At 35.3% G+C, this 72089-nt stretch overlaps 2 protein-coding genes across 2 annotated transcripts; both read left to right on the forward strand.

Annotated features, from left to right (window-relative positions):
- The first annotated feature begins 13772 nt into the window (after nt 1-13772).
- Nucleotides 13773-46997, forward strand: LOC149539423 (B3 domain-containing transcription factor VRN1-like). Its single transcript, XM_089800662.1, has 4 exons — nt 13773-13963; nt 14044-14476; nt 14568-14845; nt 46436-46997. The coding sequence occupies exons 1-4, from the start codon at nt 13826-13828 to the stop codon at nt 46691-46693; spliced, it is 1107 nt and encodes a 368-aa protein (XP_089656788.1). The 5' UTR covers nt 13773-13825; the 3' UTR covers nt 46694-46997.
- Nucleotides 29188-32227, forward strand: LOC149539424 (uncharacterized). Its single transcript, XM_089800661.1, has 4 exons — nt 29188-29429; nt 29564-31006; nt 31141-31429; nt 31548-32227. The coding sequence occupies exons 2-4, from the start codon at nt 29601-29603 to the stop codon at nt 32109-32111; spliced, it is 2259 nt and encodes a 752-aa protein (XP_089656787.1). The 5' UTR covers nt 29188-29429; nt 29564-29600; the 3' UTR covers nt 32112-32227.
- Nucleotides 46998-72089: the final 25092 nt, after the last annotated feature.

Genomic DNA, 72089 nt, shown 5'->3' on the forward strand with positions numbered 1-72089 from the left:
GGATGATCAAAATTAGCATGTCCATCCTTATGATATATGTCTCTATCACATAGTAGAAAATTACCTCAAATGACAAGTGAAAAATTATTAAATATATGGAAAATCAAAAGAACATTCACCAATAATATTTTTGAAGGACAAAAATATAATAAAAATATAATTTGGTGGAAAAAGCCATGAGCTATGTTGCTCCACATTGTGGCTATTCCACTCAAACTCTTCACATCAAATATGAAGATCTTTAAATTTTAAAAAGATAACTATCAGAGATCTATATTTGTGTTTTAGTGATAACAAATATACGGTCTAATTTTAAGAAAAATACTAGTCTTAAATGTATATGATTGAATAAAAAAAACAAGACTACTAGTTGTAGTTGTATAATTCTAGTATTACTGATTATGTTAAACAAAATGTTTAATAAAACAAGTATGAAGTAACATAAAAAGATCATCTGCTCAATCCTATTATGACTTAATGTGAATGCATCTAATCATTACCTAGACGATATTATGTATGAGATCTTTACTCAATCACCACGAGATAATATAATCTGTAAGTACATATTTCTGCATACTTAGTTTGGTATGAATAAATTTAATTGAATGCAACAATAATTGCTTGAGTGAATTCAAGACATTAATGATTAATTTAATTTAGCACAAGTACTATGCAAGTGTGTATGTATGCATGTAAAGCAGTTCACATAGTGAATTGATTTACATACATACATGCACATATGCATACAATCATCATAATCAGTTATCCTTGAATCTGACCAAAGCTATTATATATGAACAAGAGATACATGTTTAGAAAGAAAAGAAAAGAACATTTACATAGGTACCTCTTCTCCCCTTGAAGAAAATTGCAGAGCAAGGGCATGAAGATCACAAGGGAATAGCAACAAAATTCTAGATCTCCACTGGTCTCCACCAACGTTTAGAGCTCTCCACCCTCATTCAAAGCTTTCCACCCTCTTTTGCGCGTAGCTCTCCACAACCAATACAACAAATGGGGAATGATTAATGCCATGTTTTCTTTTCTTTTTTGTTTATAATCCATAATCCACAATCCACAAGATCTCTCTATATATGTACATACATACATACATATATACATACACACGTGAAAATAATAATGCATTTTGTAAGAGTTTACAATTGTTCAACAAAATTAATGTTTTACAAGAAAATGGATCTAAAAAACTATTAGCTCAGAAGCAAGAACATGGTGTTGAAACAGTACAAAAAGTGCTTGACATGAGAGGTTCACAAGTGAGGGTGTTGACCAATCTTGAATGCTAAAATGAAAGCTATCAATGATCAAACACCTATGTCGGAGTTACAACACATTGTGAAGTTGTTTTTAAATAAGATAGAGATAGATATTCAGAAGTTTGATAATCAAAATTTAAGGCACAAGAACAAAGGAGGAGTGACTTTATAAAGATAACAAGGAGTGGCTTTAGAAAGAGACTGCATGGCAAAAACAATAGCTAGACAACATAGAGGATATTATGGGAGCCACTAGATAGAATCCAAGAAAGTGTTGTGGTAGGTACTATGACATTGGAATCACTTGCAAGTGTCATTGAAAATTTACAGTCCAAATATCAAATGCTTATAAGAGAGTTTCAAGTATTGGTACAATCTCCCTGCGATGATCCCAAGTATCAAAGGCTTATAAGAGTGTTTCAAGGTTGGGAACCACTTCAACATCCTTTACATGGTTTAGAGGTAATGTCATTGTGGCAAAGGCTTCTGCAAGGGAATGAGCCTCGTGATTATGACACTTACACAGAAGTAGAACTTGCTTCTTTAACTCCTTACATTCAACTCTTCACTAAAGTTATTCTTTAATTCCTTGCATATGCAATTTTATCACCTTGGAAAACTGTATTTGATCCTATTAGCTGGGAATAGTTGATTGTTCATTTTATTTTACTTAATCTTATGACAGTTATAAAGGAATTTTTAATCAACCCAGCAGCTCAGCAAGTAGATCCATTCAACTAGTTATGGCTAGTTTCTTTCTAAAGATATCTGCTATGATATGTTTTTGTAAAATTTCTTGCAAACTCTACCCATTTTTCTTGGTTTGCATTATTTTTGTGGAGGATCTTGATGTAAGTCACTTAGCACGAGTTGAGTGAGTTTTTTAAAAATTTGGATTCTAGAATATGTATGCAGTTGGATCAATTTTTCTATTGTGTAGCTAAGATGTAATAAGCACCTTAAAAAAGATCTCTAAATATACATGTTCAAAAGGAGATGTAAAGAGATACCTATTTAGAAGGAAAGGAAACCAACATTTACATACCCTTGAAGAAAATTCTAGAGCTAGGGCATGGCAACAAAATCATAGAGCAAGGGCACAACATGACAATTAAATCACAGAGCAAGGGCACAACATGGTGACAAAATCACAAAGCAAGGGTACGACACTGAAATCATAGAGAAATGGCATGACAATGAAACACAAAGATCACAAGGGCATGACAACCAAATTGCAAAGAAAGGGCACGACAATGAAGTGCAGAGATATATCACAAGAAAAAATGCACCAAACACATATGCATAATCACAAGGGTCATTCCCTTGCAGAAGCCATAACCCAATTAAATATACATATATATCAACCCAACTAATCAAAAACTAGACCCATTTAACTAGTTATGGCTTGTTTCTTTCTAAAAAAATTTGCTATGATATGTTTTTGTAAAATTTCTTTTGAACTCGAACCATTTTTTGTGGTCTACATTATTTTTGTGCAGGATCTTGAGGTAAGTCACTTAGCACAGGTTGAGTGAGCTTTATTGTTTTATTATTTGGATTTTGGAATATGTATGCAACTAGATCATATATGTAATAAGCACCTTGAAAAATATCTTTCTGGATATATAAAGAGATACATGTTTAGAAGGAAATATAAAGGCATATATGTTTACAAGGAAAAGAAGAAAATATTTATATATGTACCCCTTCTTACCCTTGAAGAAAATCATAGAGGTAGGGCACGTAGATTACAAGGGGACGACACAGAAATAAAGAATCATAGAGAAAGGGCATGGCATGACAATGAAATCATAGAGCAAGGGCATGACACAACAATAAAATCACAGAGCAAGGTCACAACAACAAAATGCAGAGATTGAGGGCACAACAACCAAATGCACCGATCACAAGGGCCCTGACAATGTTCATATATAGCTCTCCACCTCTTTCATGCACAACTCTCTCCAAAATCAAAACAAATGGAAAATGATTGTCATGTTTATTTTTTTTATGCTCATGAGGGCATCATAATTATGACATCAATGTCAAGGACAATTGCAAAAAAAAAATATGAAAATGACTACAAATTACACTGTCGTCACAATTTGACCCCAAATTTTGTAGTGCAAAGAGTCAATCATTCCTCTTATTGGATCTACATGGAAAATCATGGATGGATCACTGCAAATGATTTGAATCAAACATATATTAAAAACAATCACCCCTCTTAGGTTAAGGGCTTATTAAGCATGAAATATGTTAATTTTACATTTTAATGGTGTCATTGTATACCCTAATGAGGATTTTTCTACTTTTGCAAATATAAGGACATCTCCATTTACATAGAATGAAAATGGAGAAAACCAATGCCAAAATAGATTTAAATTAATGCTTTATCAATCCAAGATAACACTCAAAACACTCTAATGGGATTATACCATGAGCAATAACTTTGATTAGTTAGTTATGTTAGGAAACTGTGAGGAATTTGTAGGAAAACCTTTTTTATTGAAAAAAAATTAATCTCAACAATTACTATGTATTTTGGATTATTTTAAACATTTTTATAAATATTATAAATCCCAAACCAATAACCAAACCCAAAAAAACAATATTAAATATTTCCAAATGCAAATACAATTTATTGTGGTTAAGATAAACATACCATTTTTCTAACACAAGCACCTTTATATGCATGAAATTGAGTGTTCTTTCCTCCTATCCATTCGTAAACACTCATAACCTTCCTTAAAATATCACAATACCTATTGATCCTTTCAAAGATACATCCGATTGTGTAAGTGTAACTAATCATTTCAAACTTTGTCACTACCTAGCTTGAGACTGTGAATCGGTCCTTTCCTTTATTTGGATCCTCATGAAAATGGTTGCATGGATTCTTGAAAATGGATTAGAATTTTTTTAAAAAAATTCTAACTACATTCATGCCTCTCAAATTGAGGGTTTATTAAGCATAAAATGTACAAGACTTTTATAATTTAGTAAGCTCACTAGATACCCTAGGTAGGGTTTCAACCAATTTCAAAAAAAAAATTATAACCTTATCCAATGAAAATGAAATGGGGTTACTAAAAGGAAAAAATTAATATGATTCAATTACTTACCAACTCATGACAACATTTAGAGCATTTATGTAAAGTTTTGCCTTGAAAAGTGACATTGGTCAGTGAGTTACAATAGGAAGACCATATAACTTATTAAAAACCATTGATCTTTTATCGCCAAAATTGAAATTCACAACCATTACATTGTTCCTTCAAATTTTAAATCTCATTTATATTCATAAAAATGTATTTAAACTAACAAAAATCCCCTAACTTCCCAAAATAAATCAGTGCAAGAAATTGTCAAGCAACTTGAAATGTTTCTTGACAACTTTTGTGCAATTTTGCAACATTTTCATATTTTGATCCTATTATCAACTTAATGAGTAAAAATGACTATATTATGTATTTTTACATAAAATATGGCTTGAAACTCCAATCCCATGAGCATGGTCTTCCATTGTTGACCATATAACCTAAAATGATAACTTTGCATAAAATGACAACTTTTAAGGACTATTGAACCTAAAGACCATGTACCATCCTATTAATTGAATTTCTTTGACCTTATTACATCATAATTGGTTCATAAATACCTTATTTACATATGTGTTCCTTCAAAATAAAAATTTCTCTTATTGACCTCACGTAGATCATTGGAGTAATGAGGTGATGCTACACAATACTCCTCCCCTAAAAAGAATTCATGCCACATGAGTAACTTGCTCCATATCCACTTGGGATCACCTATATACTTGCATAAAATGCAGAAAAGCTAGAATACAAAGTAAATCAAAAAAATTGCAACTTTTCAAATTTCCCCATTATTGTTAACAAATTGATACAATACCTGCTTTTACAACAAATATATCCTAGATATCCAATTCCACTCATGATCTTCTAATTCTGACCATATGACCAAAAATAACAACTTTGTATAATTTGACAACTTTCAAGATGATCGTCTTTAATCAGAATACAAATACATTGTATTAATTGCAGAAGGATCTCAATCTCTACTTCTTGTAGGGAGCTTTGGAGTCTTCACACATATGGGTGGTGACACAAAAGAGTATTTAGGCTATGATAAGGACTACACACATGTGGTAGGATATAGCATATGCAATGCTTTGAAAATTATTTTTAGGAAGAAATGGTAGGATACTATCTTTCTTGCAAAGCTCTTATATGTTGGACATGTCCATTTAAATTCATTTTTATCACCTCTCATTTTTTTGTCATCATACTACAAAATGAACTGAATTTTTTGATGAACTTACTATAAAAACTAGCCAATCCATGAAAATATCTAACCTCACCAAAATTATTAGGTGTAGGGACCAATCAAAAATAACTTTACCTTCTCAAGATCCATCCTCAAACCATTAGAAGAAATGACAAAACCTTGATACACAATCTCTTCTTTCATGAAAGAGTCTTTCTTCAAGTTAATCAACAACTTTTCTTCCTTAATCCTTTAGAATAGTTGTCTTATATGCATCAAATGATCTTCTTTAGTCTTTTTGAATATTAGAATATCATTGAGTTAGAAAATCACAAACATACCCAAGAATTTCTTCAAAACTTCATTCATCAGAAAATCACAAACATACCCAAGAATTTCTTCAAAACTTCATTCATCAACCTCATAAAAGGACTAGGTGCTTTAGTCAAACCAAAAGGTGCAACCAACCACTCATATAGGCCTTCATTTGTCTTAAAAGTAGTCTTACATTCATCTCCTTCTCTTAATATGATATAATGAAAGCCACTCTTTAAGTAAACTTGGTGAAATATTTTGCTTCACTTTAACAATCCATAATGTCATCCATCCTAGGATAATGTTGTTTATAGCTCTAGAATTAGTGTACAATCTCCATTCTCAATTCTTCTTAGGTGTCAATACTACAAGTACTACACAAGGACTTAAAATTTACCCAAACAAAACTTTTTGTAGAAATTCTTGGACTTGTCTATTCAACTCTTCAATCTCTATAGGTGTCATTCTACGTGGTGTTTTATTAGGAAAACTAGCTCTAGATATAAGATCCATTAAATTGTTAGGATACTCCTAATTGGTGGTAATTTATTGGGTACATTATCTAAAATAATATCTTGAAATTCTAATAATAATGATTTAATCTCAGGTGTGTGCTCATTTCCATATTTCTTCTCTATCTTTATAGAAACAAAGAAAAATGTACATTCTCCTTCAAATCCTTCATAAGAAGATTCATTCACCCAAAAAAACTATAATAGTAGTAGAGTGATCATTCTCATGTTTCTCAATCAAAGTAAACAAAACTTGTCTCCTCCCATTAGTGCAAATAGTATACTAATTCAATCTACCATCATGCAAAGCTTGTTTCTCATACTAAAAATGTTTACCCAATAAGATATGACAATAATCCATAGGCATAATATCACACAAGACTTTGTGATAGTAGGTTCCAATCTTGGATTTCACAAGGCATTTCTCACCAGTAACTTATTCTCATCCTTGATCCAAGCAATGTGATAAGGCTTAGAGTACTTCAATCTATTCAATTGCAAATTTGTAACCAATTCTTTTCATGCCAAATTATCTAAACTTCCACTATTAATAATTACTTTGTGACATTTACTTGTGACCTTACATTTGGTTTTGAAAAGACTTTTTCTTAAAATAGGATCTTGATTCATCTCTTCATTCCATAAAGTTTTCCTAACCATGAGATTCTCCACTTGTTTAGGTCCACTATGTAAATTAGATGTTTCTTCCTATATCAAAATATTTATACAACTACTACATATCTTCTTTCTAGAATTAGGACATTTAAAGGCTCTATGACCTTCTTCCCCACACTTAAAATAAGTTTGTTTAAACCAAGATTTATCTTCCCTCTTAGTGTTATTATTGTTCCTATAGTAACTAGTGTAATTACCTCTAGAAAATTTACCTTTACCTCTGTATGAAATTTCATCTTTTCACTATGATTTACCTTTACCATGATTTTCTAACTGAGATCTGCTACTTCACCATAAGATCTACCTCTACTCCCATCTTCTTCCTCTTCCTCCCTTCCTTTTCTCATGTCTTGTTGCAAACTTTTCTCCAACTTTCAATGCAAACTGATATGCTTCTTCCATGCTATCCATCTTTAACAAATTAATCTTATCTTGTGCAAAAATTCTCAAAGCATTTAGGTAACTCTCAATCTTTTCCACTCCATCATCAACATCTCAAGATCTGATATCTAACTTGTACAAGTCCTTAGTATATTCTTTTGTAGTCGTGTCTTTTTGTTTCAAATTTTGCATTTTATTCAAAAAACTAACTTGATAATCACCAGGAAGAGATTTACCCTTCAACATACCAACTATCTTATCCCAAGTCTTAATTTTTTCTTTTCCTCTTCTTTATCTATCAATTTGCACATGTTCCCACCAAAGAGATGTATGTCTTCTTAAATTTTTAGTTTATATCTTCACCTTCTTATTGACTAATATACTCTCATACTCAAAATATTTTTCCATTTTAGAGATCCAATCCAACAATTCGTCAGTATCAAGCTTACCATGATAATTAGGAGGATTGAAATGTGGTCTAACATTCACTCTTGTCTGGTCTAACATTCACTCTTGTCAAATCTCTCAAGAATCTTTTATCACCTTGTTCTAAATTAGTGAATTTCTCTTCTACTTCTTCAACTTCATCTTCACTAACATCTTTAATAGGTCTACCTCTTCTTTGGGTTGTATCAATAACTTCAAGCCAAGATGCAATTTGTCTCAAAGTTTCCATAATAGTTATTCATATAAGAATTGATCTAACATGATTCTTGTAAGAATTGTAACCCACTACAAGTTATAGGTCAAACACCAAGTCTACCACCCTAATTATAGAGCTATGTTTTTCTAGAATAATGTCATCCATCCTAGGATAATTTTGTTTGTAGCTCTAGAATTAGCTCTTTAAGTAATCTTGGTGAAATATTTTTCTCCTATCATTTTGATAATAGTTCTTGTAAGAATTGTAACCCACTGCAAGTTATAGGTTAAACACCAAGTCTACCACCCTACAACCAATTTGAATCATGGTCCAACATGATTCCTAGACTCTAAAAGGATGAGAATCCACTCTATTAATACCACCTAACACAGGCCAGGTAAGGAGAATCTCAAAAGAGATGTCCAAGCTAGTCACTAGAGAAAGCACATGGGCACACAAAACAATAGGGATAGGAAATGATAGAATGTAGTTGATTTCATATAGATTGAATTGACTTTGATTATGATATTTTAGGCATTTAGCCTACCTGGTTGTAGCCTTCTAATTACAACATAAAATAAACATGTGAGATTGAATGCTTGGGATATTAACCTCTAAATCTTCTCTTCTAGAAGCTCTACCTCTAAACATATACTACATTACATGATATAGCCACCAAGACACATAGATATGCTAAGAGAATTACAAAAACAGGAAAGATATTACAAAAGATATTTCTTTCCCAAAAAGGAAAAATCAAAAACCACACAACCATACATATGAAGAGCCACAAGCTTAGGAATAGGTACATGCATGATCCAAGAACATACATGTAAATCCATGAAAGATCACATGAAAGAAAAAACTTTGCCAAAGTAAATATCTTCACGCTATATGAGGTTCCAAGGAAGAACATGCCTCAAGAAAGGATGAAAGAGGATTTGTTGACAATGAAACATTAAGACACATGATCAAATGAATATGATCCACAATAGGTCCAAATTAAGAAAATGTGCTTCATATGACTAAAAACATGAATTACAAGATTGTTCACATGATCAACAGATTGGAAATAGAAAACAAGGAAAATCTTATGGTTGATGCAATATTGCTAATAAGCCCAAGATGCTCCTACAACATAAGCATGAATTTCACAAAAAAAAAAAAACATTATTAGACACAACTATATATACACCTACCAAATTAATTACAACTCATTTTATAAAACAAAAACTTGAAATAGATATCTCCAAACAATCTTCAATAACATATGAAAAGATTGGAAAAAGATTCAAAACATATAAAATATGTAGAGTGAAATACTCAATACTGGTTCCACATAAAGTAATAATTAATGACAAAAATAACAAGTTGACATCAATGAAAACCATACCAATCCATACTAACTTAGTCTATTTCTCAACCAACTTATTATGCTCAATTATGCAACACATCTAGAACATGATCTTTGATTAGATAAATTAGCATTATTTGATACAATACCCATGTAGTGAGAGTTTCTATACCTTAGACATGTATGTTGTTTATGGATAGGTTTTATACATGGAGCTTGTGATTGTAGTCTATAAGTTGGATACGTTATTTCAGCATGAGTTTTATTAATGATCACAAACTCAAAAGTGTGAATAATTGAATGGATTGACATTTATTGTGGCTATCATGTAAGTTATTCTTTTGGACAACAAATCAAAGACTTTTCATCACTTAGATTTGATATTTAAATGTTCTTTAGATTGATGTGAGATTGATACATCTTTACTTGGATTATTCCATTTTTTCCATAGATGATATGTTGAAGAATGAAATTTTTTCTTCTTTTGTATGACACCCAAACATAGCATATATTATTGTAGGTATCTTGATGAAACATGAGAGCATTCTAGAGATTCGTGTGATTTGATGGCTGACTATGATGATTCATTTCATTTAGTAACCCTTATGCAATGTATACTTGACAAGTGTGAGAGCATTAGGAAAAAGGGTGGTGTACACCTTACACAATGAGAATGACTATAATTATATAAAATAAATATTTATTTATGGTGGATCTTAAGTGATGTATTCAACCACATTTAAAATGTAACTGCAACCTTTTATTGCAAATTTGTATTAACAATAGCTAGATAAGATTATTTAGTATTAAATAAATCTAGGACCGAAAGGTAATTGTAGAGATAATAATTTTGTGTATTGATGATTTTGAGCTCAATTCTATGAAAAGAAATAACATATTTAAAACATATATGAATCATGACACATGACGTGTATACATCTTGGACACATGGATGATGCATTATCCAGGACCATGATATGAGAGGTCATGTTAGTGTTGTAATGTATTCATTGTTGAACAATTTACATTTAGAATAGAGGTTTATGAAGGTCTCTTGTTTCATCTCTTGATAGTTTTTCTAGGGTAATATTGTGTCATCATGTGGCATGTCCTTGATATTTGCATATGGTTATTTTGTAAGGTTTCTTGCATGAATTTATCTAGTGGGCTTACGTAGGAAATGAATAATCAACTGGTATGATTTTTCCAACAATTTCTCAAGGTCCAACACAGCTCCAAGCTAAATTTTAAAATCTTACTCATGCCCTCATCACTGTTTTGTTCTTAATGTTAAGATTTCAACATTGGATAATGTAGTTGATTTGAAAATCTAGGCAACATGCCTAAGGTCACACAATGACAAGTCATTAGCTAGAAAATAAAAAATCTCTGCAAATGGTTAAAACCAAAACTATCAAAAGATAAGGAGTCACACATTGAAGTTGTTCTATTTCAAGAGGAAAACAATTCAACTTTTATAATGACTCTCAACCTTCATGATATTTATAACATCATCAAAGAGATATTGACTAAAGGCAAATAAGTAGATTTGAAGGTAACAATTATAAATCTTTATCAAGAATATATTTACACATATGAAATGAACACATATATAAATACAATTAATCTCTTAATCTTTACTTTATTGTATTTCACGAAGTTGTAATCAGAAAATTTTATCTTTACTAATTTGAATATACACAAACATAATTCTATCATTTAAGTTTTCAATATAACATCTCTATTTTATTTTCAACTTAGTTTTGGTTTAGTGCATATATGAACCATGACATGTGACGTGTATACATGCTTGGACACATGGAGGATGCATTGTCTAGGACCTTGATATGAGAGGTTATGTTAGTGTTGTAATGTATTTATTGTTGAATACTTTACATTAAGAATATAGTTTTATGAAGGTCTCTTGTTTTCTCAAGTGATGATTTTTCTAGGGTATATATTGCGTCATCATGTGGCATGTCCTTGATATTCACCTATGATTATTTTGTAAGGTTTGCATGAATTTCTTTGGCGGGCTTACATAGGAAACAAATAATCAACTTGTATGCTTTTTTTAACAAATTAGCAAGGTCCAACACACCTTCAAGCTAAAATTTAAAATCTTGCACTAATCACCATGTTGTTCTTAATGTGAAGCTTTTAACATTGGATAGTGTAGTTGATGTGACAATCTAGGAAACATGCCTAGAAGGTCACACTATGACAAGTCATTTGCTAGAAAATCACAAATCTTTACAAATGGTTAAAACCACAACTATCAAAAGCTAAGGATACACACATTGAAGTGGTTCTATTTAAGGAGGAAAATAATTCAACTTTCATAATGACTCTTAACCTTCATGATCAAATAGATATTGACTAAAGATATATAAATAGATTTGAAGATAACAATTATAAATATTTCTCAAGAATATATTTACACATATGAAATGAACAAACATATAAATACAATTATTATTTCAATTCTACATCTTTCTCAATCTTTACACTATGGTATTTCATAAAATTATAATCACAAAACTTTACCTTTACTAATTTGAACATACACAAACATAATTCTATCATATAGGTTTTCAATATAACACAAACATAATTCTATCATTTAGATTTTCAATATATCTCTATTTCATTTTCAACTCAACTTTTGTTTCAAAAACTTATCCCTAAATTTGACTATTCATTCTCCATGAAGTTACCTTGTGGCTAGCATGACTTGGAGTTAATTCAAATTTTTAGTCCCTGCCCTAAGGTAGGAGACTAAATTTTTCATGTGTTTTTTAACAATTAATCTTTCTTGGAAAATTGTGCCAGAAACTTTTAAGCTATGGTTTTACTCATTATATTATATTTGTCATTTTCTCACTCTATTATTTCCATTTTTTCATTGGTTGATACTATTTTTCCTGGTAGTCTTTTCTAATAAATTGACAAAATTAATAAAATTGCATGTGGTCTCCAGCTGTCATTTATAAAATGATTCACCCGCATTGTCTATAATTCTACACTTTTCTTACATGCAGAAACACGTGGTAAGTGATGCATTCATCTTGTTTGAAAGATTTAAACAAATTGTTATTAAGCCGAGAGGCTTTCTACAGTGGCAACAATCTTCAATGTAAACATTTTTCATTTTGAAAAAAATTTGACGTTCATTTACATGTCAGAAAAACAAAATAGAAATAAACTAAATATAATTATAATTAAAATCATGAAAATTACAAAGAGGAAATGGAAGTAAAAATGAGGCAGATCAAGAGTCTCGAATCATTTCCTCATGCCTCTTAGACTCACATAAATATGCAATGATGAAAATTATGGGATTATGAAAATAGACGCCTCGAGAAGGATATCTCTCGGCTTATTTTATATATATAATATATATAAGCTAGTAAATACTGTTGCTATACTAGTTTGAAAGGTCTGAAGACTATTTTATAGTTAATTTATGTGTTTCTCATCTAGTTTGAAAGATTTAAGCACAATTTTATAATATAAATATTGTCTCTGCATTAGTACGAAATGTTAAACACTATTTTATGGTTAGTTTATGTATTTTTTATCTAGTTTGAAAGATTTAAATGCAATTTCATAAATATTGTCATTAGCATAATCAATTTGAGAAATACGAACACTAAGATTTACAGTACACAGTTTTAGAAATACTGTCATTGTGCTATCTTGAATGGTTTAAACACAGTTGCGCTATTTTGAAAGGTTTAAATGCACTATACTTTTGCACTTTTCATCTAGGGTTTAATGTTTGAAACACATTTTTTAAATTTGAAACATATTTTTTAGTAAATCTATGCATTTTTCGTCTACTTTGAAATACATGATTCAATACAACTTGGAGCTCATATTTTATATGCACTTACTTTGCTTAATAAGAGTGGGTTGCATAATATAGACAATCCATGTTTAATTCACACCCATTTAATTATATTGTAATGAGATATCAACAATTTGTATAATTGGGTTCAAAAATTCTCATTTTTCTATATGTGGATATGGATATACAAAGTTTGACACAATTTGGAATTCATATTTTGTACTTACCTAATTATTTATGACACCAGCCTTCAACACATAGATAAACACATAGATAAAAAGAATGAGGTTGTAGAAGAGAATAAGGGAGATGTGGCAAAAAATGAGGACCCCATCAATCATTGATTGAATTTCACTTAAAATGACATTGATTGGCGTGACCGGCAAATTTGCGATACGCATGTCCCATCCCACTTTCATTCATCATGATTCCTTCACTTTTCTTCATCAAACCCACGGAAGGAAAAATGGAAATTGAGTTCATCCATTGTTTATCAGAGAATGAATTTTGGTGCTGCAGTTTGGAGTAATGTCGCGAATGAAGACTGATGGGCGTGCATGCAGAACATGCTGTGTTGTCTGTGCAGCTCACCACCGTCCTTTGCTTTTCAATTCGAATGCGTTGTCTTTCTTTAAGGTTATGACCAGCGACTCTACTACTTTCTTGGTAAGTTGATGGACACAAATTTTGTTTTCTGGTATTTAAAAAAAAACCAAGCTAGTAGTGAATTTAATTACATGTTGCAGGAAATACCATGGACGTTTGTAGGTGGAATGCTGGATGGGCTCTGTAAAGATGCCCTTCTTATCGGATTAAATGGCTGCTTGTGGCCAATAAAACTGTGTATAACAAATGGCCTTGCAAATTTCAGAAATGGGTGGGGAAAATTTGTTTCTGATAACTGTCTGAATGATGGAGATATTGTTGTTTTCAGACATGTCACTCGTAATGATTTTATCGTGCAAATTTTTAGAGCCGATGGCTATGAAAAACAGTGTGCTAGAGAGGAAATTACTTCCGAGGTTTGCAATCATGGGGAGAAATCATGCGCTTGTCTCGAAATTATTCATATTAAGGAGGAGAACAGTGAAGACGACATGACTATAACTGCCGGAGAGGAACGAAACACAGAGCTAGAGGTGGCATGCAATCCAGCGGTAGAAATTTTGGCGGAACCTGGTATACTCTACGCAATATTAACAGAAAATTCATGTATGACTAAATACTTTTTTTTTCTCATGTGTATTGAAATTTTTCCTTGCTGGTTCAGATCTTGCACTTGAAATGAGACCCGGAGTTTCTCGGTTACGGCCCTCTTGCACAGAAAAGAAAAGTAAGCTGAAGGTTAGGAAAACGCAAAATACCTCTTGCGTAGGAAGAAAAAATAAACTTAAGAATGTTGAGGAGACACAAAATGCTCTTACTCGAACCAAAAATAAAAGTAGCTCCAACAGATATGCTGCAGAAGTTTTGAAACTGATCAAAACAAAGAATCCAAAGTTTGTGAAACTTATGACTGAAAGTTCAGTTACGGATGGATGCAGATTTGTAAGATTCACTCTTTCCTTATCCCTGATTTTTAATTAGGAAAAAGTGTCCAGAGAAAATTTGCAGCTTATATACATTATTGTGGTTTTACAGCCTGCGACTCTAGTATTGATTTCATAATGTCTTCTAATCCGTTTTACGAATGGTAAAGAAGAACCCATGCTCCTTGATGCAAGAGAGTACTCTGCTACGGATACTAGTGGATTCATTATGTTCTTTTTGCACTCCATGCGATTTTGTCAAGCCCAGCTGAATATGAGCACCATCATCTTGGTCTAGGAAAATATATGCGTGAAGGCCTGAATTGAACAAAATAAATTGAATAGCTTTTATAATACTGTGATTCTGAATTTTAGTTCTTGATATGATATGATATGATAGATTTTAATGACGTCCACGAGACTAAAGTAGTCTATGGGACCCATGCAATCGCCCTCCCGAGTCAGGAGCCAAACTAGTCAGTTGCAAAATTTTGGTTAACTTGTCTCTTCTTCTCTGAATTTTGATAATCAAATCCGCTGTTCCCTTTACTTGATCTTCCTCAAATAAATAGTTGAAGTCCTTGTTCTGCAGAATTTTTGTATAACCAGATCTGATGTCGTTGTAAGCCAAGCATTCCATGACAAAGTGTTGCTCTGTTTCCACTGTTCCCATATTGCAGAATAAACATGTTTTGTCTTCCCACTCTTCCTTTGGAACTTGCCATCTACCAGTTTCACATCGCAGCTGATGTGAACTAGTTCTAATTTGTGCCATCAACATTTTTGCTTTCCAGTTAATAGGTGCCCTTACATAGGCCTTTTCTTCATGACTAGAAGTGGGATTAAATTCTTTAATGTAATAAGATTTTTTCCTCCCTATGTGTCTTGTCCACAGAATATTGCGAAATTTTTCATTGACAAACTTTTTTATTTCTTTAATGTTATCCGAGCAAGCTTGGATGTTGATATCCCATTTTGCATCCATTTGTCATTTTGTTTCATCCATGTGCTTTTCCGCCTCACAAGTTTTTCCTCTATTACCAACTTGGGCCAACGATGTGTTTCCAGACCTTAGGTTTTCTTTAAATAGCTTAGCATTCGGATCAATGCGACGGCTTCTAATGGAAAGGAACCCACCTCCGCCAAAAGGATTTCATATGGAACTGTGGTCTTGACTTTAAGATTGCATGTGATAAAGTGTTTTTGAATTCTTTCTACTTGCCGCCATTTCTGTTTGGACATACTACTGCCCCACACTTCACATCCGTATAGAATAACCGGAGTGACCAGCAAACCAAACAGAGTTTTTATAGTCGTCCAATCCCATAATTCTGCGTTCCTGCACTTGTTTTGTAAAGAGTATAACGCCTTCCAGCCCCCTTGGATCCTTTTCGATCTACAAGTATCCCAGTTGAGTTTGTTATGAAAATCGATGCCCAAGTATTTGTACTCTTCCACAATCTCAAGGGGGCTATTTTCAAACAGAAACTTGTCTTGTATGCCCCTATTCTTCTTTAGTGAGAAGATCATAATTTTGGTTTTGCTAGTGTTAACTTGCATTCCTACATCATGACAAAAAAATTCTAGTACTTTCAAGTGCTCTTTCAAATCTTTCGCTGTTCTAGCAAGAATTATGAGATCATCTGCATATAAGAGCAATCTTATCACGAAGTGGGCCAGCTGCACCCCCTCACCATTGGTCTTGTTTATCCACTCTTCTAACTTGTCAATATAGAGCCCGAATAGTGTTGGAGAAAGCGGACACCCTTGCTTAACCCCGATGTTGCTGTCAAAATCTTCTGATATCCCTTCTGTCGTTCTAATTTTAGCTTTGACCTGCTCATATAATCTGTAAACCGCTGACCTAAGTTCTTTAGGGACATCCAGCTCTACCATTCTATCCCATAGTTTATTACGTGGCACTGTGTCGAAAGCTTTTTTAAAGTCCACGAAACAACAAAAAGCCTCGTTCCCCGGAGTGTCCCAAACTTTCTCTATCAAATGCCTGAGAGTGATGCCGTGATCTATAGTAGAGTGTTTCGGTCTAAAGCCTGCTTGCCCTTTTGCACGTTTGCCTTCTGTTTCAGCCCAGTTGCTGATTTTTTGTTCTACCAAACTACCAAATAACTTGCCAAATAGTGGATTGATCATGATGGTTCGGTAATTAGAAAGATTGTTTATATCTCCACTTTTGTGGAGTGGGATCACCACACTTGTAGTCCATTTTACAGGGAAACCTTCTCTATTGACACTGTTGAAAATCTTAGTGATGTGTGGTGTGAGGATTTCAGCACCCCATTTTAAGTATTCCGCTTGTAGCCCATCTATATCTTGCGCTTTACCAGCAACTAACCTCCTAATGCCTTGAATAATATCATTTTCACTGAATAACTCCCCTGTAGTCTCTGTTTCCATGGTACTATGCTCTCTTAGATCACATTTGTAGAGAGTCTTGGCATATTCTAGCCATTTGGTTCCTGTTATGTTATTCACTATCTAAGTTTTTCTCCGCTGAAGCTCTTTCCAAAATTTTTTGGGGTTGTTTTTACCAAGATTAATCAACTCTATTCTTCTCTTGTTCACATACTCTTCTTTCTTCTTTTTAATCAGTTGATCAAACTCTTTTCTACTTTCTTTGTTCATGTTCTTTTTCCAATTCCTTTTTGCCATTTTTCACTCCTCATCAAACCAAGGACTGGCCGGAAAAGTGTTCTTGGCTTCTTTTGTGGCCCTAGATTTTTTACACTCCTCCAATGCTTTAATGATAGTAAGAACAAGATTATCCTTGTCCATGAAATGCTGTTTTTCAGACTCTAGATGGTTTCCCGGAACCCTAGACAGCTGCAAAAGAGAGTCTTGAAAAGTATCGTGGTTTTCTTGTGTCATTAAAACTTTGCCAGTCGGAATCATCTTCCTCTTCTGTAAAAGTTTTGGAACAATATGTTGATCTTTAAAGTGAGTAGTCACCCTTATCAAGATGGGGTTATGATCAGATTTTAACTCTATGGGGCAATCTTCTATCTCAAAGTTAATTATCTTTGCGACAGAGTCTTGCGAGCATATAACATAATCAACAACACTTTGTCCATTGTGTCTTTTGCATGTGATGCCTCCTGATTTAGGCCACTTTTCCATACCATTGCATATAACCATGTTGTATAGGCAGCATAAGCCTAGTAATTCAATACCAAAATGATTAATCTTTCCCATGCTATCCTGTGAAGATCTTTCCCATTTTTGTGTCCCTTCTTCTTCGAGCATTGTTATTTCTAGTACTCAGGTTGTCACAAATGTCAGTTCTCTTCTCCTTAGCATTTTGCTATGTGTTTCTGGCACGTGTTATCCTATATCACAAATCTAGTAAACATGAGTGATTGTGACACCCTTTTGGGAATCTCGCCATCCAATGATAATATAATTACTTCATCCAAAACTAGTTTTTCAAGGAAGCATTGCCCTAAAATTAGAAAAGTGTGTTCGTAATCTATATTTCTGACCTCCAACTACTTCTGATCGATGACTTTCCTATTTGACCTTTACTTGGAACTTCGTCTAGAAAGTTCAATATGCTTCCTGTCAAAAGGAAGCAACTCTTTAAGATTTCTCCCTGTTCAACCTGTGCGGAGAACAGAGCAATTATGTGAATTGGTCATGTTTATATTTCTTCAATGAACATATAAGCACACAATAGATAATTCAAAGATGTGTGTGTACAGCTAAATCTGTGTGCATTTTGACTCTCCCCGAGATCTAGAATGAACTGCACTTTTTCAATGCTGGCTTAAGCTGCTTTGTCAAAATTCTTTGAAATCTTTGAAATGTCTTCTTTTTGGGACATTAGAAAATTTAAAGACATTCATATAATATTAAAATTGACTATGAGAGCATGAATTAAAATTATAAAAGGTCAATTTAATATTATAAAATGGGCTAAAAGTGACAAGGAGAGATAAGACGAAACACAAGAAGAGAGTTGAAGAGTCACAATTTTGAGGATTAAAAAGGGAGAGACTCATTCATGCAAGGGATGTTTGGCTTATGATTTATATTTCAGTTTCTCTCTTGCGAGGGTTATTCAAAAAGCTTCAGCTTTCATCCAGCAGGAGGACGTAAACCCTCGTGCCAGTAGACGGTGGACGCAAACCCATTGTCCTCACATCAGATGTCTCACGTGTGCTTATAGGTTCTTTCTTAGTATTCCAATCTGACTGTAAAACCATGTTTAAAAGTAGACTTTTTGAATGCTGGTTATTGTATTGTTGATGTATAATGCAATAGCATATTTCAAGGTATTTTATGAGAATCTATAGTTTTATATTATGGGTTTATAATGCAACTTCATATGTTTAAGTTTTGAATATTATATTGAAGATAAAAGCAGGTCAATATCCATTTGGAATATTTCAGTGTTATTAGAGCCTTAAACCTGCCATCCTATTGGGTAGATGCAATATCATGCATTGGTAGACAAATCTGCAGAAGTAGTGCAGGTTTTGGAAAAATTGTATAAGGTTTATCAAAAGAATTTTCTTCAGAAACTAAAAGTTAATCAGAGAAAAAAATTTATCAGAATTTATGGAGTCAAAATTACAAAGTTTTGATATCAGAATCTATTTGTAATGGTTGACGTCAGTACGTTGGAGCTTGAAATTTTATAACAAAATACTCTTTACATGCAAGGATGAAGCACCTCGTTAAAAATAGAATTTATCAAGCCATACATTTTCGGTGTCGGGCCGTGAGAAATATAGATTAAAATCTTAAGGCAGAGTCCAAGGAGGCACAATTAAGTTTTGCAAATTGATTAAGAGGAGAAGCGGGTGCTTGCTAGTTCTCATACTAAGGAATAAAATCAAGGATATTAAACTCCTCTCACAATGAAGTACGATAGAATGATTTTAATCAAATATATCATCTATTCTTACCATTTTGATAATTACTAGGGTAAGTGGAAATATTCTAACCTATAGTCACGAGCTTGGTCGTCTGCATAGGGGAGTGCAACATAACATTTATGGTCACGAAGAATCGTAGGGAGACATAATAGGGATATTTTAGTGGTTCACGTAGGGAGTTATTATAATTTGTGGAAGTTCATTTGACTAGTGCACAATCGCACAGTAATGAGAGAACCATTTTATTAATCATTCTCGATTGCAGAGTGGTTCTATGAGTGCATACGAAGATTTTAATCCTTTGAATATACGGGAATCTGCAAGTTTGGAAATTTAGTTGTGAACAATGCGAAGGGAGCCATTATCACTGGCAAACATTTCTCTGGGATTTTGGTTCATAGACGATGTCTTGAGCAAAGCTAAGTTCTCATGGAGACATTTTAACTTCTAGAATAGAGAACTATCTTCGTTTGACAGCTGCATGTCAATTCTTCATTTAAATTGGGAACACACATGGACAACTGCCATTACTGAAGATGAGCTATAAGAGTTGGTAATGACTTCGGAGTTCCACAATAGGAAGAATCAGTTGCAGAGGAACACTGTAGGCAGAATACATATGTTGTAACGCCTTTATATGGAATGATTTCAATTGTGATTAACGTTTCTGCCAGATAACATTGGAATTTTGAGAAGGTTTCGCACTTTGGAGCCGTTACCTTGAAGGAATATCAAAGTCTGGAGCCCATTAATTGGTCGAACACTGGAATTCCATTTCGCATCTGCGCGCTAGCTTGGAGGAAGCTTTACATCGAGCCAATAGCAACTAAATTTGTTTTCTTCTAAGCTTTCCAAGCATCGGAAGACCAAAAGTATTGTTTGTCAAAAAATCTCGACACTTGTCTATTTTAGGAGAGGTAACGTCGCATGTAGCAGGAGTTACAGACAGGATGCACAATCTCATTGATTTTGGCACGCTACAGGTGGAATTTTTGGAGTATTCTGCAGGGAATCGTTAAAACTTGCAAAGGTATAGCTAATGACATTGCTTGAGAATGATGAGGCAATTCCTTAGTGTTTGAAAAAGAATAAAATAGTGATTAGAAATGCCCATCGAGGTTATCATTAGCAAAATGAATAACGGAAGCCATAGAGGAGTAATGCCTCTTCAGTCATAACAACACCTTGTGAGCATTGAAGTTTGATATTTTCTGTGAAAATCAATCGAGGTTGGAAATACTGCTTGGTGGTCTATCGGTTGTGGTGACAAAGCGCTAGTTATATTGATCAGGTCTGTATAATGACACTTTGTACAATGCAAATGTTCAAAACATTACTTCTAATTTTTCTAGACAGAAGAAAATATATGCCTCAACGTTCAACACAGGCTTGGTATATTCATTGGTCACTTCTCTTGTACTGAGCCTATTACAGTATCAGTTGTGGGGAACATTGTTAAAAAATATATAAATCTGAGTTTAATTATGCATACTTCTTCTGTATATGTTTGCAATTGATTCTTAACGATCATTCTTAAATTGATGACACTAACCATTGTGTAACTGAAATACAAGTGATGAATAAGAAAGGAAGACATCTGGTATAATTTGTCGCTCGTAGCATAGCCTGAAGGAGTGGACATTACATATACCTGTTGTGCAGAGTTAAAGTGGAAGGGGGGTAAACGATTTCTCCAACAACCATCTTGTCGATTATAAGTTTACCTGTTAAACAAACAGAATTATATTCTGACATCTACCAAGGAAGGATGTGTACGAAATCTATTCAAAAACTCTGCAAGTAGACATCAAATTGTTGTCAATTTTGCAGCTCGGTAGAATGTGTTTGGTTATGCGATAAGTCTGAGAAGAAGATTCAATGTCATCCACCAACGATTCCAGTGCTAGGAAAAGACTGGCTCTTTTATTCTGCTGGAGCTGCCAACTAGAGGTTAGAAATTTACATCTGGAGTGCTTATATAGATTGTAGATCCGACTTTTGCAAACAGATAAACATTCACAACCTTAGAGGTAAGGAAAACTGTTTGATTTTCTTCATGGGGAAGGAAATTTTAGAGGCAAACAAGGAAGTACCTTTAGTCGTCAATCTCAGAAGTTAGAAATACAAAATATCAACCTTACATAGTAGCTTCCAACAAATCTTCTCAAAAATGGAAAATATGAAACATAGGGTTTTCTGAAAAGAATTCATTGACATCTTTAATGGTGAACAACAGAGAAACTTACAGAAAGAAAAACGATTGGGTCAATTATATGTCCTTGGGTTGCAACTAGAATACATGGAATCTTCAAATGATGTTCTCTCCAAATTGGAAGAGATAGACACTTATTTGACCAATGTAGAGCAGGCAGATTGTAGACTCTTAAATTGGGCTTTACAACCTTCAATGGTGACCTTGATCTAGCCCAAGTTTATGGAGTACCCAAATAAACAAATTAATCTTGTGGTTGGTTCTTGTCTCAAGGAGATTATGCGAATAACATCTCCTACAACAACTTACAATGATGTGGTGCTAAAGAAATTTTTGTAGCTAATAGTGAAGAACTTGAAGGGTTTACAAGTTAAAGGAATTCCTATGAGGCAGGAACAAATTTGCTTGACATGTGAGGACACTATTACACCCGATCCTATTTGTGAAAATCGTAATAATGAAGAGGAGGCAAAAGAAATTCAGACCAGCGTAGGGAAAAATGTAGATAAGATGATTTCAGTTGTGGATAAGGAACGTACAAGTTTTTACGTTGGTGATTTGGAGGTTAGCTTTGACAAACATGTTGATGAGGCCAGTTGTACTCAAAATAATAGCATGTATGAGTCTTTGTGTGATGAACCATATGTTTTTTATACATATGATATAAATTTAGAGGAACAATCCAAGATGACACTACAAGTTGATGAGCCGCTTCAACATGACAATAATGAAATGCATGCCTTAAAGAACCAGCTTAAGGTTAGTGAAGACATGGTTGTGGCATCTTTGGGACGTTATGACAACACTCATAGGATGGTTGAGGATCTCTATAGGAAGGCTCAAAAGGGAGTGGAAGGAGATTGACTTGTTACTGATTTGCAGGTAGTCAAAACAACCCTTGAATCTATGAAATCAGATTATTTATGTTTGCTTTCCGACAAGGATTATATTCTTAAGGTTGTTGGAATATATGTTGATCAGTTGAGTAAAGGAAATAATGAGATTATGGAGCTCAATAGGGAGCTTAAGTATCCTCATAAGGCATTGGATGATATGCAAATTGCTTTTCAAAAAGTAGAAAATCAGGCTAGAATCACAAATCATTCTCGAGAGCATGAGAATAAAGAGAGGCAAGATTTTTTCCAAAAAATAATCAATGAACTTGATAGCATTCAACAAACTTATAACTTGGATAGTTGTCCCAAAAGACCACGTACCAAAACTTTAGATCACATTCAGCTTGTAGACAACCCTTTGTTTGAAGTAGATGCTGATTGGATAATGGAGAATCCACTATATGAGTCTGATGATGGCACACTCATTGATTTTGGTCAAGAGTTCCAGATTGATATCTGTTGCAACCAAGAGGTTGCTGCCTTGACAAAGGGACATAACACTAATTACGAATCATCCTAGGATAGAGGTGTGGCAAGCAATATAGCTAGAGTGCATACAGTGAGAGGAGCAGCATTGTGGCAGTTGAGCAATTGGAGTACTCCACCCATTATGGGCATAAAGTAGTAATATAGTACAAATAGTTGGGAAGGTGAATCGCCCTTTTGTTTGTGGGATCCAGGAGGAACATTCCCATTGTTCGTAATGTTTCCAGGAGTTGGTTGGCACACAGTTGAGTTCCCACCATTATTTGACCACAGTTGTGCTTTTGATCTCAATTGGAGTGTGATTCTTAGTTAGACTAGGAATCTTCTAGTATATGATGGTAGCACACGTCAGGTTGTTCTGGTTGAACATGCACATGAGATGGTTTGGGATCCAGGTGTTGACCGTATGTATCTATGGCATTTTGAGGATTTTGTTGTAGTTCTACATAGTTTGAGACTGAATGCAATGATGATCAGAGTTGTACAACCTATAGATGTAGCGATATTTCATAGATTAACATGGGATCCAGGGATCTGGTTGATGGATGGGTTGCATTGTGACACCTTGCTTCGTAGTGTGGTAGGATTTGTTTTCGGATTGGGCTACAGAGTTAACTGCAAATTCATATGGGATCCTAGTACTGATTGCTTGAGGATAAGCAATCTTGAGGAGGGAAGATTTGTAATGTCCCCTTTTTGGGACATTAGAAAATTTAAAGACATATTCATATAATATTAAAATTGATTATGAGAGCATAATTTAAAATTGACTATAAGAGCATGAATTAAAATTATAAAGGGTCAATTTAATATTATAAAGTGGGTTAAAAGTGACAAAGAGATATAAGATGAAAGACAGCAAGGGAGTCGAAGAGTCACAACTTTGAGGATTAAAAAGGGAGCGACTCATTCATGTGAGGGATGCTTGGTTTATGATTCAAATTTCAATTTCTCTCTTGTGAGAGTTATTTGGAAAGATTCAGCTTTCATCCAGTAGGAGGATGTAACCCTTGTGCTAGTAGACAGTGGATGCAAACCCATTGCCTGTGGAGATGTCACATTAGGTGTCTCGCGTGTACTTACAAGTTCTTTCTTAATATTCCAATCTAACTATAAAACTGTGTTTAAGAGTGGACATTTTGAATGTTGGTTATTGTATTGCTAATGTATAATGCAATAGCATATTTCAAGGTATTTTATGAGAGTCTACAGTTTTATATTATGGGTTTATAATGCAACTTCATATGTTTAAGTTCTAAATATTATATTGAGGAAGAAAGCAGGTCGATATCCATTTGGGATATTTCAATCCTCCAGACGTTGGAGAATACTTATATGTTAACCTCAGAATTCATGTTCTATCTTGTACAAATTTGCATAACATTTTATCTCATAAAATTTCTCTTTTCTAGAACTCTGTAACTTGAGATCCCAAATGTTTCAAAGTGTTGTATCCAAAGCAAACTCTATTGTTTGAAGTATCCCAATATAAGGGTATATTGGCGCACTCCTATATGGTTTTCTGAATTTCTGCATTGAAATGAACATAAAGTATCCACTTTTAAAAGCAAGTCTCAGTTAGATGGACTATTTTATACACTTTGTGGATTGTTTGAATATATAAATCAACAGCAATCTTTTACTAGCCTGATTTTCTTGCTCGTCAGTTTTGTTTCTGTCTGATAGAGAACTATAATTTTAGCTTTCCTTGAATCTCCAAGCAGTTCTTTTTGGGATTATGAAGTGAGTATTTGATACCATTTTAAAATCTTCTTTGGTAATTCATTCAACTCAAAAGTTTCTTTTATTAGTGTTTCAATATGTCCAGTTCATCATCAACTGTTTGGACTAGGATGGATCACACTGAATATAGGCTTTTGATTTTCCATATCTACAGTGATAATTAGCTACCAAAGACCTTTAGCAGTCTCCTTATCAAATTTAATGAAATGACAATTTGTTCTGATTGTGGAATGTTGTAGAGAACTATAACAGCTCTGCATGATTCCATTCTTAAAAGTGACATCAAATACAGGCTGCATATTGTGTGTTACATTATTTGTGGCTAAAAGAAGCCATTTGAGGTTCATATTTTTTATTATTCGCTTCTTGGGATTCTTTGTACGGTACATCAGTTCCTGAAACTTATATTGTTTTCAACAAATGTTGGATTCTAGTTCATATATTTGACAAAAATATTATATATAAATTTTTGAATTCTAGAGTACATCCTTCATGCTTGCACATGTTATAGTATTGCAATCAATGTGTCATCATTTTGTATCAGTGGTTGCTTTTTATTTTTTGTTGTTTTTTTATCATGGATTGGTTCTCTAATAACCTGATCTGGGAGATTCATTTTTGTAATCCTAATAGCTCTAAGATGTGCCCTCTTTAAAATGCGTCCATTTTGTCCATATGTTACATATAGACTTATAGTTGAAACTTGTATTCATTAAGCAAGTCCAACCATTATCTTTCTTGTAGTTTATTTACACTTGGGTAAAGATTAAATTAAAACTCTGATTATCAGTTGTATAATAATAAACATTGTTAGTTGTTGCTAGAAGACAGTTATCACTGATTAGGTAGAAGTGACTTAATTCAATCCCGATAGCAATGTCACAATTTTTTAATTCATTTTTTATTTCTTTAAGTGTTAATAAACATATCTATTCATAATCAATATAGAAAACTACTGCGTTCTGCACTTTGGTGTGTATTTCAGACCATTGGATTTGTTTGGTTTGTAAACTCATCAGTCTGTAATTTGAACTTGCTCATAATCAAACAACGTTCTTTAACAATGTTCATTATGGGGGAGAATGTAAGATAATTTAACATTGCTAGTTGTTGTTAGAAGACTATTATATTTGGCTAGGTAGTAGTTATTTAATTCAGTTTTTAGATCATCTTGTTTAAACAAGCATATTTTATTCATGATCAATATAAGAAGTTTGTGTTGTGTCCATTTCATGTGGGTTGATGATCTGCAGATCATCATTAGATTTTTTTGGTTTGTAAAAGTTTGGTACCTTTATCAGTCTGCAATTTGAACTTGCTCTTAATCAATCAACACATCTGCATTTTCAAGGCATGTGTATCTGTTGCAAAATCCATATTTGTGAGTTAGTTAAGCTTCCTGGTTTCACACAATTGCTTTTTTTCCTGCAATAAAAGCATTTTTATGTCCCTGCAAGTAAGCATCAAGATTCATTACAAACAAAAACGTCCTTTGGGATTGGGATTTGTAATATTGACATATTCAATAATTGTCTTATATATAATAGAAACTGGTCTTGAGCTCTTCAGTCCTTCCAAACTGTTTTCCATAGATTGGTTCTAGGATCTACAACGTGGGTGAATTTCTTAATGATCTTCATATAGTACCCAGGCAATCTGATGCTTAGTTTTGGTTGCTTGACAATTGCATGGTATCATCTGTAGATCTAGTCTTGGTTTTAGATATTACTTGGCTAATATAATGTACTTGATCTTGGTAAGGTATAACTTTTTCTTCTGCAAAAGGTACACACAAGTTTTTTCATTTCTTATCTTTCTCTTAATTGAACTGGGTTACACAAGGAAATTACCTAATCATAAGGTAAAATTTTCACGTAAATCTCACTATGCATTGATCTTCATATTCATGAAGATTACAACAGCATTTTTTATCTAGATAACCTTAGATACTGGGTGTGCAGGTTTGAGGCCTGAATGGAGGTTCGGATTCATCTAGGCACGGATGCTAGTATGAGATGCGCCCTGGCATGCACTGGGAGCACTTTTTCTCCTTGTGGATGTGTTGCGATGTGCATGGATGCACATCATAGTGCATCCATAGGGAGCGAAAGTGCTTCCTATGTGCACTTGTATGCACGGGGAATTGTTTTTGTAAAAACTTGTAAAAAAATAAATCACTAAAAACATGTACTTTTTAGATTTTTTTATTATTATTTCCCCACAAATCCCTGAAATGGCCCTAAAAGAGGCCATGCATTGTTTTAACATATCATTTTGTTTGCTATTTTTCTCTCTTCTCATTTGGTCTTCATTTTAGCATTTCCAAGGGTGGGTGATTATTTTCAAAAAGGATTGTTTGTGGGGTGCCACTAGTTTCCACAAAGTAGATCTGAACATCTAAATGTGAGTCTTATAATGATTTTATTTTAGTTTTTGATGAATTTCTCAAGTTTGTGATGAAATTTTTCAAAAAAAATCAATTATTTTGAAGAAATAAATAAACAAGTTTAACACTCTGTTTTAATATTTTTGCACTTGTATGCTTGTGTTTCTAAAAATTTTCCTAATTTAAATTTATTTAATTTCTTATAATAGCAAGAAATCAGATTGCAAGAATGGCTGACACTGAAAGTTTAATGGGTGGGGAACTAATAAATCCAAAATCGATAACATCTCCTTTATGGAGACATATCACAAGAATTTTATAGGTTGCAGGAGGTGGGGAATATATTTGGAAGTGTCATTATTGTGGCGATAAACCAAAAAATAGCTCATATTCTTGAGTTGAACTTCACTTTATGGGTCTTACTAGTAAAGGGATGGGAATGTGCAAAAGAAAATATTAGAAGGTGTTGTCTCCTACATAAATAGCAGGATTTGTTAAAGAACAAGAAGAGGCTGATAGATTGGATCAAAGATTAAAAAAACTTAATATGTTAGTCCATCTAGAAGGAAAAAGATGCATTTACCCACTGAATCAATTGCAGCCTGCAAACATCCATTTTTTCCTACATAGGAAGTGGAAGATGAAGTGCAATATATCACCTGTAAGAGAGGTCCACTAGATAAGGAGGCAACAAACATTTCTGAAGAAAAAATTAGGCATTGCCTCTCTATGCTAATGGTTTTCCTTTCAACTTGGTGAGAACACCATTTTGGACAGAAATGGTGACAGCAATCACTAGTGAACCGGCTAGTATCAAAAGTCCTATGTATGAAAAGGTGTGTACCACCTTGTTGCAAAGAGAGAGGAATAATGTAGACAGCTCCCTTCAACCAATTAAAAATTCTTGGATCGAGATGGTGGGTAGTGAGAATGTGGTCTAAGTAACCACAAACAATACAAAAATTGTAGGTGTACGGGTGCTTTGGTTGAGGGCCAATATGAGCACATTTTTGGACACCATGCACTGTACACTCCCTTAACTTGGTGATGTAATAAATTGGCACTCATATAGATTGAGTGAAACAAATATATTAAGAGTGGGAAGAGATCCAGATGTTTGTGAAAAATCACTAAATGTCAATCAATGTTCATAACTTTCTCAAAATTGGAGTTGTTGAAGGTAATTACTAAATTTAATTAATTTATAATCTATAATAAGTTTATTTCATGTTCAATTATCAATTTGTATGTAAATTTTCTTTATATTTATTGACATATTGTTATTAACTTGGGTTTCTAGACCCTTTGCATCTCATACTATTGTTATGAGATGACTTCTCAAGGTGTAAGAGGCATTGAGGCAAATGGTAATTCCCAACCAATGGGTCATATGGAAGGCTTCACATTCAAAGAGGGCCCAAAAGGTCAAGACAATGGTCTCTGATGATAGTTGGCGGTCTTGTGTGCAATATCTATGCTCCACGGGGACGCGTCCCCTGCCTCTGTACCCTAGTACCCGTACCGGGTACGAAACGGGGACGCGGGTACGGATTTTGGGCGTACCCTGCGACGTCCCTTTTTGAGGGGAAAGGGGACAGTCCCCGAAACGCAAAAAAAAATTTCGTAGGAAACTTGGGTACGGATTTCCATACCGGGGACGGCGTTCCCGTCCCTCGCCCGTACCCTTTTGCCCACGCCGTCCCCTATTTTCCAGCCGGCCGCGGGTGAGTAAAAAAGTTAAAAAAAATGGTTTTTTTTTTTTTTAAATTAATCTTTTCTATTCCGCCTAGGGCCCACATGAATGTTAAGTTGTTAACCCTAATGTGTCTTCTTAAATAGTTAAAGTTGGAGTTCATTGCTCATTTGGAGTTGTTTGCAAGTTGGGAAGAGGAAGAGGAAAACATTGAACATTCAACAACAACAAAAGAGGAGTGTGTTTTGGAGGTGGAAGAGAAAGTTTTGCCTTCATTTCTACTTCATTCCAGGTATGTTTTTTATTTTCTTTTTGTTTGATTCAAAATTCATTGTTGTTTGTTGTCATTTTTCATTTTTTTCAATGACATAAAGAGGGCATGTTAATGGAACATTGAAATTTTTTTTTTTCTATAACTTGTAGTAGTATACTATAAATCATTGTAAAATCCAAAGGCAAAAACATGAGCAGCAGTGAGAGTGAGGGAAGTAGTGATAGCATGGAAGTTGCCATGCAAGAAACTCAAGTGTCACAATTACAAAGACCAAGAAAAAGACCTAGGGCAGCCATTGATGAGCCTAATGTAGATGTCCCTATGGAAGATGCAATGCCTAATCCATTTGAGTGCCCTTCCAAAGCCTTAAAACAATATGCCAAAGGCCCATTCAACCCTAAGAAACCTCTCTTACAATTTGCCACAAAAGTAGACAAGAATAAGAAGAAAAATTCGGGGGGTAGTAGGGAATGGGAGTGTCATTTATGTAAGAAGCATTATTTTGGGAGCTACACAAGAGTGTATTGCCATCTTTTATGGATAGGTGGGCAAGGGGTGAAAGGTTGCAAAAAAATTACGGAGGAAGAAAAACTTGAGGCCAATAGGTTGTATGTGGAGGGGGAGTTATTGAAATCCGGGGGTCCTATGAGTAGCACACCCACACCCTCATTGACTCCCACTAACACTATTAGTAAAGGGAAGGTAAAGGCCAAGACTAAGAGAGATACCAATGTGGCTGATTTATTTAACATACAAGCAAAAGATAGAGCTGAAGAGTCCATTGGCAGATTTCTTGTTGCTCATGGCATACCATACCATGTTTCTCGTTCCTCATTCTATAAACAAATGTGCAAAGATATTTATGCTGCTGGTCCCTCATTTGTACCACCAGGAGAGACTAAATTACGCACCACTATCCTTGACAAAGAGTACTCAAAAGTAAACATTTTGATGGAGGATATGAGGCAAACATGGATGAGTGATGGATGTTCTATTATCATGGATGGTTGGACCGATATCAAACATCGGCCACTCATCAATCTTATTGTCACTAGTACAGCAGGGGCCTATTTTCTTAGAGCCATTGATTGTTCGGGAAAAAAGAAGGATGCATCCTTCCAATTTCAGATTTTGAAGGATGCTATAGAAGAGGTAGGGACTTCAAATGTTGTGCAAGTAGTCACTGATTCAGCCCGTGTGTGTAAATCAGCTGGATTGATAGTAGAGAGCACCTATAGACACATTTTTTGGACCCCATGTTGTGTACATGCATTGAGTAACACCTTGAAGGACTTTGGGAAAATTGATTGGATAAAGACTATGGTGTTTGAGGCTAGAGACGTGCAAATGTTTATTTGCAATCATCACACATCTCTTGCATTATTTAGGACATTTTCCAAAAAAGAATTCCTCAAGCCTGTGGAGACTCGATATGCTAGCTACTTCATTTTGTTGGAGAGGATGCTTGAGGTCCAAGAGGCCTTACAATCCATGGTGGTCAATGCAGAGTGGAATAGATGGCATGAATCAAGCACCCCAGATGGAAGACTTGTCAAACGAAGAATCCTAGATGAAAATTGGTGGACCACAATGAGGTAAGAAACTTAAGAATTGGTGGATATCATAATTGTTATTATTGCTGATTTAATAAAAAAAAAAATTGATTTAAGCACTTGCTGATTTTTTTAACATATTATGTTTCTCACTTGCAATTTTCTTTCATTTGCAGATACATTTGCTCCTTCATTGACCCTATTGTGCAGGTCATTAGATATGCTGATACTGACTCTCCTAGCCTTGGAGAGATTTATGAGACTTTTGATAGCATGCTTGGGCAGATCAAGCAAGCTGTTAAAGATAAGGAACCTACTTTGGAGTTCTATGAGGAGCATCTTAAGCCCATTGTAATGAAAAGGTGGAACACTATGAACAACCCACTTCATATGGCAGCCTATGCAGTCAATCCAAAATGGTATGCACCAAGGCCTGGGAGAGTGCCTCCATCTAATGATGAGGAGGTGAGTTTAATTTATTAAAGAATTCTGATTTTATAATACATTTTTAAATATTTTATTTTATTTGTAAAGTTTATAAACTCTAAGTTCTCACTTCTTGATTTTTGTTTGTTCAATATAGGTGAAGGACGGCTTCTTCAAGGCCCTTTCAAAAATGTATAGTGCAGAGGATGCTGCAAAAATTCGAGGGCAATGGCTTGACTTTGCCAATCTTCGTGGTCCAACATTTGGTAGACCAGAGGCGAGGACTTATAGAGCTACATTAGCTCAAAAGGACCCGATTGGATGGTGGACATGGCATGGTAGAGATGCACCTGAGCTGAAAGCCCTTGCCACCCGTCTTCTCTCACAGGTTGCGAGTTCCTCTGCTGCAGAGAGGAATTGGTCTACATATAGCTTCATTCAATCGGTCAAGAGGAACAACCTTACCTCTAGACGATCAGAGAAGCTTGTGGCTGTTCATAGTGTATTGCAACTACAGGAGCGACAGAGTCTTGAGTATCGACAGACTCCAGCACTACGTTGGGATGTTAATCCTGAGGATGCATTGCAGATTGATGAGGATAACACACCCCCAGGGCTGCTTGGAGTTCCATTGGATGAGGACCCTCTGCCTACCCCTGCCAGTGATTCAGAGGATGAGATTGATGATGATCTTGATTTAGATAGAGATTTAGATTCCTAGAGGACAGCCATATATTTGGCTTTCTGCTTTTCAGATACTCAGATACATTATTGCTTTTGATTATTATGGAGTTGGACATCTCATTTACACTTCTAGTATTTACTTTCATTGTGTCATTTTGATTTTCATTTCATGCATGATGATGATAGATTGATACTTGGAGCCTTTGGGCATTTTTGCTAATTGTATGCGATATTCGGATATATCATCATATCATATTCTCATTTTGATTCTAATCTTAATAGTTTTCAATTTCCATGTATTCTATGGTGAATGGTTTATCAATGTTATGATTTATCATTGTTATGGTATGCATATCAGAAATATATCTCTAAAGAAGTCTAATTCTCCATATATAAAAAATTTAAAATCCCCTATATTTTATAGCCGTCCCCTGAGGTCCCGTCCCCTAAATTTTGGCTTCGACCCGTACCCGTACCGGAAACACGTTCCCGTCCCCTAAAACGTCCCCGTCCCGGAAACTCCGTGGAGCATAGTGCAATATGTATTGGATTTCATCATGTCTATCATGACTATGCTCTGATTTGCCACTATGGATTCACCTTGTTTGGCCTATTTGCCTCAGGAAGAAATCATACTCCAACAACTATTAATAACCAATACGAAATGGAAGCTAACACGTGGGGGTTCCCTCCATGGTTCACCATTCTCATTCCTCCAGCCTCTTGGAATTAAGATCTTCTCATAGGTATGTTGTTTTTTACCACTTGTATTGTACAAGTTAGTACTTAACATTCTATGTTTTACTTAGCATTTTTATTTTTGACTTTGTGAAAACTATCTAGGTTGCATGTTCTTATGCTTCTGAACGAAATTGGAGTACATACTCCTTTATCTACTCAATAATGCATAACTTAAAGGGTTAAAATAAAGGTGACGATTTGGTGTATATTAAATAAACTTATGTCTTTTATTAGTAAGACTCCAAACTACAAGGATGTGGGAGTGAAGCTTTGGGATGTAGCCCCCGAGTGCCCCAACTTGGATGCAATCATTGAGGATCTTACTAGACTCGCTATGACTTATGATGATGATGATTACTTTTCCAAATATATAGAATTGTAAAACTAAATACATTTGATTGTATGATACTTCTCTTTGATCAATGCCAAATGCAAAAGATAACTATCAAATGGAGATTGATTGTTCAAAATTTCAATATCATGTCATATGCCATATAATATATATCATATATGTTTAGGGTCACGAATCAAATGAAAGTCATTACAATTACAAAATTGATAATAAAAATAATAATTGTTTTCTATCATCATCAATCATCATAACGATCTAGATGAAGATCATCATACATTCCTACTAGTTTAGCACCATTTGATTCCAAAATAATACTTGTAGCACTAGATTTGTCATGTGTAGGTATCTCATCATCACCCACAGTGACTAGAAGAACCTTCAATAGTTGCACCCAAGTTTGTTCACTCAAGAGTTGCATCTCAATGCTTCATTGACCCATTTTTTGTATTCGTGTTCCTTACATAATAGAAGATGCAAATTTGAATGGACCTAAACCAAGTCTTCTACTTTTTGCAGCCAACCAATTACAGGTTATTGAGTGGATAAATGAGTATGTACTCAATTCCATTCTGCTGATAGAAGAACTTGTAACCTGAATGTAATGCAAAATAAATGGAGTATTATTTACTAAAATTTACAATACAAATGGTAAAATAAAAAACTAAAACAAACTTATGATAGAATCTTGTTTGCAAAAGGTTAGAGGAACAAATAATCTTGATCATGGAGGTACCGCCATGAATGAGTATCCTTTTTTGATTTGTCATTAAACCACAAGGACTATGATGTATTCCTAATATCAACATGCCAAATTCTAATTTGAGAAGGGTCTAGAAAATGCTTGTTTGAACTCAAGATAAACTTTAGAATCTCTATATGGTGTAGTTCTTCCTAGAAAACAAAGAACCAAAGAGCTATATTACTTGGGAGATAGTGCATATGCAAGGAGGTGCCATAGCATAGTCATCTTGTTCCAACGATGAAGAATTATTGATTCTACCTTTTTGAAAAATGTTGCTTTGGGTTCATTCCCTTTAATTCTATTGTGACTTTTATTTTCTCTATCATTTCGTCCATGTCACCCTAAACTTCCCCCAAACATTGTGGATCTATATCAGAAAACCTAAGCATGCCCATGCTAGGTTCAATGAAATTCAAAAAATTTTACATGAGTCTGCATATTGTCATCCACAATCAATGGCTTAACTTGATAGGCCCTCGTGGAAATTGATTATTGCTAAACACCCTAGTGGTTGCTAGTAACTGCTGATTCGTAGCTTCAGTCAGATTGAATTGATCTAGAGTTGATCCCCTATGATTAATAGTCAATTACACACACACACATATTGTTGTTAATAATGTCTAAATGGCAATTAACTTACAATAACCAATACTAATGTCTCTTCTACTCCTATATATACATTCAGATCTGCACTTGGAAAACACATACAGTATATAGAAGTACAACTACATTTGCAGTGATTCGAAACCTTAACAATAACCATTGCACCCAATGCCTCTTGCACCTTCAAAACTTATCTCGTAACACCTATATGAGTTGCAAATTAGGTCTCAACAATCAATGATCATGTTAATAACATATTAAAAATATGTAAATACAATGCTAATAAATATTGTATACATATTAAACATGGAATATAGAATTAAATGAATTAATCAAATTTACCTTTAACAATTCCAACCTTGATAAAGTCTTGGAAGTGTCGTGTGACATATGGTAGCTTGTCACAAAGATCTAGAAATCCTCACCTTCTTGCTATTTTTCTTTCACCCACTCTACTTGAGTTTTAGTTGCTTCCATCATTAAGTTTGGTGAATGGTGTCCAAAAATCTGCTCATAGCTTTGCTCAACCAAAGCACCTGCAACCCCACAATTTTTTATATTGACTATAATGACTTGGACTACATTTCCATGACCCATCATCTCTGTGTACTCAATAATTTTTTTAGAAATAAGCACCACATCTTTGATTTTCCCCTCACAATCAACTGCTCTCCAAAACATCATTCCTTTGGGGGACACTATAGTAACATGTATAAATGGATGCCAATATTTCTATCCATTGGAAACAATAGAAACTCTCGATTTAACCCAGGAATCTCTAATTGGTTTCAGTGATATCTCAACAAAATTCTTCTTTGCTCCCAATAGGTGGTGCACACCTTTTCATACCCATAACTTGTGAAACCAGTGTAACAACTAGTTTTCCCAAGCTCTTAATTAACAACTAACGTACTCAAAGAAATACAGTTATTACTTCATTTTCATAGGAAGACAATTAAATCGGTTTTGTTCATATGAAAGAGAATTGATAGTTAAAATCAGTTAAACAAAATTTCTTTACTAAGAATTGAAATACCATAAATGAATTTTCTATGGAAATTAAAATCTACATACCATAGAATTTGAACCAATAAATCATTTTAAAAATGCTTCTACAATCACCCAGATTAGTCCACAAATACCACTATAACAATATCATATAATGACTACCATTAAATAGCACTATATAAAATTAGGCATCACATATCAGTGTATCAATTAGGGCATCGGTTACCATTGGAGCATTTAGGGCTTCAGATACCACTGTATCACTTAGGGCTTCAATTACCACTGGATCATTTAGAGCATCAAATACCACTATATAAATTAGGGCTTCAGATACCACTCTATCATTCCTTTCCTTCTGATTGCTTAACTGTGGCAATAACACAAGATTAGAAGATATGCTCATATTTGATATTCTTATAAATGAGAGACAATCCATAAATCTATCTCTCGCATCTAAGTGTAAAATAACTATAACGATGAAATAACTCAATTAATCTTACCTTCTTGCATATACATCATAAAAGTGATAATACCTGTTCCGACAAATAATTGAGTGCATAGCTTATCTTTGTTTGACACATGTTTGACATCTCGTGGAGAGGGGAAACATTGTCAAGGGCCTAACCACCCAACCTCAGACTAGAACTTATCCCCACACAATCTCTAACTAGAAAGGCCCTCCCTACCCAGAAGGAGACATGGAACAACTTAACCAAACACTGAGCATTCTAGTACTAGGGAATCATTCCCACCGCTCGACTAAGCATAAGGAATTGAATATTGGACTACCATGAGCTGACTCTTGATGATTAATATCTTTTTTCTTTGAGCTTGCAATTATTATTAATAATGGTTCTTTTCTTTTCATGCAGGAAATAATTCTATGGTACAATGCTTTTCATCTCACCCTTCATCTGAGCCAAGATGGCCCTCCTGGATGAATTCTTGGGTGCATTCTTAAGTGTTCTTTCTGTTTTATAAGCACAGTCAAATCTTATGTCCTATCCAGACTTTTCACAATATTATGAAGCAACTATTCTTGCATCTTATTTACTTGTTGTCCTTAACTCACAGACTAATGAATAAAGGTCCTTATTCTGAGGATATTTCACAGATTGACTAAGCAAAAATATGTATCATTATGCGAATAATTTCTAAGCAGGAATCAATCAGCAAATAGTCGTATTTCCTATTAAAAATAAGGGATGTACTCTCCTGTGAACATTAGTCAGATTTGAACCAAGGTTTACCATCAAATTTGACAATCCGATTCACTATCACAGCTTCAAGAAATAAAGTCTTACTTACATAATCACCTAGTGGGTGGTTGTCTGTACTGCCGATCCATAAAAAGGCTTCACATTAGATGCATATTTTTCAAAGACCACATAAAAGAAATCAAAGCAAACCATAATCTACTCCGCCTAAAGTCATTTCACACAATTCGTTACCATGTTCTATCAAACCAGGATGCACGACAAGCACTTCCAATTACTCTATGTCCTCATGAACTCAAAATGTAGGAAATGATTTGTATCAAAATAGATGTAAGAACTACGGCTAAGGTTTAGAGAAATATCGATGCAAGGAAAGAAGTAATCCATGTTGCCGAGGGTTTGAGCCTTGCAAATCAAATGTGAACTCAGAACATTTAGAAGGGAAGAGACCCCCTTCTCTAGCCACGGAAAGAAGAAGTTATAAGAACGTTAAGACAAGAAAAGAGTGGCGGTGGAGGAGTTAAAATACCAACAAGGAGTCATCGGCATAAATAATTAAAATGGCCATCTCAACTTATAAGGCCAATGGAAATAAAAACAGAATATGAAAGGTTGCTATGCATGAAATAATATTAGACCACCGCTAAGGTCTAAAGAAAAAATATTGTCTTAATATTTAGTATCATGGTATCTATAGATACTTATATATGTATGTATGCATATACATGTACATATGTAAAACCCAACCATGTATTTCTTTCATACACGCCAAATATCAAGTATGCGTATACGTCCTCACATATTTAAAGTTGGTTTACGTATGTATGCATATACATGTATGTAGGTATCATGACGTCGATATGATAAGACATGATTATACATCAGAAGGCTCCAACCAACAACACAAATACAAAGGTACAACTCGTTCTACTCATGCTTAGTAATCTCTTTACTATTGAATGATATGTGATAAGTTAGCTCATGGTCGTTCAACTTACACTCGTGCCTACCTACTCGTTATCCTTAGCCCAGGTGGTTCAGGGCTTGTACCTATTTGCTCAGTGATGGCAGTACCCCTCCATGCCCAATTCCTTTTTGGCAATGTTCCCCCCCTTTGATGTGCTTCTGCAAGGGAATTCTCCACGATTATATTATATTCCTTAATATAATAACAATTTACCATAACGAATTATTTAATCATAAATAATCATAACGGCTAACCGCCTATTCAATTCCATGAATTCATGATAAATAATTATAAAAATTAACTATCTTACCATTTCGCAGGATTATAACAATTTAACTGTCAACTGACTTCATGTGAACCTCAACGGCTATATTTTAAATTAGGTCAAAATTTGGGATGTAACAAGCAGGAGATGCACTATTGATTGCTAACACTATTTCCCACTAATATGGTGATCTCGCTATGTTGAAAGGAAGACCATTGATATAGATGCAATATGTAATTTTTTCTTCTGCAATATTGCTTGCTTCCATTTTAAGTGCCTTCTCAAATAGACCTCTTTTGTGGGAAAGAATAGGAATTCTCACTTCTATCTTGCATAAAGGGTATTTACAAGAAAAGATGTTCGGAGATCATTACAAAATCTATAGGTAAAGTCATTGTTTTTCCTCTTTGCAAAAGGACAAGTTCTTGGTGTTGCTCATTCAGCCATATTGTCACAATTTTCTTGTTCTCTAAGGTATCCTTCTATTTGTCCGACAGGTGGCCCCATCTTATCTAGCCCATGATACATTCTAATCCTTTCCTAGAAGGGCCAAAAAAGTGAGTTTCACTAGATAATACAAGCTCCTGAAATTGACTTTACACTTGTTACAATTCCAAAGACATCCTCAAAGTTATTCAATCATGGTGGTATCTCTCCGTCAAGGAGATTTTTTATCAATTGTAAATCTTTAACTTGCACCCACACCTATTGAACTTGAACTAATGGCCATTCTTGCAATCTTATTTTGCTATTATAGGAAATCACACAATTTTATATTATAAAAAAAATTTAAAAATGCAAGCATAAAAATTCAAAACAATGATTAAAAAAGACTTTATAATAAATAGTTAAACCTGGAAAAAATTATTAGAAGGTTAGAGAATAAGGTTAAATGCTTGCCTTAGATGCTTAAATCTCATTTTCACAAGCTATATAACACTCCTCGATCAACCCCCTTTGAAAAAACTAGATGCTCTTCAAAATGCCAAAATGAGACAAGAGAGAGTAGAGAGACTAGAAAAGTTAAAAGTGTTTTGTTATAGGGTGAAAAGAGTTGATATGGGCTGTTTAGGGTTTCCTAATAAAAAAGGTTAAAAAAATTATTTTTTGAAGTTTTGGGCACTTTTCTTTTCATGTTCCATGAGTACCCTATGGGTACACCATGGGTATGTTTAGGATACACCTCAAGCACTCTTAAGTGCACTATGGGTCTATGGGCGAGGACCCATAGTGTTCACCTTGGGTGCAATTGAGAAAACCCAATCTAGGAGTGCACATCCCAAGACCGTACTTTACAATGTAGATTAATATTAAACAGCCATGGACATAGAAAATAGCTAAAACAACAGTGATTTGTAGCATGTATTTCCCATTGATCTTCTAAGAAAGGGAACAAGACAAATCACAAAGATTTGTTCCATAAACAAAATCCTCTACTACTACTCCCACACTCTTCCCACTCTAAAAAGAGCATTATTATACCTTAAATAAGAAAAACCAAAAACAATAGCTCTTTCCCACCACATTGCCCACTTCTAGCAGTCAAAAAGTGTCAATAAAGAAAAGCCCAAGATATAAAAAACATGAGAATATATGGTCTGCAGTAGCCACCAACATTTCCCTAAAGAAGTTGCTAACATTTCATTGGGTGAAAGTCATCAGTTGCATTATTTGTGCATCTTTGAATAGTTTTGAACATCCTAGTTCAGAAGAATCGGACAATGTTCCCTTCCATATGGGAGAGTAGACCTGTCATCAAGGTTTTCTCTAGGAATTCTCTGACACAATTTTGGGTCATTACAAAAATTTCCAATCTCAGTCTTCTCATGGAGAGGAGTCCAGTGTTTTATTCCCTCATTCAGGTGGATCAATAAAATTATGCAAATCCTCTAAAGTAGACCTAGAATCTTTTCCTTCATTTTAATCACACTTAAATAGTTGCTCTTGCCAAATTAATGAGAACATCCAAGGCAAGTTTTTCTTGATCACGCTCATATCTCCACAATTCACTGTTTCTTTCTATTACATTACAATCAACTGAAATTTGATCATCGACCTTTTTCAGGTTAATTGTAAGTTGAATATTGCTGCAGCTCTGCTTCATATTTTGGTTGGATTCCACTCTTCTATCATTTGCTTCTTTTGCTTTGAAATATTTTTCAACTCCCTTCTTGGCTGATCTAGAACTTTACTTTTTGCTTCATGCTCAAACTTAGATTTTATTAGAAGAGATAAGGCTACCACTTCAGTTGCTTCGTCCTCTTTTCCATGGTATTAAGATGGTTTTCCTTCATGCCAAATTTCATAGGTATTATCCATGCCTTGATGGATTACATTCCCATAATAATGCCAAAGCCTACCCAACAAATAAATGATATGCATCCATCAGTACCACATCATAGAGCTCTTCAACCTCATATCGATCAGTTATGAAAGTAACAAGACAAAACTTATCCACAAGCACACTTTGACTCTTCTTGAAGCAATAAATCTTGTAGGGTTGGTTTTTGGAATGTACTAATCAAATTATTAGTAGACCTGATGGAGCCCTATTTTTTAGGGAAAATGCCAGGGATCCATTTATGATGTTGGAGATAAAAAATCCATATGATCATGGATCTCAAAGGCAAAGATGTGAAATACATACACAGTCAACAACCTAATCAGTAGGGGCATTGAAATACTTATCTTTTTATTATTGAATCTACTCAAGTGAGCATATGCCTTTTGGCATTACCAATTGTCTAAAATCAAGAAGGCATCATAAGTGCAGGATAAAGAGACAAATCAGAAAAGCAACATTCTACTCATGTGGATAAAAGACAGCTTTGAAACAGTGAGTGAAATCTGCAAGCACTCAAATTCAAAATGCAAAACAGTAAGATAGATTCAAACAAATGTTTGCAAAGATTCCAACATAGATAGGGCTGCTGCTACGGTAAAGTGTTTTCAAACCTTGATCTTAATATGTAAAGTCGGGTGCAAGAGGCTTCCAAGTAAAGGGATGAGATAAAGTGCCAAGGTTATTTTCCTAAAACTTTTAACTCACAACCTACTGATTCGTTAGCTGTGCAAACAAAATAAGTGGCAGAGGCTAAAGATGTTGTCAGTTAGAGGCCATACATCTGATGTTGTCACCTACAGCAACCTCATAAATAGACTTTGCAGACGACAGTTCATGAAGACTTTTTGACTACCAAACTGAATGCTGAGAATAGAAGAATATGCAGATTATCTCTTCAGGGATGATGTTTGTTTGATCCAGCATATTTTGTACATACATTATTGTGGGTGATGCACAGGATACTGAAACTATAATCTATGAGCAGTTCACCATGGCAGCTAAATTCCAAAGCAACTCATATCTCATAAATACGAGTATTCAGTCTTTTTCGTTTTCTTCAAATCTATAAGATAATAATATATGGATGCAGCAGGCAGGTCTACTTCAAACTTCAGTTGTATATTGTGCATTAATTTTTTTATATATAAAACATTGCAGTAGGGGAGTCTGGATAATGTCATGTTTACTAAGGACCTGAGGCAGTAGCCATACTATTGCAATCAATATTTGATGCCATTGTTGGCGACAGCCTGTAGAGATGATGCCATAATTTGACTAGAACAAAGCAGCAAGGAAGCTTCACTAACCATCTTCATCTTCACTTCATAGATCCCATCATTGGCTAAAATTAACACATGTTTCTATGTCATTATCGTGACTGCCATTGAATGCAACTGTAATGGGCACCCTGGAAATGCCCAAGAACTAAACCAATTGCTGAAAGCGATTTTAATGTCTTTGCATAGGTTTCAATACACATAACATGAGCAAGAAGGAATTTATGCAAATTGAAGATTGAACTGCTGCTGAAATGATATTAGTTCTCAAAATGATAAAATCAAATGTGTAGTAATGTATTCCAAAGGCCAAACCCCAAGGGAATGACGTCTAGAATGTTACAAGAGAGGATGAACGTCCTCTAATGCCAAGACCAAATCTCTAACTCACACCTCGAAGCTTTTATCAAATGCAACTCACAATCATCCGATGCTAAACAATGAGGCTTCCACCTGTATTTATACTTTCCCTACACCCTTCTAGAAGGAAATCAAATATTAATTAATTGCAAGTACTAGAAGCTTCCCCCTTCCAATAATTAATGCACTCTGTAGAAACTCCTTCCTTGCAATACAATAATTAATTGTGCTTCTAGAAAATTAAATCACTAGAGGCTTCCCCCTTTCCAATAATTAATACACACTCTAGAAGCTTCTCCCTTGTAATACAATAATTAATTAATTAAATATAAAGTCACCTTTTAATTTTTAATTTATTTAATGACTTTATAAGAAATTAATTTAATTTCCTCTTATCCTTCACTTAGCCTTTGGAGAATGTGAAGGCTAAGAACCTCACTTAGTCATTAAAAGATGAGGACATTACAGCAATAGCACACACCAAAGGCAGGTTTGATTATTGGAAACAAATATTGAAGGAGAGCATGAGTTCCGGTTGCTGAAGAGTGATTGCCCAAGAGACTTTGCCGCCAGTATTTTGTAGAAGTCGAAGTATTATTGAATATTGGCTAATGTTTGATGAGTAATATCTAACGCTTCTCTATATTTGTTGTAGGTTCTAATGAACCTATGCGGACGAGGAGATTGGACGTTGCAGATTATGGTCTATAAAATACAATAGAGGAAGGAGTCAACACGTTGATAAATGGAGAAGTGCACAAGGAGGCTTCCACAAGAGTGAAGCAAATTACATTCAATTTTGTGCAAACACTAAGGAAATTCAAACACATATCTCATGAACTGGTGGATGCGCACTCAAGCAGTGAACGCCAAGGCCATTGATTAACGCTAATGAAGGATATAAGGCACATGAATAATAAAGCACCAGTTATGTTTTGATAATATATATAATTATATTAAGTATTTAATGTTGGTTGGTTATATCTATTGAAGAGGTGCAATGCTTGAAAAAGCCAACCAATGCCCTTAAGTGCCCTATAAATATAGATGTAAAATCAAATAACAAGGGAGATTCCTAAAAAATTTACACACCCAAATTATACATGTGCGTTTTGATATATATTTTATTCTTTCATTGGTAAAGAAATGAAGTTTTGAATTAAGCCCGTGGACTATGGATTATTGAATATATTCATATGCGATTCTGGAGTCAAACTGTATTGGATAGATCATCCATAAAGAGTGTCTCCAATACAATTTTATTTCCGGCATGACCAGTAAGAAATATTTATTTTATTTGCATGAAGCTTTAGAGTTAAAATATTAAATAGTTTTGTCCTTTATAATTATTATTTTTAATTTTATAAATAATTTATATGATAGATAAGTGGACATGATCAATTATAACATTTTAAAATCGAACATCATAGATATTGAGAAATATTTAATTGTTTCCAAATCTATGTCTGGTTTGCCTCCGAACCACAGGAGTTAAAGTACATTCCAGACTATTTTAAAATTGCATCCATATATTTGATCTGTCGCATCTTGATTACTAAATTGTTTATAATTAATGTGCATAGAATTTTATAAAGTTGTATGTTTTAAACTTATAATACTGACTCTATCGCCCTTCAGTACTGGGTTTTATATTTGCCATAATTCATAATCCATATGCTAGCAATTATTTCATATCTTTTCTTTGAAGAGTTAATATATTCATTTGTTGCATTAATCTACACTTATTCTTATTTTAAAAACATTCATACAATCATTTACTTTTATTCTTAATTCATAAATTGCAAGTTTGAAGTTTTCGATAATTCTTGCCATTTTGGAAGCTTTCATAACATTCACATTCTAATCAATCTGTTATAAGTGTCTTGGAACTAAGTGTTTTGTTCAAGATCAAGTGCACCTGCCTTGGCCTAGCAGAGCCAGAAGTGCAGGTAATTTGGAAGCTTTCATAACATTCACATTCTAATCAATCTGTTATAAGTGTCTTGGAACTAAGTGTTTTGTTCAAGATCAAGTGCACCTGCCTTGGCCTAGCAGAGCCAGAAGTGCAGGTAATTTGGATCGCATCGATCAATCCCGTCAAGTTGGCCATAACCGGTTGGATATTCCAACATTGAGTTGGCAAGACTCGTAGGATTCCAATCTGCAGTTTTGGGAACCAACAAGACCCACAATCTATGATCACCTTACATACCACATCCTTACGTTTGCATTTAGTTTGGAAGACACTTTTCCTTTTCCAACCAATTTTAGGATTTTTCTTGTCTCCAGATATTAAGGTTCTCCTCAGCTTTAGGCTCTCTGTTGATATTGCCTCACCTTTTTATGACCCATTTTTTTCTTCTTCTTGAGCTATTGTCACCGTTTTGGGGGTTTTGAGGGAAACCTATAGCCTTATGGGCTTCATCACAAATAAAACACTTCAAGGGCTTTCACTCTCTAGAAAGTGATTTTCACACCCCCTACCTCTAAAGCTTCTTCTTCCTCAAAGTCAATCTTCACATTTTTACTTTCTTCCAGCTCTTCACTCATGGTAAGTTCCAAGGAAACATCTTAACCTATAGCCTTATGGGCTTCATCACAAATAAAACACTTCAAGGGCTTTCACTCTCTAGACAGTGGTTTTCACACCCTCTACCTCTAAAGCTTCTTCTTCCTCATAGTCAATCTTCACATTTTTACTTTCTTCTAGCTCTTCACTCATGGTAAGTTCCAAGGAAACATCTTTCCCTTTGCTTGGGTAGCTTTAACCCTTTTACCCATTATTTTGGTTTTCTGTTTTAGTTTCTCTTGGTCTTCAAGGCATATTCCCATGTCTCATCTACAATAGAAACTTTCACCAATGTTAGCTCCTCTTGACGTTGAAATTTGAGTCCATTCACTTACTGGGCCACCACTTGCCCTTCACTTCTTGGATGTCCATTTGAAGTCTCATAAACTGTTCGGTATAAGTTTCTACTAATTATTTACTTTAAAATTTGAAATTATTTAAACAATTTTTGTTGATGATCTGAGGGAAAAACTGAGCTTTCAGCATCTTAAGCCAAAGTCAAATTTTATCTTATCCATTTCTTCTTGAACTCTGCACATTTTCCCATCATATGGCTGCATGTAATTTCCACTTGGAAGAAGAAAAAATTACTCTTTTTGGATCATTGTTGTCTATCTTTTCAATATTAAATTACTTTTTTAATTATTTGACCCAATTTTAAAATGCGTTTGAGTTTAGCTCATCTTTTAATATCAGAAATATCAACCTTAATCTTAGAATTGCATTTGTCAATGCCTCAAGAAGCCTCTCTATAGGACCCTAGTGCCATTCACCTAGCTCTCTGGTACCTCATCAGACTCATCCACTTTTTATCTCTCCTCAAGGCTGTCTACTCTTCGAAGCAATTCACCAGTGTTCCTTGGAGGGCCTGCATTCCTCCTGCCCCTTTTCTCTCAATTGACATGGACTCCCCTCTAGGCCATCACGGATTGTTTTGATACTAAAACAGATGCAGATGATGTCTTTGTGCCTGCTCGTTCTCATTAATAAAAAAATTAAAAAGATAGCCAGAAATGCATTTTATTAATTTCAAACAGCCATGGACACAGAATATAGCTAAGACAGAAGTAACCTGTGGCATGCATTTATTTACAAACAAAGCACAGAGAATTGTTCTGTAAACAAAATCCTCTTCTACTGCTCCCTATGCTTCCCCCGCAAAGCATTGTTATGCTTTGAATAAGAAAATCCAAAATCAACAGCTCTTTCCCACTATTTTGCCCACTTACAGCAGTCTAGAACATGGGGATAAAAAAACCCAGAATAGAAACAGAAAGAAGACACAAGAGTAAGTGGTGTGCAGAAACCATCACATTCCCTTGCAGAAGTTGCCAGCATTTCATTGGAATAGTGTTATCTGTTGCAATAATTTGTCTGCCCGAATTTTGCTGCCATAAAACTTCATTGTGTACAGTTTTCTCTGAAAGAGAAAGTTATGTAGTGATAAACATAGCTTGCAACATCTTAGAAAATACTCTCCCACTCTTCATTTCATCAAAACAGCTTATAAGGTTGAAGACAACATAGTTATTCCTTATGGCCAACACATTCAGCTGGTTCTATTATATATGTAGTCTCACATCGCGATCCTTCTTTACATCCAAGTCCATTGGCCATATTTCACTGTTACTTAGTTATTCTAGAATTTTCAAATACACAGGCTTTCAGATTAATGAAAACCATGAAGGGCTCTGTTAGTTTGAATCTTTTGATAGATAATATATTGTGTTTATTAAATGAAATGCCACTGTAGGTTGTATTAGCTCAGTTGAATTGTGCATGCAATACGGTTTTTTTAATACTAACTTTTCATCTAGAAATGACCTACATTCAATTCAGTGTTTCTCTGTTTCTACTCTGATAATTTTCTTGCCAGCTTTCTAACTGTTGACATTGTGGCTATGGTTATTCTGCAGAGCTTCCCAAAGAATTTTGCTAGACAGTGGTTACAGAATCAAGATGATATAGTACTGAATAGCCCCAAACTTTCAAACTTGTGGGTGGTGAAGATATTCTCCTACTCTCGCTTTTTTGGGATTGCATCAGGATGGCGAGATTTTGTTTTGGCACATAATCTGAAGGAGAATGATGCCTGTGTTTTTGAGCTGGTAGACAAGAAGCGTAGCATTTTCAAAGTGCATGTGGTTAAGTGGGAGGTTTTTCTAAGGAATTAGCTGCTGACAGCATGAACTGTGGATTGGAAACATCTTATTACATAGATTGTGTTTTTTTTCACTATCTTTGGTATTAATAGTTTCTAATAGGGTGAGGGATGTCTTCCATATGAATTTATTATCCATCTAAACTTTCAGTTTATATAGTGTTGTGGTTCATTTAGGTGTTGTTGGCAGCCACTTTTGGTAATTGGTTGTAGCTGTGACTAGTTGCCTGATTAGTTGGATTCTGTTGTGAATTCTTTTACATAAATATGTAAGGTTGATTGATGAATTGCATTAAGAATTTCTATTTGTGTCCAAATATATCTCTTCCTTATGTATTAGAGGAGATGGCTATTTTGTGGGTACTTCAAGACTGTTGATTCCTATTTTGATGGGATAGAATTTGCTTCTTGGACTAGACAGATGCAATGTTTAAATATAAGGATTTCTGAGACGATATTGTTAGTATGGGGTATATAAAATCTAAATAAAAGGACAATAAAGCTTTATTTCTAATTCAAATTACACTAGGTAAAATCATTTTTTCATAGAATAAGTGGTGTAGTACATTCAATATAGGCATGGAAAATTCCTATAAATGCATATCAAGGTGCTCATATAGCTAAATTACAAACACTAGAGAAAAATTCTCAAACTGTTTGAGTGAGTCCAAATGATTCAGTCAATGAATTTCTCACATAAGTTAAAGGGGTGATTAGTTGAATAAAAATCCTTGGGAATGATATAAGTAATCAACATGTGATTGAAAAAGAATTTTCCTTGCCAATTAGGGCAAAGTTTCCACAGAGAATTTTTAAATGATCTTACATCAATCAAAATTGATGAGTTAGGTAGCATTCTGTTAGTAACAAACAAAGGATTGAAAAGTAGTGAAGAACCTTTAGTTCTACTTTTGTCTCCACTCTATATAGGCAGTTGGAACTTTTCTTTATTTGACCTCTACTAGATCAGATATTATATATGCAGTAAGTTTGATCACTAGGTTCATGTCCGAACCTAAGGAGACACATTGTGGTGCTTCTAAAAGGATTTTCAAGTATCCTAAGAGGAACAATGCATTATGGTACTTATTTTCAACATTATACAAAGAGTAGGTTCAAAATGCTGATTCTGATTGGGTATTTTCTATAGATGATCAGAATTTTACTTCTAGTTGTACATTTAGTCTTGTTTTTTTATCGAAAGTTTAAAACAGTAAGCTTGCTTGTTTGATCTGAGTTGACGACTTTTAAGAATCATTGTATTCTCCCTTCGAATAAGACTGATGTATTACTTCCTCTATTTTTTCTGCTGTTTTGATACTCTTCATTGTCTTGAGCAATGATTCCTTGTAACAGAGTGTTGTTTAGATATTAACATGCAGATCCACAGAAGTGTCTACATCAATCTGCTGTTTTTATAATTCCATTGTCTTGAATAATAATTCCCAGAAACAAATTATTGTTTTATAGATTAACTTGCAGATTTGAGGAAGTGTCTAATCAATAATTGATATTGCTAACCCATTCTTACATATTTTCAAATTTTTGTTTTATGCTTTTTAATCAATTGAAAATGTAAAATTTAACATTGAAGATGCATGCAGCCATGACAAATAGCAGATGGGTTTTTAAGATCTATTAGTGTCCTGTAAAAAAACTACTATTCCTCATTACGGGTGTGTACCTCAAGCTGTTAATGGATGGGATACTGTCAATCATTGTAGACAGACTTGTTTGTTTCTTAAGCAATTATATTTTTGATAGAAAGGAGAAAATTATATTTACAAGGCGAACCCAAAGTCTGTGGGTATAGAGAATACATAGCTTGACTGGTATAATGTTTTCATTCCTCTCGTGGAGCCAATACAAAAAGCTCAAGCCAATGCAGACGGATCAAGGGCTCTAGTCATTTCCTAGCTATGTTGTCTACTGTTAATGTATTAATCATTAGGGTTATAGAGTTAGGTTATACATTTCAGTTTTGGTACTTACTAAATAGCAGTTGAACTGCTATATGACTACCTTATTTATGTAATGAATCTTGCTGAACATGTGACAATGAAGTTTTGATTATGTTTTAATTATTTTCAGTTGTATCTAATTTCTGGCCCAACAGTGGTATCAGAGCAGGTCATTGTTCACTACAACATAATGACTATTTTCAAAATTTATTGTGCCAGTTACATGTGATTGAGCCACAAATGATAGTTTAAAAGAATATATATTTGCAGCCCAGTACAAGAAGAACGCTGGATTTGAAGAGGCATAAAGATAGCATCATCTGAAATGAGGAAACCATGAATTTCTAGCGTATAGAGCACCAGAATAATCGGATCCTTGCAATGCCAATTTATATACTGCCTATGAGCGACTGCTTTCCCTATAATATCACTTCCTTTTCTTTAACGATTTCATTGCTTGCGTAAGTTTATACATTTTCTTTACAGGTGGATTCCTGTTTTGTTAGTTATGTTGAAGAAATAAGCAGCTAAATGTAAAGGAAAGAGAGAGATATGCGGAAAACATATAGCTAGTATCAAAAGAAAATCGGAGGCACATTTCTAAAGGATACAACTTGGTTGAGAAAGTCATTCCATGTTGGAAAAAAAAGAAAAAGGATATGAAGAATATGAATGAAAGGCAATTGATGACTACTAATGGGTTGATTCTCATTACTCTCATTTAATGTCATTATTTACTTTGGTTTGAATATAATTTTTAAGTCAAATAATTTAAGGGATGATCTAGTATCAAGAACTCAGAAAATTTACAAGTGCACAACCTTGGAAGTAAAATTACAATTACAGAGAAGGAAAATAATGTATTTTAATGTGTTTGGTGCCTATCCATGTGTTGGATACATGGTTTATTATATGCTTGTCAGTGATCAAGGATCAAAGGATGGGTATATTTTGTTCACTTCATCCTATCTTTGAAAGAAAAGGCATGCATTTCTTCTCACTTTGCTGATGATAGTTGCAAAAGATGATGGTTATTATTTTTCTCAGAAGTTTGAGTAGCTATTCTGGTTAAATAAACAAGAGACATTTGGAGGAAGAAATGTTTTATTTTATTAAACCTCCCTAATAGATGCTGACTTCAAAATATTTAGTGATTAGCTCTTCAATATTCCAAGGTGGAAAAGGAATCAACAACAGTGATTCAAAAGCATCAATTTAAAAAAAAGGTACCTTAAAATGAATAATGGAGGATATTCAATCACTTGTCTATGAAAACGGAACCAGAATGGTTATGGAAGAATTTGTAGAAGATGATGTTTCAAGGACAATGTCTCAAAATTTCATTGGTGAACCCCATCACATGTGGTGAAAATGATTTTGAAGATAAAATTTGTGATTATTATGATGATACAACTGTAGCCTCTTATCCAATAACTCTTTATCGAAATCATGTTGTTAATATTATTTCCTCACCTGTCAAGGGAAGGAATATTATGTATATGCCAAATTCAAGTTAAGTGAGTGGCAATTTCAGATTAAGTTCAAGTGAGTGACAATTATAATACTTCATTTCAAATTAAAGTTCAAGTAAGTGGAAATTTTAGATTCAAGTCCAATCAATTTCAGATTCAAACTCAATGTAACCATTTTCAAACAAATGAGCAAAACAAGTTCATTGCACAGGTAATGTGTGCTATTATCAAATTGTCATGTGGACACAAGAAGTTCACAACACCCAATGTGTGTTATCTTATTGCACCCAATGTGTGCTCTTATCAAATCGTAACATGAACAATACAAGTTCATTGCACCCAATGTGTGCTATTTTCAGTAATTATGCACCCAATGTGTGCAATTTTCAGTGATTATGCACCCAAAGTGTGCTAATTCAAAAGGGACAAAATAAGTCTCAAACTAAGACCTATCAAAGCAATAGGCTCATTAAATAAATTTATAAGTCCAACAATGGACAACATACTAAAGTATAAAAGTTTGAACCTTGTAAGTTCAAATGGATTTTAGATCATATCACAATAACAAGCTTTTAAAAGATGATTCAGATCAACTGGCAAATGTTTCTGGTTGAGTTCAATGTTTGAGAAGTTAGGTTATACATTTTAGTTTTGGTAGTTACTAAATAGCAGTGAAACTGTGATATGACTACTTTATTTATATAATGAATCTCACTGAACATGTGACAATGAAGTTTTGATTATGTTTTAATTATTTTCAATTATATCAGATTTCTGGCTCTACATACCAACGCTTATATAATATTTGTCCATGGTTTTCGTTGGATGTAAAGCGTGAATATCATGACAAGATTCAAGTACCATCAGAAGAAAGAGTTTATGAAGAATCACTTTCCGAATCAAATACGTAATCATCACTCTCATTAGCAGTATCTTCCCTAGTTGACCTCATTACTCTCCGTACTGTAATCACATGTGAAATCCACTTCATTAGATGATTATTTTCCCAGTAAGAATTGTGTAGGAACGTAATTATCAATAAAATATGACTTCTATCTTTAAAGACTTTTTTCTCTATCAAATCCAAATCTGTGACAAGAGAATGTTGGTTTTGATCACCATTGCTAGAAACAAAATTGCTTTCATGGCGAATCGTTAAAACTGGTTAAATTCTACAGGTTTTGCCTTTTTTGAGGAGGAAATTTGTTTAGAATTTATATCTTTGGCTACAAACTCATATGACCAGTTCTACCTCAATTAGTTTGAGTAGTCTGAGGAGAAAAGAAAATTAAACGCATTCTGGAATGTGACCTGTTCTTAATTATTATCTCATTTTGCGACTCCAATTTTAACGGTATATTAGCAAATACCTTATCGTCTCTTTTCTTGGTTAGAGAATCAAGCATTGAATCAGCTTCTACAACAGGAGGAGAGAATTTGAAATGTATTGCCCATTCATGTGTAAAAGAATTTCATATGCAGAGTAAAGAGCGAAGAAAAATCTGCAGTAGCTTGAAAATATAGACAAAAGTCAGATGAGTATGTAGAGGAAGTAATACTGGAGCATCCATAGGTTTTCCTGCACTCTCCAATTTTATTTTTATTTCCATCTCCATTCGATTTGTTAATTGTTTCAGACATCTATCTACATAAGGGAACCATTGAATCCATCAATTTGACAAAATCCGAAGTTTCAAACGAATGTAGTTTTAGGGAAAAAAAAAATATTGATAGAAACATTTTTTTAATGCATTTCACCCACATAAGGAAGGTTCCATGCTCAAATTCCTTGTAGTTGGTGAGAAATTAATTTTCTCAAAAATTTCCCGACAAATTTTAGGATTAAGTTTGGCAATGATCACTCTGCACAACTTGACAAGTTTTCAACCAAAAACAAGCATGCATATGATAAGAAGACGCTCACAAAATGAGTTCCTTGTATTTAATTCTCAAAATCGTCTGTGCTAATACTGAAAAGGAATGCTATGGTTAAGTAATCCAAATTTCGATTAAGGTGAGATATAAAATATGCTTTATAATATGGGGCTGTTTGAAAGCCACTTTGACAGTTGAAAGGTGCAATGTTTAAGTGCCAAATTCATTTTAAAAACAAGAAACTAAAAATATTTTTAAAATCTGTAAATGCAATCCCACTTGTGGGAGGCGTTGAACGGGTTAAAGGGCAATGGTTCTCTTAACAAATTATGTAGAATCTGCAATGTTAAAAAGAAGAAATTGGGCGTAGAATTAATTTAAAATTTGCATTAAAGAAAAGGGAAATTGAGGTGGGGAAATCGAGATAGATGTTAATTAATTTAAAATATGTATTAAGATGATTTAGCACCATCAAAACTAATTGTAAGTTGTGTTTTTCTAAGAAGGGATACTTTGCATGCTTGAGAGGAGCTTCTCATGTAATAAGTCACTATCAAAAAATATTTGAAATAAGGGTCTTAGGCTAGGAGTACATGCCATTCATAAATTTCTATTGTGGATATACTAAGTAAAAGTGTTTTTATTACAGTAAAAGAATTACTTGTAATAATAAGGCCAAGTCCAATTATGTGTTGCATTGATAATCCACATAAAATAAATCTTCATAATGTGAATAGTCCACAAAGTTGTCTTAGAATAATTTTGAGTCATTACCGCATAAGTAGTATACTAAGTCAGCTTCTACAACACAACAAAAGGTCACATATGCATATTAAACCATGTCCAAGTATCAACCATGTGAAACTCCTGCATAATCAACCTTGTTCTCGCACTAGACCACACTAAGGTGGGATTAAGACAAATGACCTAGATCACCCAAACTAAAGAAGTTTCCATGTTCATTATAATGGTTAGGAATTTGCCACTACTTTGAAGGTTTGTACCATTTTGTAGGAAGCAAGTAAAGCTCCCCCAATATATTTGTTGATCAAATACTACATTGGTCATGTTGCATCATTGAACCTATTTCCCTCTTTATATTTGTGAGCTAACCCAAACTCTTAATGCTCTAGGAGTTTTTGGATATGGTTAATAATGTCCTCCATAGCCCATTGTGGTTGAAGAATTCATTTTATTAAATCAAGGAAAATTTTGGAGTCTCCTTCAATGATGAGGTATTTTATCTAGATAGTTAGGGTGATTTTAGTTCCCCATAGCAGAGTCATGTTTAGATACTAGCTTATTTGTGTTTGCACTTATACCACCAACACATGCAACCACGATAGCTCCTAAAGGGAATCTCATAATACCCACTCCATTACCAACACCAAGCCCACCCTTAGTTGTGCCATCAAAGTTTGAGCTAGCTCACGAGAGAAGGCATTCCAACCATGCGAGCACCTGAAGGGGATCTCATCATCTCATGACACCCCTCTACTACCAAGGCCAAGGTTGGACTTGGTTGTGCCATCACAATTGGGTTTGAGCCAACCAATTAGGGGAGGCATTCATTTAGTTCTTATTTGAGCTAACTTTTTAGTGTTATGAATGTTATAGAAGGTTAGGGAAAGCTCCATTGAGAAGCAATATTGGTTTCTTAGGTGTGAGGGGGAGTATCTAGAGTAGATCAATGAGATGTCAGAAATATTATCAAGAAAAAGCTTAGAGAAAATAATGAAAGCCCCTTCTAGGCTTTTTAAAGTAGCTCTCACAGTCTAAATATTTATTCCGTTTTGAATGCTCCATCACATGTATAGAGGGGTTTATCTCCATAATTCTTTAATGAGGGGGTGTGGAGAGGGAGAACCTAATTTCTCAATGAAATTGGGAAAGACTTCATTCATAGACTAGCTAAAGTGAATCTTTTATAGCATGAGACCCCATATATCTCTTGAAAATGGATAATGTGGAAAAATGTGTAAGGTTGGTTCCTCTACATTTTAACAAAGAACACATCTAGTTAGAAACTAGATTCTATGCTTAATAAGGTTTTCTTGAGTGATGATTTTGTTATTTGTAGCCTTCTAGGAGAAGTTAATATTGGGCTCTTTGTAATCACAATGTTCTAGATTTGGGATCCATGATGACAAGATTAATTAATGTTGATAGATACTCTCTCTAGATGTAGTCTTTCTTCTTCTGCATCATTTTGTATCAGGAAATGATCAAAGTTTTCCTTTTATGGTTCTTTTCTCTAGGAGCCATTTTTGAACTAGTTATTATTATTAATATAAATATAAAATTTTGCAAAAAAATAAATATTGGGGGTAGCTTGGTTGTTCCATAACCTTTACCAAAATAATTATGTTCAACATTGTCTAATAGTGGATTGTAAGCAAATTGACTAGGAAATTTTCATTAGTGTTTTTGAACCAAAAAAAGTTGTCCATCCTTGGAAAAAGGGGAAGCTTGATCTTTGGCAATTCTTGTTGGAGCAAAGTAGCTTTTCAATTAGGTGATCCTAGTTTTGGTAGCAAATGTAAGATATTCTTCTAGTTTTTATTATTCAACATGTAATCTAAAGCTATGCTACCAAAGAAGGCTCGTGCCAAAACAAAAAGTTCCCTATAAGTAGGATGGTAATGAAGGGGTTGATTAGATAGCCAAGTGTCTTCCTAGAATTAGATAAAATTACCATTTCCAATATTCCATTTGAAATCCAACAAAAATAGGTTGTGGGTAGCCACTTGCAAAATCTAGTTTAGATAAAACATTGTGGAACCTAGCATAAATATTTGGTGTTCATAATAATACTTTGGTCTTTTTTATTCAAAGTGAGTTCCCAACCAATATTAGAGAGGAGAGATCTATTAACGTGTAGATTTTTCTTATACCAAGGCTACCAAGGTTTTTAGAGAGGCAAACCTTGTCCCAAACAAAAAATTTCTATATTTTTTCAAACTTTTCAACAATGTAAATAGGAATTTTGAAGAGGGATAAGAATGAAACATGGGCACCTGCAATGTGTGTTCTTTTTTTAAGGTGTGAAAGAAGATTTTCAACTGTAGTGATTTTTCTATAAATCAATGTACTTGAAGCTATGTATACAAGATATAGATTAAGAGTGCAGGATCATTTGATCAAATGTCAAGGAGGAAGAGTATGAGGTTCATTGTGGGAAGGACTTCAAGAATCTTCATGATTCAGAGGAGAGAGAGAATTAATGGTTGACTCTTGAGAGGAGATATAATAGCATTGGTTGTGCTTGATAATCAATTGGAAATGACACTGAAAGTCTTGAGAGAAAGTAGAGATGAAGAAAAAATGAGAAAAGATGAATAGGGGTGAGTTTGAGTCTTATTATTTTTCTAATACATTTGTTTCTAAGAAAATTTGTGTGTGGAGAAATAGGAAAAGAAAAAGGAAAAAAATGAAGAATATTTTTATTAAATGTCATTGATGTCAAAGGGCTCTAGCTTAATTCTCAAATAGAAACAAATAATTTTAATTAAATGAATGCAAACAAACTATATATCCTTTTCCTTAGATACGATCTCAACCTCATTTCTACCCTTCAATAATGACATTTAAAAAAATTTGTTTTGGAGCCCCATTTTTAATAAGGTCAACCCCTTTGTATGTGTCACACATCATGGGAAAGCCTAAAAGAATAATCATAATGGTGATCCTAATAGATTTAAGCACCTAAGTTGAAAGGTAAACGAAAAACATAGATGCACTCTTATTTCTAGCTTACCTCTCCGAGAAGGTGTAACTATTGCAAAAAGACACCTTGAAGGTGTGTAAATATGGGTATTTTTTTCAATCGCTTTTATTCATTGCATTTCCTTTCAATTAAGAGAAGAGATATCGAGAAAGAAAGAAAAAAAATTTGCAAAAAAAAAAACATCATATAATTATATGAGTAGGTTTCTAAGGTTAAATCAAAATGGTTTTAAAGGCAAGTTCACATAAGTTATTGTGAAGATTACAGTAAATTTAGTATAGACTCCTTTTTTTAAGATCTAAGTGTGGCATTTAGGGAAGATTCTCATTAAAAAGTTATGATAACTTGGCATATCCTTAAAGTCCTTTAAGGGATCGAGGGGACATCTAACAACATAATAACCTCTTCCTTTATTTGTAACAAAAATCACTTGATCCAGGAGGATGGTGAGTGGTAGCGGTAGCAATTTGAAGGGTTTAGGTAGGAAAGAGATTTTGAATTCTGTGCAATCTGCACCAAGAGTGTGATCCCTGTCAGCTGGAGATTCCTCTGTTCCTAGAGATGCTAAGGATAGAGGTATGTTGGAGGAACCAGGTGGAGGAAGGATTTTGGAGGACTCAGGAGGAGGGCCCAAGCTGATTAAAAAATGGTCGAGCTTGTTTGGCGTATGCCCCACTAGTAAATCTGCCTTTCTGTCGGTTAAAGATACATTAGCGAGAGATAAAGGTAAGTTCTCCATTGAAATCCCTAACCAGATTATTGACAAAAACATTTCAGTCATGGACTCAACTCTAGCTGGGAGATTTATTGGGGCAAGACCCAACATAGATGATGTGAGGAGTTTTGTTCATAAGAAATGGAGCTTGAAAGGTCAAGTTGATGTTTCAGCGATGGCTAAAGGGTGTCTCTCTTTTTGTTTTTCTTGTGATGAGGACAAACAAGATATCCTTTGCAGTAGCCCTTGGGTGATGGGGAGGCACACACTGATTCTCCAGAAATGGACTCCTAAGCTTTACTCTTTGGATGACTCTATTATTCAAGCCCCAGTTTGGGTTCATTTACCGCATCTTCCCCTTGAGTTTTGGGTGGAAGATGTTTTTTAGGGCATTGCCAATACCTTTGGGGAGCTCCTTTCTTTAGATCTAGTGACTGTGTCTCAGAAAAGGATGAACTATGCCAGATTTTGTGTTGGAGTTACACAAGTGGTGGATATACTTGAATCTATTTCTTTAAAGTCCAAATTGGGAATTTGGGACCAATGTATTGAATTCGAATTTGTCCCCTTTGTCTGCTTTCATTGCAAGAAGGCTGGGCACTAGGCCAAAAAATGTCCCTCCTTAAGAGATAAGCCCAAAAAGGCTAAGAAAGTGTGGATGAGGAAGGATATTAATAGGGTTGATGGGTCTACAAAGGATGTTGGGGGGACTTCTTCAAAGTAATAGCTCAAGGTGTTAGAGACTAAGAGTGTTGAGGTGGGTTTAGGTGAGATTGCTTCTTCGAAGGAACAGAGTATTGGCCTAAATAATGATGTACGTGATGGTGTGATTGAGCTTGTGAGGAATCCTCTATTATAGATGGTGATGTGGGGGTTGTTCAATCTAGGTTAGGTCCCCCAGCGGTGAAGGAAAGAGGTTTGATGATTTGTGCTCAGAACATTGCCGGTGATTGTTAATAGGGATAGTTTGGAGAAGAACCCAGCTATTAAGGATATCATTCCCAAGGATGGGAAGGGTGTTGTAGAAGATGCGACCCAATTAGTGTCTATTCTGCCTTTGGGTACTATAGCCAAGGAAACTTTAATAGAAGGAAACTTTGTTAGAGGTGAAGTTGAGGACCTTCTTTCTATTTCTCAAGATGAGGAAGCTTTGTGGGAAGAGGAGGGTTTTGTTGCTGATTGGATTCCCATTGGTAAAAAAAGTCGAAGGCAGAAATAAAGGTAGGAAAAAAGAGGAGTTTGTGCCTACTAAGAACATGAAGAAAGGACCCAAGGCAAAAGGGGAGGTTCTAAAGAGTAGGACAGAGGTACTTTCTTCTAAGCCTCTTAGAGCTACTCTTAAAAATGGGGATGTTGGATCTTCTCCCTCTCTGGTGGGAAGACCTTCTAATTTGCAGAAGAGAATAGCTAAGACTAATGGGAGCATTATTGATGGGAGTCAGAGAACCATCCTAGAAGCAAAAAAAATCCATAAATTATGAAGATAATCTCATGGAATATTCGAGGGTTAAATAACCCTCATAAACATGATATATTGAAGAACATGATAAGGGATAACAGGCCATATATTATTGTGATTCAAGAAACAAAGATGCTAAAAGATAAGGTGGAATGTCTTCCAATTTTTAAGGGTGGAAGGATTATTGGAAATGATCAGGAGGGAGCCTTAGGTGGTATGACTATTTTTTGGATAAATAGATGGATTCAAGGGGAGATTATCTCACAAAAAGAGAAACATGATGAATGTTAGATTCAAAAATTCTAAAGATGACTTTAGTTGGGTCCTCACTAATGTCTATGCTCCTAACTCCAAATGGGGAAGAAAGGCATTGTGGGAAGATATTTCTAATCAAAGAAAACTTTTTGCTGATGAGAACTGGATTGCCATGGGGGGCTTCAACACTTCGTTAAAAGAGAATGAAAAATGAGGAGGAAGCCAGACTATTTTGGACAATAGAATTGATTTAATGGAGTTTATTGATCAGCATCTTCTTCATGATATTGATCTGCATGGGATTGAGTACACTTGGACAAATAGAAGGTTTGGTAAGGATCTTATATAGGTTAGGTTGGATTGTGCTCTCATTAGTAATTACTAGCTCCTTAAGTATAAATGTAATCTTAGTGCCCAAGTTAGGGTGGGATCGAATCATTACCCAATTTTTTTGGTTGCTAAAAAGATTAATTTTCATAAGAACTTCCCGTTTAGGTTTGAAAAAATGTGGACTCTCCATCCAAGCCTAGAGACTCTTATAAAGGAGTGGTGGGGTATTCAAGTTGAAGCTACGTTTAGAGTTGCAATAAAACTAAAAAATGTTAAGAAGAATATTAAGATTTGGAAAAAATGTACATTTGGCAATATTTTTGAGAACAAAAAAATTATTTTGGAGGAACTTAAGGACATTCAAGGTAAGATTTAGACTGAGGGGTATGAGACTATCTCTAGGGAAGAGGAAAGTGGCAAATTGGTTGAACTTCATGACATCATCTCTAAAGAGGAAACATTTTGGAGACAATAGTCCAAAAAGGTCTTTTTGAAGGATGGAGACTGTAATACTAAGTACTTTCATGTTACTACACTCAAGCATAGGATGGCTAATAGAATCTCCAGAATTTATACAAATGAGGGACTAACTGATAATGAAGAGACTATCAAAAGGGAGGCAGTGGATTTTTAAAAAAATCTATTGCAAGGGTCCAATTTGGATCTGGAGAAGTAGGAAATGTTCCTTGGATGCATCCTGCCTTGTGTCTCTAAGGATCAAAATGTTCTTCTCTCTTCTATTCCATCATTGGATGAGATTTCTAAGTGTTTTTTTTTCCTTTGAAGGAGACAAAGCCCCTGGTCCTGATGGATTCCCGTTCCTATTCTTTCATAAGTACTGGCATATTATTGGTGCTGATATTTGTAATGGTGTGAAGGAATTTTTTGGGTCTAGAAACATCCTTAAAGAGCTGAATGGTACCTTTCTTGACCTTATTCCAAAGAAGTCAGGTGCAGATAGAATGGACTTGTTTAGGCATATCAGTCTGTGTAATTCTTTTTACAAGATTATTTCTAAGGTTCTTACCCTTAGAATTTTGTCTATTCTTCCATTTATTATCTCTAGTTAGAAATCTAGTTTTGTTCCTGGTAGACAGATTGTGGATTCCATTATTATAGTGCATGAAAATATCCATTCTCTCTCAGTGTCTAAAAAGGAATTTTTTTTGCTCAAGCTTGATCTCTCTAAAAGTTTATGATAAAGTCGACTAACACTTTCTCCTCCATGTTCTAGAAGCTTTTGGGTTTAATAAGAGATTCAAGGATCTTACCTTTATGTTGGTGTCATTTGCTTCCTTCTCGGTGCTTGTGAATTGTTCTCCCACTTCTTTTTTTAAGGCGTCTAGGGGCCTTAGACAAGGAGACCTGATTTCTCCTTTCTATTTATCATTTTGGCAAAATGTTTGGGGAGATTTGTTGATAATATGGTTCTTAATGGGGACTTTGTAGGCCTTAATCCTTCCTTGTCTGCTCTAGTGTGTTCTCACCAACAATTTGTTGATGACTCTATTGTTATGGGAGAAGCTTCGGTGAAGAATGCAAGGAATATTAAGAAGGCTTTGGTGGACTATGGGAATTCTATAGGAAAAATTATTAATTGGAATAAAAGTCTGATTTATTTTATGAATTTCAATGAAGACAGACAAATGAAGATAAAAGCAATTATGGGCTGCGAGATTGGTTCTTTGCCCGGTTCTTATTTGGGATTACCTTTTGGGTTATCACCTCCTAATAGATTTTGGAACTCACTGATTGATAAAATCCACACGAAACTTGTTGGATGGAAAGGATCTCTTCTTAGTCAGGTAGGTAAGGTTGTTGTTTTGAAGTCTATTTTGCAAAGTGTCCTGCTTTATGCTTTGAGTATATTTAAAATTCTAAGAAAATATGCTCTTGCTATTGAAAAAATTCAAAAAAAATTCTTGTGGATGGGCATGGAGAATAAAAAAAGACTCCCTCTGATTTCTTGGGAAAATGTTTGTATGTCTCAAAAGAAGGATGGGCTTGGCTTATGAAGAGTCACATTAATGAATGATTTATTATTGGCAAAACTCTTATGGAGATGGCATAAAGAGGTAGGGGAATGGAAGAATATTTGGACTGATAAATACAACAAAGATAAATTTGACTTTAACCACTTCCTTAATAGTAATATGGATCAATGGGAGTCTCTGATTTGGAAGAATGCTCATAAACTTAAAGATATTATTAGAAAAGGGGTTAAATGGAAGGTAGGTAATGGTAGGAGAGTTCTTTTTTGGGAAGAAATTTGGATTTTGGATTACCCCCTATGTGAGGATCCAAGATGGAATAGGTACATGGAACTTTGTAAGACTGAAATTGGAACTCTTGTGGTGGATTATTGGAAGGATAATAAATGGGTGGACCTCAATAGAGTGGACACCAATTTGGTTGAACTCAATAAATGTCTGAATGCATTTTTCTTAAACCAAAATGAGGGTGAGTTGATTTGGAAAAATGATCCCAGTGGTGTATTCTCAATTGCCTCTGCCTATAATGCTTCCTTTGATGATTATGAAGAACCGTGTTGGGATAAGGCCTGGATGAAGGGTATGACACCCAAAGTCAATATTTTCTTCTGGATCCTTTTGCAAAATAAGTCCTCACTCTTGATAATCTTAAAAAGAGAGGGATAATTATTATTAATAGATGTGTTCTCTATAAGAATGATGGGGAATCGGTGGACTACATCACTTTGCATTGTCCTTTTACTAAGAAGATTTGGGATAAAATTTGTAGCCTCTTGAATGTTGAGTAGGTGTTCCCCTTCACGATTCAACAATTCTTTACTAGTTGGAAGGCTATCTCTAAGAATACTCTGATTGCTAAATTGTGAGACTTCATTCTTCTGTATGTGGGATGGGGTATTTGGAAGGAGCACAATGATAGGATCTTTAGAGATGTGGAATCCACTCCTAATCAAGTCTTCCATAAGATTAAGATCCTTATGACTGAGAATATTAAAACTATGGGATTTGAACAACAACCATGTAATGAGTGGAAAGCCCGTGTTCTTCATAATTGGAATCTGAAAAGTTTGAGTATGGGTGTTCATAGATCTAATCCTAGGGAACATGCTAGGTGGGATTGTCCTCCTCAGAATTGGTTTAAGATAAACTTTGATGGTGCCTCGAAAGGAAACTTGAGCAAAGCAGGGTGTAGTATTGTGATAAGAAATGCAAATGGTGACAATATGGGATGTATGGCTATTCCAATTGGAAATCAAAAAAATCACGTTGCTGAAACCTCTACTACTCTTTGTGGTCTTATTTATGCTAAGAAAATGAATATGAAAAATATTTGGGTGGAAGGGGATTCACTCAATATTATTAATTTCCTTAATAAAAGCTCTATACCTTCATGGAAAATTAGTAATATTATCTTTGAGGCTATGAACATTATTAACTCTTTTGATAATTATGTTATCACTCACAATTTCAGAGAAGCTAATGGTACTGCTGACTGGGCAATGAATGTGGCATGTAGTAGTGATCAAATTATCATTTGGGGAATTAATAATCCTTTATCCATGGATGGATGCCACCTCTTTTATCATGACAAATGGAGGTCGTTGCAAAAAGATTTTTATATATGATAATGTTATTACAGTGTAATTATGTGGAGATAAGTGGCCGTAGGTGTTGGGTTATTATCTTCAATGATATTAGATTTTTTTTGCATGGATTTCGGGTCATTTTTGTCATTCTCCTCTTGATTTTTTGTAAGACTCTTTTTGTTACATTCATTTGGGGGTTTTAGATGAAGAAGAACTAGGTTTTTGGAGATAGGAAAATGGGAGGTAAGAGGAAAAGGGTGAAACTAGTGAGTTGTTCAGAGTGGATGAAGAAGAAGGAGATGTGGGATATTCTAAGGCAGGGTAATTTCACTGAGTATTTGGAGAGGCTTAAAGGTAATAACCAGACCCTTACACAACAATTTATTGAAACATGGAAGGAGGGCTTGATTATGATGGGTAATCAGCATATGGAGATTTCAGAGGAGGTGATTACTAAGGCCATGAACTTGGAGTTGGATGGCATTAATTTCTATAGGGAGAAGAAACTCTCAGACAAAGCTATCGAGGATTTTGTGGAGTCTGAGCACAAGAAGAGCCATCTGATCAAAATAGGTAATTCCTATATCAATCTAGCCTCTGTTTCTTGCCCATGGCATTTTTTTTTTGTTTTTGATAATGGAGTACTTAACTCTTGATGGGAGATTCACGAAATGTTATGGGTATCATTTCATGCTGGCCAACCACTTTCAGCACAATGTTAAGATCAATTTTCCTTACTATTTGAGGCAGTCTCTTAGCATTTATGTCCATGCTATTCAAAATGACCTGAATGGTGAACATGTCTGCCATGAGGGTCTCATGGTTCTCATCATGAATGTTTTAAAATCTAAGAAGATTGTGAGGACTAGAGGTCGTCTAAAGGATGTTGATTATGATATGAAAGGGAGCATTCCAGAGAAGGGTTATGATTTTGAATCCCAGGATGAAGCTATGTAATGTCCCCATTTTAGTAGTTGACCAAGTGTGTGTGTGTTAGCCTTGTTCTACATGGTCCCGAGGGCTAACGAAGGGTTTAATGGGATCTTGGAGTGTTTTGGCCTAGTCATTTCCAGTTTGGGCCAAAACGAAGTTGATTTACTCAGTTTCAGGCATACTTACTATTTTTAGTAAGTCGGCAGGACACAGTGCAGGTCAATTTTGGTGATTGGATTCGATACTCCTCGGTGAGAGCTTTCCGATGACCTATCACTCGCATTATTCGGAGTTCGATTGCTAATACATTTTAATGCCTGAAGTTTTATTAAAGTAACGTCTAATTTAATTGTAAAATATTAAAGTGTTACTTTAATATTTATTTTATGGTGATGTGTACCCAAGGGAGACATAAGGGGTATTTTAATATATGTTTTATATTACACATCTTTTATCCCACATTGCCCATATGAGTTGAGCGGACCCGTGGGAATAGAATAAAAGGAAGCATCTGTGGCTTCATTAGGCAGGTTGAATATGAGAAGAAATTGGTATGTGAGTTGCAGCTCAGTTCTTGGCATTTGAGGACGTCTATCCTCTCTTGTAACATTCTAGACGTCATTCCCTTGGGGTTTGGCCTTTGGAATTCTTTGTTTTTGGGCTTCATTATCAGGCAGTTTAGTTGCATTTTCGGCTACAGGCAGATTTGGTATTTTGCTCATATCTTCTTCACTACTTGTCTGACGCTTATGCCGCTTTGAGGGAATGGTATTACGAAGGTAGTGGACTGATTGAAGGACAAAGTATTGCAGCAGCAAGTTCGTAAGCATGGGCTGGAGTATTATGACAATATTGCTGAAGTAATTAGTGAGTTGATAAATCTGCCATGTATTTGGTTTTATGAATTCTGAAAATAACATTTTATTAGCAGCAGTTCATTTCCACTTTGCATATTATTGTAGTTCCTTTCTTGTTTATGTTGTATGATACCAATTCCATGCATGAAACACAACAAACAAATAAACGTTTGATTTTCGGAGTTATAAGGGGTTTTAAGAAGTTGAATTCAAACTGTTTGACATAATTCCTTTCAGCAATTTGGTTTAGTTTTTTTGGGACATCCAGGGGTGCCCATTACAGTGGTATCAGAGCTATAAGTCCTGCCATCATGTGGAGGTCTTATAGGGAATTTGGAACAGCCAGATAGAGGGAAAAAGTAAGTAAAAAACACAGGCTAAGCATTTATGTTTGAGCATGCGACAGGGGTCTTATAATTTTCGCGATACCAGAGCAAGACAAAATAGGATTTCAGACTTGCAAAGCAAACAGTCTAGTACATCCGTGCAAGGGGACATTGAATTCAACCATACAGACACAGAGGAGATATTCTGTGATCAGGACAATAATATGGGTGATCGAGATGATAGGAATACAGGATTAGGTGGAGGCAAAAATGCTGGTCCAGATCAGGAGGAGGTACTGTTCTGACAGTTACTGGATACATTAGAGTAGGGGTAGCGTATGCAGCAGGAGCAGAATAGGTGAATGGACATGATGTTGCAGCTCATGGCTAGATAGATGGGAGTCAATATTAATCCAGGTGATGCCAACAACAGAAACAATAACAACGAGGGAAACAATAACAACGGGGGAAACAATAACCATGAAGGCCAAGGCAACAACAATGGTCCTGAGAATAACATTAATGGTAATAATGGACACGGCAATAATGGGAATGACGCTGATAACTTTAGACATGTTGCACGCCCAGCACGGACTGTGAGCTCGAGACCTCTTCTACCCACTTTTCCACCCAGAGATCCAGTTCATCTAGTAAACGAACCGCAGATTATCGAGTTACAGGATCAGTTCAGGAGGGACTGGGAGGCTAGTGGACCAGAGTTTCAGGCGGATATTTCTCTTAGAGATTATATGGACTTGAGGATGAGACACATGCCTAAAGCAGGAGGGAGGAATCAAAACTTTGAGCTGAGGAAGAAAGTTGGAAAACTTTCTTTACCTTATTATGATGCTTCAGGGAAGATGACTGCACGAGCTTGGGTGCAGAAGGTAGATACATACTTGCACCTAAATCCTATGCCTGAGGAGGAGGCTATCAAGTATGCGGCTATGCACTTGGATGGCATTGCACATGAATGGTGGCATCATGGCATGGTGACTTTGGGGCATAATCAAATTACATCCTATGAGGAATTCACTGAAACATTGATTGGGAGATTTGACACTAAGGATCCCGAGTTACATTTCAAGGAGCTAGCACAGTTAAAATAGTCAGGTTCTGTGGATGCTTACATTGCCGAGTTTCAGCGCTTGTCTGTACTTGTTACTGATATCTCTCCTAGGAGATTGGTGGTGTTATTTTGTGATGGTCTTGCTGATCCATTACGAGGTTGGGTGAAGGGACATGATCCACTCATGTTAGCTGAAGCAACTAAAAAGGCACGAGATTTAGCCCCTTCGGTATACAAAGGAAAAAACCATTCAACAGATTCTTCCTACCACAAGGACAAAGACAAAAAATCATTTCAGAAAGAGTATAGCAAACCCAAAGAAGGATCAAAAGGACTAGACAATGAAACCTTGAATGAACTTCGAAAGAAGAAGCTGTGCTTCCATTGTAGAGAGCCTTGGGACTTATCTCATAAATGTTCTCTCAAGGCTAAGGCAAATCAAATGGAGTATTTTTCAGCAGAAGAGTCAGAGTCAGAAGGGGAGGATCAGCACTCTGATTCAGATGAGGGTAACACTATAGAGGAGAGCAACATTCCTAAGGATGATAGATTGTTGGCATGCTTGACAGGGGCCCAAAAGGCAATCACATTTAAGGTCAGGGGTACTATCCAGGGGCAGAAAGTGATATCTCTTATTGACACTGGGGCTACACATAACTTCATAGATGCACAGTTGGTAGCCAGGAGAGGGTTACAGACAGAGGAGCATGATGGGTTTAGAGTCATGGTGGCTAACGGTGATAAGTTATTATGCACTCGGAAGATATCTAATCTTCACATCAGGTTTGGAGATGGCTACGAGTTGGAGGATGAGTTCTATGTTGTGGACATGGGAGATTATGATGTCATCATTGGCATGACATGGATGGCTTCACTAGTTGAGTTCACACTCAATCTAGTGAAATTGGAGATGAGATTCCAGCATGAGGGGAGAACTGTGGTACTTAGAGGGCTTTCAGATGGAGGTTGCAGAATAGTGTCCTTGAGGAGAATGCAGAGACTTTTTCGTCATGATGACATAGAGTGGGCAGCAGAGTGCCACATTATGCCAACTTCACCAGAGCCACAAGAAAAGAGTCATCCACTAGATGTCCAGAAGATACTCGATAGACACGCTAAAGTATTTAGCGATATTCCTCATGGGGTTCCTCCTGACACAGGGATGGAACATGTTATTGAGCTCGAGGAGGGAGCCAAACCAGTTATGATTACTCCCTATCGTCATCCTAAGAAACACAAGGATGAGATAGAGAAGGCGATTAAGGATTTGTTGGAGATGGGGCATATCAGGCCCAGTAAGAGCCCTTTTGCTTCAGCAGTAGTATTGGTAAAGAAGAAGGATGGGACGATGCGCATGTGCATTGATTACAGGGCACTGAATAAGAAAACAATTAAAAACAGGTATCCCATTCCTAGGATTGATGAGCTGATTGATGAGTTGCATGGGGCATGCTTCTTCACCAAAATTGATTTGCGATCCGGATACCATCAGATCAGGATGAGAGCAAAGGACATTGAGAAAACAGCCTTCCGATGTCACTATGGCCACTTTGAGTTCATGGTTATGCCATTTGGTCTAACCAATGCACCTGCTACATTTCAAAGTTGTATGAACCAGGTATTCAGGAAGCAGCTGAGGAGATTTGTCTTGATCTTCTTTGATGACATCTTGGTCTTCAGTAAGACCTGGGAGGAGCACTTACATCATCTAGAGGAGGTGTTATCTATTCTGGAGAGAGAGTCATTGTATGCCAAGGAATCTAAATGTGAGTTTGGCATGACTGAGCTCCTTTACCTGGGGCATATCATTAGTGCAGATGGCGTTCAGGTTGATCTCGAAAAGATTAGAGCTATTGTAGAATGGCCTACTCCCACAAACCTTACACAGCTTAAGGGATTCTTTGGTTTATGTGGTTTTTATAGGAGGTTTGTTAAGGGATTCTCACAGATTGCTACACCCTTGACAGATCTTACCAGGAAAGGAGCCTTCGTGTGGACAGGGGCAGCACAGAGGTGTTTTGAGCATTTCAAGCAGGTAATGTCTTCATGTCCAGTTCTAGCTCTACCGGATTTCACGAAGCCTTTTGAGCTTCATTGTGATGCATCTGGTGAGGGGATTGGAGCAGTATTGATGCAGGAGAAGCATCCCATTGCATTCGAGAGTAGGAAGCTTCGAGGAGTTGAGAAAAGTTATTCTGTCTATGACCGGGAGATGTTGGCCATAATGCATGCATTGGCCAAATTTCGATCATATTTGGTAGGTGGACGTTTTGTGATCAAGACTGATCACAACAGTATTAAATACTTCATGAGCCAGCGTGATCTTAATGACCGGCAACAAAAATGGGTGACTAAATTGTAGGCTTATGACTTTGACATAGAGTTTGTCAAAGGTAAGAAAAATGTGGTGGCTGATGCCTTATCTCGGAGACCTCACTTATGTGCTCTGGCAGAGATTTTAGGAGATTGGAGAGATCGGATTATAGCAGAGTATGTCGGAGATGCTTGGGCTTCTGGATTGATTTCAGGTACCATACAGGATGATCGCTATGAGGTGATAGATGGATTGATCAGAGTTCAGGACAGGGTTTATTTGATTCCATCATCACATTTGAGAGAGGCAATACTGAAGGCATTTCATGATGCACCCACAGCTGGACATCCGAGGGTCTTCAAGACCTATAGGCAGATCCGAGAGCGGTTTTCATGGAAAGGGCTCAAGGATGATGTTCAGAGGTATGTCAGGGAGTGTGTGGTTTGTCAACAGAATAAGGGAGAACACACATTTCCTGCAGGTTTATTACAGCCCTTGCCCATTCCTGATAGGAAATGGGAAAGTATTTCGATGGACTTCATCACTGATTTACCACGAGTACAGGGAAGGGATTGCATCTATGTGGTGGTGGATCGCTTGACGAAGTTTGCTCACTTCATTGCTATTCCGTCCACTTACACAGCAGCACAGGTGGCAGAGCTTTTCTTTAAAGAGATATTCAGGTTACATGGGTTGCCCAGATTCATTGTCAGCGAACGAGATAGTAAGTTTATGAGTGTTTTTTGGCAAGAGTTGTTTAGGTTGTGTGGTACAGATCTTACACCTAGCACTAGTTATCATCCGCAAACAGATGGGCAAACAGAGATTGTGAATAAATGGGCGGAAGGATATTTGAGGAACTATGTAACTACACAACAAAAGGCTTGGATCAGATGGTTGCATATGGGAGAGTATTGTTATAACACCACTTATCATATGTCCATCAAGATGACTCCTTTCATGGCACTCTATGGTTATGAAGCACCTAGCTTCATGGATTTAGTTTTGGGGGACAGTAGAGTGCCCAAAGCCAAAAACTTATTGCAGGATAGTCAGGACATCCTGAAAGTGCTCAAAGAGAATATACAACAGGCCCAGAATCAAAAAAAATTGTATGCTGATCAGCACCGAATAGAGCGCAGCTTCGAGGTAGGGGATATGGTTTACTTGAGGCTACAACCATATAGACAGTCATCTCTCAAGAAGAGCGGAGCTGAAAAGTTGAAACCTAGATTTTATGGTCCATACAGGGTGATTCGCAAAGTGGGCAAAGTCGCCTATGAGCTTGAGCTTCCAGAAGGCAATCGAGTGCACAATGTGTTTCATGTGTCTAGGCTTAAGAAAGCCATTGGTCAGAGTGTAGTGCCTTCTACAGATTTACCCCCTTTGGATGAGGAGGGGAAGCTTGTGTTAGTACCTGAGGCTATTCTGGATACCAGAGAGAGGAAGCTTAGAAGTAGGATAGTGAAGGAGTATTTGGTCAGATGGAAAGACCTGCCGGAGGAAGATTCTACATGGGAGAGTGAGCAGGTTATTCAGCAGGCTGGACTGAGATTGCTTGAGGACAAGCAATTTCAAGGGGGGCGGACTATAATGTCCCCATTTTAGCAGTTGACCAAGTGTGTGTGCGTTAGCCTTGTTCTACATGGTCCCGAGGGCTAACGAAGGGTTTAATGGGATCTTGGAGTGTTTTGGCCTAGTCATTTCCAGTTTGGGCCAAAACGAAGTTGATTTACTCAGTTTCAGGCATACTTACTATTTTTAGTAAGTCGGCAGGACACAGTGCAGGTCAATTTTGGTGATTGGATTCGATACTCCTCGGTGAGAGCTTTCCGATGACCTATCACTCGCATTATTCGGAGTTCGATTGCTAATACATTTTAATGCCTGAAGTTTTATTAAAGTAACATCTAATTTAATTGTAAAATATTAAAGTGTTACTTTAATATTTATTTTATGGTGATGTGTACCCAAGGGAGACATAAGGGGTATTTTAATATATGTTTTATATTACACATCTTTTATCCCACATTGCCCATATGAGTTGAGCGGACCCGTGGGAATAGAATAAAAGGAAGCATCTGTGGCTTCATTAGGCAGGTTGAATATGAGAAGAAATTGGTATGTGAGTTGCAGCTCAGTTCTTGGCATTTGAGGACGTCTATCCTCTCTTGTAACATTCTAGACGTCATTCCCTTGGGGTTTGGCCTTTGGAATTCTTTGTTTTGGGCTTCATTATCAGGCAGTTTAGTTGCATTTCCGGCTACAGGCAGATTTGGTATTTTGCTCATATCTTCTTCACTACTTGTCCGACGCTTATGCCGCTTTGAGGGAATGGTATTACGAAGGTAGTGGACTGATTGAAGGACAAAGTATTGCAGCAGCAAGTTCGTAAGCATGGGCTGGAGTATTATGACAATATTGCTGAAGTAATTAGTGAGTTGATAAATCTGTCATGTATTTGGTTTTATGAATTCTAAAAATAACATTTTATTAGTAGCAGTTCATTTCCACTTTGCATATTATTGTAGTTCCTTTCTTGTTTATGTTGTATGATACCAATTCCATGCATGAAACACAACAAACAAATAAAGGTTTGATTTCCGAAGTTATAAGGGGTTTTAAGAAGTTGAATGCAAACTGTTTGACATAATTCCTTTCAGCAATTTGGTTTAGTTTTTTTGGGACATCCAGGGGTGCCCATTACAAGCTAAGGGGGGTGAGGAGAATTTGAGTAAGGGTATTGGGGGTAGTTCAAAGAAGAAGAAAAAAGTGTTGGTTCTCTCTAATTTAGACAAGGAAAGTGATTTTATGGAGGATTTGGTGAGGGATTATAAAAAGAAAAGAGAGAGTAAGGGAAAGAGGAATAAGGGAATCCCTATTGTGAGGGCTTCTTCCCCTTCGGATGATGAGCCCTTAGCCCGAAGTTTTGAAAGGATAAGATATCCCTCAAGATGTCAAGAGAAGCATTTAAGGTATAAAGGGGAGTCAAATAATGAGGAATCTAAGGAACATGGTATACACCTTGATTATGGTGAAAAGTCTGAAGGTATGCCAAGGTCTACTAAAGGGATGCATGGTAACCCTAGCACAATTCTGAAAGAGATTGGGGTTATGAAAAATCAAATACAGATGCTTGGAAGGGATATGCAAGCTTTGAGGAAGGAAGTTGGGCATGCCAACAAAATTGCTCATGGTGAACGCACACTTGGACAACACATTGATAGATTAATGGAGGTGGTAGGGAGTGCAGAAGATGTTAAAAACCTAATGTAGAAGATCCCGTAGCTAAAGGCAAAAAAATAGGGAAATGGACAAAGAGTTGAATGCCAACCAGGGGAAGATAACAAAATTGGAAGCTAGGATGAGCAATCTAGAAAAAATGGTCAAAAAAATTGCTAAGAATGTGAGCACTCTGCTGAAGAAATTGGATAGTGAGAAAGGTCAGGACTCCCCTCAGGCTATGGAGAGTCAAAGTCCTAGAAAGCATACTCAGGTTCACTCAAAGAAGATTGAGGACATGGGCAAAAAGGACAAGGTGAAGGCAGTGGTTGAAAACATGCACATCCTTGCGAACCAGGCATTGGACTTGATCAAGTCTTCTTATGATAAGTAGGAGATGATTTCCATAGCTAGTCAAATTGTGATGTGAATATCAGGATTTAACTGTGTGATTTTTGATTCAAACTCGATGACCCATGTTTCGCTGGCTTTTTTCTATTTCTTTTGCTATCTTTTTGCTGTCTTTTTAAGCAGTTCTCTCAGTGATCTCTCCAGTGTTCTTTTTGAAGGTATGTTTCATGTATGCTCTATGTTTCTCTCTATGGTGCTTTATTCTTTGTTTCTCTCTAGACTTTATGTAAAAAGGTTTCGGGTCCTTTAAAACCTACTTTTACTTAATCAAAACATAATAACCACCTTAACTTTGAAGGTTGGTACCCTCTACTTTGTGATATTTGAGGTTGGAGCCCCTTATTTATGAGATTGATATCTCTTATTAAGGTCGTCCTTAAAGGGGATCAATCTCTCATGTGGATTGATACCCACATAGTTGTAAGAAATTCTCTATAAAAGAAATACTATACCATTGCTTTCTCTTATAGGGGATACCACATAGAATTGTGTGTACATCTTGTTGCACTCCTTTTTTATCACAACTAAGTTATGTGGATGCTTTGAACATTGTGCTATGAGTGCTAAAACTATGAATTGAACAATTTGGCCTTATATTGATTCAATCCCTCTCTCAACATAATTATGTGTGTGTGAATGCTTTTATTCAACTAGTACCAGTGTAGGCTCCTTCAAAAAATCCTAAACACTTGAAGGATAGATTTTAAGAATGTAGATGGAAAGATAAGGACTTTCTTCAAATGAAGCTCCATTGTTTGATGGAAACAACTATTCCTTTTAGACTTTTAGAATGTGCACTCATTTGATGGCACATAGACTTGATATATGAAAAATATCTATGTATGACTATGTGATGCCATCTACTCGATCTACCAACCACGCGATAAAAAGAGCATTTAAAAAAAT

This window comes from Cupressus sempervirens, chromosome 9, assembly GCF_028749045.1.
Source record: "Cupressus sempervirens isolate cs-2001-9-10 chromosome 9, ASM2874904v1, whole genome shotgun sequence".
Classification (NCBI taxonomy): domain Eukaryota; kingdom Viridiplantae; phylum Streptophyta; class Pinopsida; order Cupressales; family Cupressaceae; genus Cupressus; species Cupressus sempervirens.

Excerpts from the sequence above, each read along its gene's own strand:
- LOC149539423 (XM_089800662.1), top strand. The coding sequence starts at position 13,826 with ATGTCGCGAATGAAGACTGATGGGCGTGCATGCAGAACATGCTGTGTT. Across the intron at positions 14,477-14,567 it reads AGAAATTTTGGCGGAACCTG|ATCTTGCACTTGAAATGAGA; the intron begins GTATACTCTACG and ends TTGCTGGTTCAG. Across the intron at positions 14,846-46,435 it reads TTACGGATGGATGCAGATTT|AGCTTCCCAAAGAATTTTGC; the intron begins GTAAGATTCACT and ends GTTATTCTGCAG.
- LOC149539424 (XM_089800661.1), top strand. The coding sequence starts at position 29,601 with ATGAGCAGCAGTGAGAGTGAGGGAAGTAGTGATAGCATGGAAGTTGCC. Across the intron at positions 31,007-31,140 it reads AATTGGTGGACCACAATGAG|ATACATTTGCTCCTTCATTG; the intron begins GTAAGAAACTTA and ends TTTCATTTGCAG. Across the intron at positions 31,430-31,547 it reads CTCCATCTAATGATGAGGAG|GTGAAGGACGGCTTCTTCAA; the intron begins GTGAGTTTAATT and ends TGTTCAATATAG.